At 45.1% G+C, this 72,089-nt stretch overlaps 3 protein-coding genes across 3 annotated transcripts; all 3 read right to left on the bottom strand.

The window, feature by feature from the left end:
- Positions 1-15,390: 15,390 nt before the first annotated feature.
- LOC125516932 (senescence-specific cysteine protease SAG39-like) lies at positions 15,391-16,505 on the bottom strand. Its single transcript, XM_048682189.1, has 2 exons — positions 16,073-16,505; positions 15,391-15,977 (listed from the first exon to the last, which is right to left on the bottom strand). Exons 1-2 carry the CDS (start codon positions 16,503-16,505, stop codon positions 15,391-15,393), a joined length of 1,020 nt encoding a protein of 339 aa, XP_048538146.1.
- A 29,664-nt stretch (positions 16,506-46,169) lies between these two features.
- LOC125515001 (sugar transporter ERD6-like 16) lies at positions 46,170-49,857 on the bottom strand. The gene is made up of 17 exons (XM_048680409.1): positions 49,511-49,857; positions 49,366-49,428; positions 49,135-49,224; positions 48,915-48,974; positions 48,760-48,825; positions 48,596-48,661; positions 48,424-48,499; positions 48,256-48,320; positions 48,075-48,167; positions 47,823-47,988; positions 47,692-47,738; positions 47,549-47,611; positions 47,417-47,476; positions 47,285-47,338; positions 47,138-47,197; positions 46,904-47,018; positions 46,170-46,814 (listed from the first exon to the last, which is right to left on the bottom strand). Exons 1-17 carry the CDS (start codon positions 49,655-49,657, stop codon positions 46,693-46,695), a joined length of 1,413 nt encoding a protein of 470 aa, XP_048536366.1. The 5' UTR covers positions 49,658-49,857; the 3' UTR covers positions 46,170-46,692.
- A 1,393-nt stretch (positions 49,858-51,250) lies between these two features.
- On the bottom strand, positions 51,251-52,471 carry LOC125512735 (senescence-specific cysteine protease SAG39). Its single transcript, XM_048677826.1, has 2 exons — positions 52,020-52,471; positions 51,251-51,923 (listed from the first exon to the last, which is right to left on the bottom strand). The coding sequence occupies exons 1-2, from the start codon at positions 52,450-52,452 to the stop codon at positions 51,337-51,339; spliced, it is 1,020 nt and encodes a 339-aa protein (XP_048533783.1). The 5' UTR covers positions 52,453-52,471; the 3' UTR covers positions 51,251-51,336.
- Positions 52,472-72,089: the final 19,618 nt, after the last annotated feature.

Here is a 72,089-nt window from a genome sequence, read left to right as displayed (position 1 = left end):
CCTAGTAGTGCGAGTTTGAATCCTTGCTTCAACAAATTTTGTTTTAGTATTTTTTTGGTTGTCGCAGCGCGGTACTGGGCCGACTGGCCAGGGCGCTGCTGTGGGCGCCAATTGGGTTCGGTGTAACATCCCAAAATTCTAAATTTTGGAATGTTATAATAAATAGATAGAATTGTTTGATTGATTGACTGAAAGTGAGTGAATTCGAAACTTTTGAAAGTTAAATGAGAGGGAATAAAAGGACTTTCCCAAACTTTCATTTTTGCTTTCTGATCTCCGTGAATTCAAATTCTTTTCAAATACAAAACCCTTGATGAAGATGATATGACTTCTTCCATTTAAAAAATGAAAAGGGTGTTTGAAAAATATTTGAATTCCATTGGGAAATATTTTCAATTCTGAAACTTTATGCAACTCAATGATTTTCACGAGAGAAGATAAAATGACTTCTTCAAATTTTATGAAATATGAGTTGGGAGTTTCAAAAAATTAAATTCAAAGTTCTTTTGAATTTATTTTCAATTTGGAATGTTATATATTAGATCACCATGCATATCTTATTTTCTTGCATTTTGGTCGATCCTAGAAATTTCACGCAACTCAAGGACCTTCGGAGAGAGTTGGAGATTTCGTTATTTTCATATTTGAGAGTTTTCTCGAATTTGAAAAGAGGATCATTTGATTTATTTATTTCATCTTCAATTATTTTTCCGATATCAAAATATGAGAGAGGGAATAATATGACTTTCCCAAAATATAGGAAAAATGAAGATTTAATAAATAGATCGAATTTTGTTTTCCGGTGTATGTTTGTTTTTATTTGGATAGGGAAAAAATGCGCGTTTTCAAAAATTGCATTTTTAGGCCCGGAGAAAAGTTCATTTTGTTCGGCTCATTTTAGGAGTCGGGGAAAATTTACTTTAGGTTTTTTTGGAGTTCGTTTAGTTCTCTTTTTGTTTTTTTTTCTGCGCACGGAACCAGTTAAAAAAAAAAAGAAAAGCCTCCCGCCAGGCCAGCCGGGCCTAAAGCCCAGCCAGCCGGCCGCCCCCAGCTCCCTGCGCGCGCCAGGCGCAGGAGCGCAGCCAGGCCGCCGCCTCGCCTCTTGCTTAGCCGAGTCCTTTTAGGATTCTAGGCTATCTCTTTTCCTTGTTTCGTTTTCTTTTTCCTAATCTTAGCCTATTTCTTGTCTTCTACCCCAAGTCTCCTCACCCCTCCCCAATATAAATACCTCAACACCCCCCTCTAAACACATCAAATCAAAGCCGCAGCAAGCAGCAGCGCGCAGCCCCACACCGCGCCCCTCACCCGCGCCGCCCTAGTGCCGCCGCCACCGCCACCCGCGCCGCCGCCGCCCTACGCCGCCGCCGCCGGAGCCCCGCTCGCCGGAACCTCGCCGAGGTTGCCCCGCGTCTCTTTTCCTCAGATCGTTTTCTTCTATTCATTCCGATTCTTTTCTTCTGATTCGTTTTCTAGATCGTTTCTTCGTTTCGGTTTCTTTTCCGAAACCCTAGATCGGTTTTCCGTTTTTCTTTTCGGTTTCTTTTCCGAAAACCCTAGATCGGTTTTCGTTCTTCTTTCGGACCGTTCGTCTCAACGAACGTGATCACCGATTCTTCCCCGGTTAACGACGTCCGTTCGTTTAACCGTTCGTCTTTTTCTTTTCGTCGGATTTATTCCGCGATCGCGATCTCAGATCCGATCTTCGTTCTAGTCTTTCTTCTCGCCCGTTTATCGGAATCAGGTGATTCAAGCGCCTGGAGTTTCGTTTCGGAACCTCCGTTCCGTCTAATCAATTTAAACAAGTTTTTGCCCCGGTAAAATTTGACCTAGATTCAACTTGCTAGAACCGAGTTGTTTTCTTCCGCCGTTTGTTTTTCGTCGTTTGTTCGGTTCGTTCTTTCTTTGCAACCGGAGTTCTTAAGTTGAACTACCTGGTTCGATCTCTTGTTCGAGTTTTACCTGTGCATTAGATGAGTACTTATTGTGTGGTTACTATTGTTTGCTTACGATAGATTGACCGGAGTGTGACGAGTAGGTCTATCAAGAGTTTTGAGTGCGAATCATCTTCATCAACATTGCAGGCAAGTTCACACTTTGATCATACCTTTTCTACAACCCATGTTTTATTGCATTAGATCAATCCCCTCACACTGCATGATTAGGATCTAATTAAATTGTGGGATGGGAAGTAGATGAGGTAGTACCTATTACCTGTATTATTATGAAACCCTTGGGAGTTACTTCTACGTTTGCTATTTATGCCATGCTATGCTAGTAGACGTGGATTGGGTGAGTGGTATCCATGACAGATGTGAGATTGATATTTTAATGGTTTATCTAAGGTGACAACTTAAACACACATCTGGGTGGATTGAGGCACCTGATGTCTATCAGGACTTGCCTGTTTTTTTTGGACCGCCACCCAGGCTCAAAGGGATCATAAGATCTTTCATGCTAGAAACTTTCGTGTGCAGCCACATGCTACTATGGGCTCTGGCATAGTTGACTAAGTTGTGCGAACTCTTACGGGGTGGACTAGCAGATGTAGGGGTTGTAGGTGGTACGGTCTACCCCACATGTAAGGTGCTAGCGCTTCTGAAAGACTATGTCTCGGTCATCCGTTTCTCAAACACCATGTAGTGCGAGAAAACAAACGGAGGTGATCGAGTCATGTGGGGAAAAGTGCGCAAACCTCTGCAGAGTGTACAAACTAATCATGATTAGCCGTGTCCCCGGTTATGGACAACTTGAGTATCTAGTACTTGAATATCATGTGAATCTCATCACGTTACTTTAAATTAATGTTGTTGGGTTTTAATTATTTTTAATTGGGATTGAGAATGCTGTCAACCATTCTCAATGTTTCACAACCACCATGATAGTTAAATAAATTTATTCCTTTGCAGTAGGGAAAAATTGGCTTTACGCAAAAACCTTATAACCATAGAGCTTTTCCACCAGCCAAATATGCATGTAGTGATAGCCTTTGTTCATCATTCTCTATGGTGTAAATTTGCCAGTACATTCAATGTACTGACCCGTTTTCGGGCTGCAACGTCTCATGTTGCAGGTTTCTTACGACGAGTAAGTGTTACGTTAGGGTTACGATTTCTACCCTCAACTTTGCCGTTGGTGTTGATGGGAACCCACAACCTTATTGCTTCCGCTATATTGGATTGAGGTAATAGTATTTACGTTACTTTATACATGTGATTTACCTCTGCTATAAATCCTTCGAGTACTGTGTGTGTCAGCATACTGATCCAGGGATGACACCTAAGCACAGAGACTTGATCCATTCGGGTCAGGTCGCTACATTCGGTGGCGCTGAAGGCGCCCTACAGGGGTTCCCCTTACGGACTCCTCCTGCGTGCCCTCCACTAATTGCCCCCCTGATTTTCACTGGTGGGCCCGCCTCATTATACCAAATCTCTGCCAAGCACTGCTAACCACTCCGTTAAACCCCTGTAAACAGCCCGTGAATCTAGCATCTCTCGGTGGTGAGGGAGGGAGGTGCGGGATGAATGTGGGGGAGTTAGGGTTTCTGTGATGAGGAGTCCGGACCATAGCTTTTTAGGTTAATATTTTGGCATGTTGAATCTTACATGAATAAAATGTGTGATATGTAATATAAAGTTGTTGCATGGACGAACCTCACGTAAATATTCAAAAACAAGCTTTCAAAGGACTAAAAATTCCAACCATGAACTTTTGTCAAATCCGTGAACTTTTCTCAAACTCATGATCTTTTTTTTTCAAACTCGCAAACTTTTCTTAGAATATTGTGGACTCTTTAAAATCCACGTGTTTTCCTAAATCATGAACTTCTTCTCAAATACGTCAAATTTTCAAATTCCATTTTTTTCAAATGCATTATATTTTTTCAAATATATAAACATTTTTTTGTATCCGCATTTTTTTCAATTTCGTAAACGTTTCCAAAATCTCGGATTTTTTCGTAAGTAACCCATTAACAATCAACGGTCAATGTGGGAAGAGTAGTTCAGAATCGATTCTAGCAGGAATCTGTTTGAGATTCTGATTTTGAAAGGTCTAGAATTTGAGAATCAGTAGCTACAGCCCAAACAAATGCCCCACACTTCCTTTTTTTTTTGCGAAACATAGCATAAACAATTCATGCTATATAACAAAATGTGGCCGTATGCATCGCCCAGATGCAGAGGCCGGGGGTCATCCTCCCTTTTTAAAAAAAATGCAATATAACAAAATACAAACATTGCCTTATCCATGATGGATAAACTCATGTATCTTCTCAAAAGGAGTTCCCCCATTACATCGAATATTGACGGGTGCGGCATGGCCTGCCTTTATGGTCTAGGTTATTTGGACTTTTCTTTTCTTCTTCTTTAGAGCATGCAAATTGTAGCGCCAGTTGGGCCTAACATGTGGGGTTGCACACCGGGCAATTTGCTTTACACTCGTCTCGTGTACGATAGCATGGAACATCCGGCCGCGTAAGGCAGCACATGCATTGGTCCCAAGAAATTTTGTCGCTTTTGGTCTTACAATCCCGTTCGGCACAAAATTTCAGGGTAAGCCTGCTCTCATCTAATGACGAGTGTAATATAGGATCGTTAGCACTTGAGTTGGCATGATGGTCTCCGTGGCTCCTTCCATCCATGAGGCGGCCTATTATTTGCAATGTGTTTGTCAGTGCACCAAACATAAAATTATACACCTGATGGAGAAAATACATGCAAGAGTTCTCCTTTCTTACACTGCCCAATCACTACAAGATAGCCGACGCACAAAAGAGCAACCATGAACACCAAGCTGCTCCCCTTCATATCTGAGCTTTATATATTGTTGGATGAAGTTTTCTATGTGAGAGAGCACGAAAGTGTAGCTGGCAATGAGATCTATATATATAGACTACGAGATATATACGTAATCAATAACAAGATTGAGACTTATCTCTTGCCTCGATATATATAGAGTACGTGATAATGCGTAATTAATAAAAAGATTGACAAAAGCCAATTTGACATGTTTTCTCTTTGCATGTAAAGATAGAAAAAAAATGAAAGAATTAATTATTACCAATATATAAGATCGACTTGGAGAAATTCAACTAATTATTACCAATATATAAGATCGACTTGGAGAAATTCAACCAATCTCATCCGTTCAACCGCGTCTATCCAATGTCCTATCTTGCCTCGGCGTTTAACGTCAAACATGTGACTGAAGAAGATAAGGAGATGAACGTAGGGGTGGTGAATCATGAGGTCGCCATGATGATGGATGGACTTTCTGGTTGTTGTTCGTCAAGATTAGTTACTGTAGTTCTTTTCAGAACTGTTGTGTTGACAGGATGGATGCATTGGAGTAGATAGATAGGTATTCCTTCCGTCCAAAAAAATTTGTCCCCCAATGGATGTATCTAGGACCAAGTTAGTGCTAGATATATCCATTTGAGGAACAAGTTTAGAACAAGCTTTTTCGGACGAAGGGAGTAGGCAATAGCTCTTAGATATCAACAATCCTGATAATGGTATTGTTGGATGGTATTTGTACTCTCAACTACAAATATGTGATATATAATTACATTGCTTCTTTGGGTGCATTTCTATCCAACGATGCATTATGCTGCCGGAATTTCTAGTGAAAATTCCCCCGACTTGTTCAAATTTCATCCTTGTTTGTAATGAAACGAAACCTTTAGGGTGTTGATTGAAAAATGGTTGTCCTTGTTTGTACGGAAACAAAACCTTTAGGGGGGCAGATCCTGGTGAAGACCTTCTCTTCGGTCGGTGGCCGGAGCCGGTGATGGTATCTGTAACATGAGTGAGGGCGAAAGTGTCATTGAAGCATACCTGGGAGATGGGAGATGACAACTCTGGGAAGGGCGACATATTTTAATAAGAGATCTCTTGTATGTAACATTAATATTTGATTAGTTATATGATAAATAAACTGAGACGACATATAATTTATTTTTGATTATTTGTAGTTGTAAAATATTGATTTCAACACAAATGACATAATATGTTTGAAACAACTAAATATTTTTCATACATGGCTTCCTGTTGAGGTTTCCATTTATGGGAATGGTTGCATATTGAGGTGCCATATGGTAACAGAAATACTTTAGTAAAGATCAAATATTTAGTCATATATGATGTGTTAGGAGGTGTCAAGCCATCTAAATCTAACTATTTTTTCTCTTTTCTCTTCATTAGAGATTTATACATGGTTAGTGAGAGCCTAAGGGAGCCATGGCCCTCGCCAATAACCCGTGCCTCACCATTGCTAGAAGGGGCTGTTTTTTAAGAGTGGTCATATACGTGAGCATTACCAAATAGCAAGTTTTTTAGGGGCCAAATGGCACGTGTTGTGTGGTATTTGGTGCGGCCACTAGTGTAAGCCTCTCTATGTGACATGACGGATGGCCTCGTCATTTGGAGGGCACGAAATGAATTTCTTTACTAAAAGAAAAGAATGCGAAACACAAATGACGTTTTAATAGAGTATTCAAATCATAGAACTTCTAGAGTAACACCATATTCAGAATCCATAGACTGACCGATATAGACCGTTCTTTGCTCTATCGGTATATAAACTACAAAGTGATACGTCTTGAAAGGTAAACGTACATGCATACATGAACGAAATCAGCAAGCACACGTGGAGCGACCTGCATGCACTTGTCTCTTGTTCGTATGATTATTGGGGTTCAACATTTGAGTGTACGTAGGGGTTAATTTATCGGCCGCTGCTGACGCGGTTGGACTTGCACTCGCTGCTGCAGGCGTCGATGCACCTCGTGGCGGCACTGGACTCGCATGCTTTGCATATTTTGACCTGCTGCTTGAAGAAGGAGTAGGGACTGCACTCGTTCCGACATGCGGTCCGCTCGGTTTGATCGGTGCAGAATGTGCTGCATGAGCCGACGCAGTCGTTGGGCGCGCACTTATCGTTGCAGTAGGTCGTGCACGACTGCGCGTACGGCACGAGATTTGCAGGTCGTGCACGCCGGCGAGACGTCGACGGACGACGGTGCAGGCATTTCCGCACCCTGCCGCGGCAACGTAGGCTTCACACGTCGACCTTGCCCGACACCGCGTGTCACAGTCCTGGCACATCGTCACCGGCGCGGGAGCTGGGGCCGGAACATGTGCCGGAGCTGGAGCCGGGGCCAGAACCGGTGCCGGAGGAGCTGGAGCCGGATGCGTCCTGCATGCTAAGGCCTTGTGCAATGCAAGGTGCAAGGAAAAGTGTCAAGAGAAATAAATCAGGTTTTTTTTAAAGCACTGGTGTTTATTTATACAGGGTAAACGTTTAACTAGACGCATGTCCGATAGAAATAAACACCGGTGTTTTAAAAAAAACCGATTTATTTTTTAAGCACCATCCTAAGCATCTACCATTATATAAGGCCTAAGACAATGCTAGCACTAACGTGGCCAAAACGACGGCATGTATGGCGATGGTCCTAAGAGCAGATGGTTCTGAGGTCATTGTTGGAGCTAAGATATTAGGATAGCTTTTTTTTTCTTTTAAAAAAAAGGAAAGCTCATGGTCTCTACATCCTGCCTGCAACCATATTCTTGGGTCCCGATAACTGCCACACGTGTGATGTATCGGATAGTTGTGTCACACGCCTCGTGTGGCATGGATAACAACCAGCCCACACACCTACGTGTGGGCAAAACAACTAATGCCCACACACATCTTTTTTTCCCTCCTGAACCCTCTCACACGCGTGCGTATGGGCGAAGTTGATAACGCCCACACGCCCGTATGTCAGGCCTCGTACCCTTCTAGTCCCGCACGCGACACGTGACGCCCACCGCGCGCCCGCAGTTGCCATGGTCCAGACTCTCGTCCATGTTCGGTTATCTGCAGTTGCCATGTCGCTGAACTACGGTTGCCATGTCGGACAACTGCAGTTGCCATGGTTGCTCAACTGCAGTTGCCATGTATGGTCTGATCTAATGTAGTTGCCATGATTTCATAACTTTAGGAGTTGCCACATACTAACACTAGGCAGTTGAGAGAGTTGCCATGTGCTCACAAGCATGCTAGGGCAGTTGCCATGTAAAAAGGAAGAGTTGCCATCTGCTTACGTGCACGTTGGGGCAGTTGCCATGTACCATGCAAAAACACATGACAACTCGGTAAAAGACAGTTGCCATCTGCTTATGTGCACACTAGGCAGTTGCCGTGTACCCTGCAGAAACACATGGCAACTCGGGTAAAAAAAGAGAGTTGCCACCTGTTTATAAAGCACACTAGAGGCAGTTGCCATGTGCGCTGCAAAAACACATGGCAACTAGCAGCTTACGCGTGGGAGAGGAGACGGACGTGTGGGCGAGATGGCAAATGCCCACACACCAGCCCTTGTGCGTGACTGAAAACTGATGTGTGGGTGAACTGTTAAACGCCCACACACCGACCCCTCCGTATGGTAAAACGGATGTGTGGGCGAACTATGTCACACACCACACACACGCCTTGTTCTACGTGGCACAGAAAAATCAGCTAGATTGTGTCAAGATTCGTGTATATAATATTAGACGATGATGGATGCGTGTGGTCGAGATGGTCAACGCCCATACATGTGGGCGTTAACATTTTCATTTTGTTAATGGTGATGCTAAATCTCAGTCAACTGAGACTTTCTAGACTGTTTAATTATTTATGGCATTAAGATTAGCGCATTACTGGGCATGTCGTGTAGAAAACTTATATGGTTGGGCCGCTCTTTGTTTGTTTTTCTGTGCCGGTGTAGGCTTTTTTTTCGGAGGGGACCTTTTTCTCTGTTTGTCGGAATTTTACCAATATAAAAATGTTGTGTTGCAGCCTTTTACAGTGAGAGAGGAGATGGGCATGTGTGACGTTGAACATTTCTTGCGTGGCCTTCGTCTTCTGCCCTCTTTCTACATTTTTTTCTTCCTTTTTTCTATTTTTGTTTCTGGTTTTATTATTATTATTATTATTTTCTATTTTTATGTTCACCTTTTGTTTTAAATTTTATTTTTCAAAATGAAAGTATTTTTCATCTGATCGAACAATCACCTGAATCAGACTTCGTAAGGTCTCAGTCGACGAGTGTTTTGTTTGCTTCAAGATTCATGCTGGGTGTGGTTGTTTTTGTTTCGGCCTGTATAAAGCGCGGACCATGCCATTTCCTTTCTTTTCTTTTCGCATGGCCTTGTCGCGTGCGAGTGTTGCCTTTTTTTTGTCATGGCTTGGGCCGCATTTTTAAGCACCTAACAAGCTTGTTTCTTTCTTTCTTTTGTTTCTCTCTCGTGTCCAATCAGTTGGCTTCCAATCTTTTTGGTGACGGGCTGATTTAGGGTGCGTCTGGTTTATTTCTGTGTTCCTTTTTATTTGCTTTTCCTATCTCTTTTTTTAATATATTTTTGTAAGTATTTTTTAACAAAAAAAAACGGCATCCTCGTGTCGTTCATTTTATTTTGCATTTGTATTTTTACCATTTCCCTTTTTCCTTTTTATTTATAGTTTCCTTCTTTTTATTTGATTTTAAAACATTTTCATTATTTCCTTATTTATTTATATTTTCTTTTTTCTTGTTTTTAAAACATTTCTCTTGTATGCCTGCTATTAGGCACAACTGTAAGTGTCACCATTGACTGTAATTTCTTTTGTTGGGAGAAGGGCAATGGGATGTCTGTCGCTAGACACACAACTGCAAGTGTCGTCTTTGACTACAACTGCGTGTCTTTTAATGCAACCACTTAGAGGTGTTTTGTTGTGGGTGCAGTTGCACATCTACCACTAGGCACACAACTACAAGTGTCGTCCCTGACTGCAACTCTGTGGTGTTTTATCAAGGAAGGCGTAGTTGCATGTCTGCCAGTAGGCATGCAACTGCAGGTGTGACCCTCGACTGCATCTGCATGTCTTCCACATGGTTGCAACTCAGTGGTGTTTGTCGAGCGGAGGAGAGGCAATTGCATGTCCAACACTAGACATGCAACTGCAAGTGTCGCCCCCCTAAATGCAATTGAAATGTCTTCAATGCGACTGCAACTATGTACCATTTTTATCAAGTGAAGGTTTAGTTGCATGTTTATCACTAGTTGCACAACTATAAGGCCTCCTTTGGTTCATAGGATTGGAAAATCATAGGAATAAGAAAGTCATAGGAAATGAGATGACATGTATCTCAAATCCTATGCATAGGAATAGAAAAAGAGACGCCCTTTGATTCACATCATAGGATTTTTTTTCATTGAGTCTAGGCTAATGTTTATTTTCCTATGAAATGTGGAGGATAGGAAGAATTCCTCCATAGGAATAGGATTTCATTAGCCAGGTGCTCCCTACTTTCAGCTACCCTTAATTTCTCTGGTTTCTTGGTTCACAGTTGAGAGATCGCGGTTGACCGGTCCATCATTGACTGTTGATTTTTGGGGAAAACCAACTTCTAAAAAAACAAGAATTCAAAAAATGTTCAGGGGTATAAAAAAAGTTTGTATATTTTAAGAAGTTCATAGATTTGAAAAATGAAGTTCATAAAAATTAAAAGGTTCACTTTTTAAAAAGGTTCAATAAATTTGAAAAGAGTTCAACAAATTTTGAAAAAATTCACAAATTTGAAAAAAATTTCAAGACTTGGGAAGTTCGTAATTTGGAATAAGTTCGAAATAATTAATAAACTTCATAAAATATTTGAAAAAAGATTGTAATTTGAAAAGGTTCACAAATTTGGAAAAAATAAAAAACTAAATAGCTAATTTGGAAAAAGTCCGTGAAAATTCTGAAAAGTTCACAAAGGTGATAAAACAATAAATTTAAAAATAAAGGAAAAAATATAAATTGAGACAAGTGGGATCCATATTGCATAAGGATATACAGTAGTAGTACATAGAGACAGCATGGGCCCGGTGCCTCGCTGGTGCAGTGACGTTTTTTTTGCGGAGTGGGGTTGGCGGTTACATACGACCGGCCACAAAGCAGACGATTTGACGGCCACAAACGGACGTGCACTGTATTGCACAGTTCGACATCCAGAAATTTAGGAACTGTTTTAGTTTTAGGACTAGCATTGCCACACTTTGCCACACATTTTTGTCAAACTTTATTAAGGCTAGTTCATCAAAATGAGAGTCACAAGTTGGCAAGCCTAAGAGAATTTTGCCATACTTTTTGTGTGTATGCCATGTGTGGTTCAAGTGTGGCTTGCCTAAGGTGTGGTCTGAACCAAACACTCACCTAAGTTGGTCAAATTTGCCTAACCTTAGGTGTGGCAATCTTTGGCAAAGCTAGTTACAAACCAAACAACCCCTTAGGCATGCCAGTGTTTGCATCAGAATTTTTTATTTTTCAATTTCAAGCAATGACGTGTACATGCAAGCTAAATTTAGGCATTGTTAGTGTATTCACCTCTCACATTCAGAAAGTAAATAAATATTGCACCAGAACCACATGAATCGTACGTCGTCAAAAGACAAATTCATTGATGGAACACGATCGAAAGTAGAGTAGCTACGAGTAGCCATGGATCTGCCCAGAATCCGCTTTGGGCATTACTAGTGTACTTACCTCTCAGTTGCAAGTTTCATCAGAAAGAAAAACAAATGTTGAAGCACAACCACATCAACGTACGACGTCTTCAAAAAGACAAATTCATTGATGTAACCCGATCGAAAGGAGACTGGCTACACATGCGCAAAGCTTCGTAGAGGGGCACGTCTTCTTTGGTCGCCTCAGATGTCAGATGGTCATGCGCGCGAGCCCGAGCGCGAGGCTGCAAGAGCTCAAGCCCGAGGCAAGGACGTCGGCGAGAGGGTGCTGTTGCTGTTCCTGCATCGGCGCCGGGGAAGCCGGCTCCGACCCCGACTGGACCCCCTCCTCCAAGAAACCCGTAGCGGCGTTCTTCATGAACTCCGTCCAGTATTCTTGGGCCTTCTCCGGGCTGCTCTTGGCGGCCTTCTTTCTGTAGGCCGTCCAGCGGCGCATCCAGTCGCGGCTGAGGAGCTCGTCCTCGTCGCGGTGGGAGAGTGCGGCGAGGGCGGTGTGGAGGTAGCACACCTCGCGCTCCGCCGATAGGTGACGCCACCGGGCGAGGCAGAGGCTGCGGGAGCGGCCCGGCATCCGGCGCGCCACCCGGCTCCAGTGGCGGAAGCCGTTTTCCCTCGCGAGCCGCTCCAGGCGCGCGTCTTCCTCGGCTGTCCACAGCAGCCTCAGCCTCAGGCGCATGGTGGACATCGATCTACCTCCTCGGCCGAATCGAGACATCGAGGAGTTGCCGAAGCCCTTCTCCCTCGCGAGCCGCTCAAGGTACGCGTCCTCTGCCGCCGTGCACCCGCGCTGCAGGATCAGGCGCACGCTCGACATCGATCGATCGATCGATCTCCTCGGCCGACGGCGGCGATGTCTCCGCTCGATCGCCGGCGAAATCGATCGAGACCTGCGCGTGGCGTCGGCCCGGAAGCTGAGCTCGAGGACTTGGTAGCGGCCCAATGACGATCGATCGGTCGATTTGCCCGCGAGTCCATAACCATATGGGTACGTGAACGCCGTTGCCAAGTCGATTTCGAACTCGGACACGGTTCTGTCGCTCACGCACCTTAATTACGAGCGCGCAGGCGAGCAACCGACCGACGAGTCCGAGTTTGCACAAGTACACAAGTTTGGGCATGTGAATACGTGTAGCTCGATATGGCTTCATGTCTTTTATTTTTCAACCTGCCGGCCCACTTGTGTGCGAAACATGCAAACACACTTGGGGTTACCGACTGTTGGATGGACTCCCCGCCCGGTTTCTTCATGACCAGCATGATGGCTAATCATGTCGGTGCCGATGTCATTTGAATAAAGCTTAAAGTTTTCCACAAATTTTTTTTTTTCAATCATGACGGCAGCTTTTTCTTCATGGGAAATCGACGTAGTTTTAGTCCTGAAAATAACAGGCAGGTGCAACTTGCAATCAGTTAGCACAAGCTGTTACACACATTATAGTGTAGGGTGTAGCCAGCGGTACACCCACCATAGATCTACCAAATTTGATATGTGAATGTTCCTGTTAGGTTGACGGATCCACTCAATTTGATCGTCCCGTCGCACGGTGCATCATCCCACCGTGGGCATGCGACACGTAGCATGTGAGCCCCACAGGGGGGGTGCCCTGCATTATCCTTTCATCTTCTATGTCTCTCAGTCGCTCCATTGCCTCTCTCATGCTGCATCCCCCGATGATGACGTCACCCCACGCACTAAACCGGCAAGCCCCCACGCCGCCACATCCACTGTTCCGACGAGGTCTGTCGGATCCTCCGGATGGTAGTATGCATGAGCGCGGCTCCCACCACTGCAAGGCTGCGGGTCGACCGTGCTATGCTGAGGGGGAGGAGGACTAACGGCTGATGCGTGACGCCAGGTAGCTGCTGTGAAGTGAGGTGGAGGGCGCTATTACAAGCCTAGGCGTCGATGGATGCAAGTAGCGCATCGGTAATCAAGCCCAGCACTTTGCAATCCGCACCCACTCCTCCGTCATATCCACCCATACTTGCAAGCAGTTGTGAGGCTGCGACGGTGGCTATGAGCCCCCAGCTGCTGGTGTGAGGAGTGAGGTGGCAACGCTCCGAACGTGGAAGCGTCTGGCTAGCGGTGCTGGAATCGGCCGGCGGTGATGCTGCGTGCGGAAGCGCATGTCAAAGGGAACTAGCCAGTAGGACGATGCGACGAGTTGATGGTAACATGTGACAGGCAGTGATGCGAGCACGTGAGCTGTTGCCAGCCATGCATTGCGGTGATGCAACCGGCTAGTCCAGTTGCTACAATGTACTACATCTACTGCGTGCGCGGGCACGAACGGGACGTGCGCTGCACATGAGAGGGGGAAGAGAGCAGAGGTGGGGCGAAGGATATGACTGTGCGAACTCGCATCCAAGAGCATCTCCAACAGCAGCCCTATTTGAGGGCCCCAAAGGTTGATGGAGTAAAATTTGGGCATGAGCAAGTGTCGTCTCCAACCACAACCCTATCGCACTAATTTATGCTTTGAGGGGGACATTTATAGTTGAATAGATACTTGTACGATGAAACTGTGACCACTCCATTATAATCTCAGAGTATCATACATGACCTTGCATGCCGTGCCTGGCTCTATGAAAGATCCATCGACTGTGGGTGCTGCTCAGCCGTCTAGAGGCTTAGGCCATGAAGGACAATGGATGAAGGCCCAAGGATGAGCGGGGCGACATGGTACCATCGATAACTTTCCGTTAAGAGTCTACCCATGTGACCTCACATGAAATATGGGCCTTATCAGTGGGAGATGGTTGTTATGCACCAAATCATTCCTTGGGCTCCATATCATTACAATATCAAATACTTGTAGATCCAAGGAACTATACAAAGTAACTCCTAAAACTTCACAGACCATCGAGTCGTGCATCCAAAAAAAGATGGCAAGTGGTGAGTGATGAATGGACTAGGGCCAGGGATGATATACCAAAAGTGCAGGCCATCACACCCCAAGATCTTCACCATAGTGTTGATGAAAGATTCTAACTCCGTGAAACCACACCAACAAAAGCACATTACACAACCACAAAAACTGAATAGATCCAAGGGATTGGTCATGTGAGGGCAAATCCAAAATCCAAAAGATCAAATGCAAGACAAATACTCATGCACGTTTACACATGTTAGTGGTGGAGGTAAACACATCTTAAGCCCAATATTGATGTTTTGGCCAAGTTTTGTGAAGTCTCTTACTAGCTTTGATGACCCCAAAGTGCCCACTGTGGTGTGTCATTAGCCTATGGCACTCTTTGGGTCGGGCATGAAGCCAGGGAGCCTCCTCCTGGACTGGCTTCTTGTGCCCTCATTTCACAACACTCCCCATGCGGTCTAAAGTGACCGTAATCGTGTAGATCAAGGCGACTGACATTGGGGTTGGGAGAGAGGTCGATGTTAAGCATTGAAGAGTACGTCAACAGGGATTGGGGAGAGAAGGTCCCATCCTAGTTATGTCCATCAAGATTTACAAATTCACATCCATCAATTTCCTCCATCAGGCTTCAAATTTAATTTTAACATCAACTCTGCCATTTTCCACATTGTTTACCTAGATCCAAGATTGTCGTAAAAAACAAAAATTACTCAAAGAGTGCATTGTACATGCATGAAGGCACAAGAGTGCAATTCACTTATAAACTGCTACAACTCTACAAGTGTGAAATCTCCCAAGGATATAAAACACAAGTTTTTCATCAACCTCTGTATATGTGGCATAATTTACATAGTGTTCATGAAATATAAAGTATCGTGCAACAGATATGTTTGTAGATAATTCATATACATGTTACAAACTATACTTAATAAAAGTAGATGCATCCAATTATTTAATCTTTGTGTGCATACGAAGATACGTGGCATAGGATGTTCTTCCTATGCAGTGGGGTAAGAAGGCTCCATTGCAAGGCCACACATGCCTCTCTTGTCAGGAATGTCCTTCTCCATTCTTAAATATCCGTTCTCGCCCCATGTTGTTCCCCATGAATTCTTCAACAACCAATACTTTGTACCATCGCTGGTCTTGCCATAACCAATAGCTGCAATACCATGATCTAGGTCAGTGCCACATGAGCCTGTCATCACTCCACCTTTGTAAAATTGGAATGTCATATCTCCTCCGTCTACAGCTACCGAGACAGGTTGGCTTGCGACGGCTTGCATGAGGGCTCCCTCATTGTTGGTTGGAACATCCTCGTAGCTTTTTATGGATGCGGCATCGTTGGTTCCACTCTTGCACTTGTCATCTGCCGCAGTATACGGGTAGTTGGACTCAGTAGTGAGACCCCCGTTCTTGATTATGAACTTAAAGGCATCATCCATGAGCCCACCTTCGCAACCTTGGTCTTCACCATGGACATCACAATCCACCAACTCTTGCTCCGACAGTGAGATAAGCTTGCCAGTTTTGAGCTTAATGACGCCCTCCGTAGCAGCGACAGCAGAAAATGCCCAACAACAACCTACAAAATTTTATATTTTGGTAGATACTATAAGATGTCATTCAAAAAATTGAAATATATATGCAATAGTACATTATTATCCTAAATATACTTACCACAATCCCCTTGATCCTTGACAGGAGTGACTGCACCTTTGGTCCTCCAGTCTACGGTTGCCGGAAGTGCATCAAAACTGACATTCTCATACCTGAATCCGGTAGGAACCCTCTCCAAGCTCGGTTTGTACCCCTTGTTAGCCTTTGTTGCCTTGAACTCCTCGTTGGTGAGGTCGGTGAACTGATTGATGCCCAAATAGAACTTGCGGTTCTCGGCGTTAAATGACTCGATGAACCCGACATTGTCCTTGAACACCTCAAATCGCCGCGCCTTCTCAGTGGCGTCCTTATACACACGGCTGTACTGCACCATCCAACTTTCGTGCCTTGCCACCATCGACAAGTCATCGCTTAGCTCGCGAGCTGCTAGGACCGAACTGCATAAGCAAAGGCATCCGAGGATGCCAAGCATCAGAGCTTTTGAAATGGCCATTGTATGTTTGATGAACTGCTTGCAACTATTAGTGTGCAGTGTGTGCTCTTCTTTGGTTCTGCTGATGGAAATGTGTCTTATAGCTGGATGCATGTATTTAAATAATATAGGGATATGGACATGATACGGTGAAGTATCGTGTGGTGGACGGATGGCATAATTTAAATTTATGTGCATGTGGCGTACGTTTTCATCTGCATATGAGAGTGACCCTTGTTGTGCCGAGGCTTTGGGTGTGAGTACAGGAAAAATTAAATCGTGTATTCGTGATTACAACGTATTTTGATACTTCAAACGGACTGTTGATTTACAACACTGTGTGGAAAATACTTCTAAGAATCCTTGTAGTCTAGCAATGTAAAGCTATTACTAGATGTGACAACTGCTTGTAGAAGTTGATTAAGACAGCTTAATAACTAGCCAGATCATATCAAGAATTCAATCCCCATCCACGAAATGCCTTGGCACTCATCTTCTATTTTCTGTTCTATATGGACTGCGTGAGCCCCAAGCGTACGGCAAGTGCAAGAATTTTATATGGCCGGACGACGTACTTCCGGGACACTCAGATCAAAAATCCTACCCTTACGGAAAACTACTACAGGCTGGTTCTACAGAAGGATTTGTCCTTCTCTCCACCGTAGATTCTTCTCCTCGTGGTTTTAACTGAGCCACTTCCTGAATTTAATTGGGCCAACGTCAGCCCATAACCTCCTTTCTGTAGTAATTCTCCCGTAGATGTAGCAGAGCTCACGCACCGTGTGGCTATGCGTCACGGTGACGCTGACACGCACGGTCGTCCCTGTTACACGTCAACCGCCTCTCGATGCCTGAAGACATGGACCGCCACGGCCGGCGTGGGCAGCTCGGCCTGTGCCGCTCCAAGACATGGACGCAGTGCTTGGAACTGTCTGCATGCCTCGGCCTCGCGCATGGGCTACGAACCAGGACACAGCAACTACGGTACTGTTCAATGCGACCGAGGATTCAAATATGACGACCCACAAGCGGTAAAAAGAAACTCCATCAACTTCTCATATCAACTTAAAAAAAACTTCTCATATCTCTCGCACTGCAAAAGTCACAATCCAGAAACGGTAAAAAACACCATCATTCCCAATTCTCATCTATGTCACTCTTCCAATCACTTCTTGACCAATAGAAATGCGCGGAAAAAGCCCTTATCTCAATTGATGATGTTTGTTCTTCCACCGATAGATAACGCGGTGACTTTAGATGAGAGTGTGGTGGAGGATATCCCTCAGTTGCAGTCAGGGGATAATGAGACCCTTTCTGCACCTTTTACCGAGAACGAGGTGTTTAAGGCGATCGCTCAAATGAAACCGAATAAGGCACCGGGACCAGATGAGTTCTCGACAGAATTCTATAAGGAAGGTTGGCATATTGTGAAAGATGATCTTATGCCTATGTTTCATTTAAATTTCGGCAGCCTAAGAAGGAGGAAGCCATCCGCATAGAGCAATTCAGGCCCATTTGTCTATTGAATGTGAGTTTCAAGATCTTTACGAAAGTGGCCACCAACAGGCTGACAAAGGTTGCTCATTCGGTGGTGCAACCAAGTCAGACTGCCTTCATGCCTGTAAGACACATCCTAAAGGGGGTAGTTGTCTTACATGAAACTTTACATGAAATCCACTCGAAGAAACCCGATGGAGTTATATTCAAAGTGGACTTTGAGAAGGCCTATGACAAGGTCAAATGGCCTTTTCTGCAGCAAGCCATGCGCATGAAAGGATTTAATGAGACATGGAGGAATCATGTGGATTCCTTTGTCCAGAGAGGTAGTGTTGGGATAAAGGTGAATGATGACATTGGTCATTACTTTCAAACGCATAAAGGCCTGAGACAAGGAGACCCGATGTCTCTGATACTGTTTAATATTGTGGCAGACATGTTGACAGTTCTCATAGGTCGGGCCAAGGAGAAGGGCTTGGTAGGTGGACTGGTTCCCCATTTGGTTGATGGGGGAATCTCTATCCTACAATATGCGGATGACACCATTATATTCATGGAGCACGACTGAGGGAGTCCTGGATTAGGGGGTGTTCGGATAGCCGGACTATACCTTCAGCCGGACTCCTGGATTATGAAGATACAAGATTGAAGACTTCGTCCTGTGTCCAGAAGGGACTTTCCTTGGCGTGGAAGGCAAGCTTGGCGATACGGATATGTAGATCTCCTACCATTGTAACCGACTCTATGTAACCCTAACCCTCTCCGGTGTTTATATAAACCGGAGGGTTTTAGTCCGTAGGACAAAACAATCATACCATAGGCTAGCTTCTAGGGTTTAGCCTCTCCGATCTCGTGGTAGATCTACTCTTGTACTACCCATATCATCAATGTTAATCAAGCAGGACGTAGGGTTTTACCTCCATCAAGAGGGACCGAACCTGGGTAAAACTTCGTGTCCCTTGCCTCCTGTTACCATCCGGCCTAGACGCACAGTTTGGGATCCCCTACCCGAGATCCGCCGGTTTTGACACCGACAACGACCTCGCAAAAGCCAGAAATATGAAACTGGTATTATGCCTTTTTGAACAATTATCGGGGTTAAAGATCAATTTTAACAAGATTGAATTGTTCTGCTTTGGCACTGCCAAAGAAGACCAAGACAATTACAAGAACCTATTCGGTTGTTAACTGGGATCTTTGCCCTTCAGTTATCTAGGTATTCCAATTCACCATAGGAAATTGATTAATAAAGAATGGAAATGTATTGAGGATCGATTCGAGAAGAAACTAAGCTACTGGAAGGTTAAGCTTATGTCTTACGGAGGAAGGCTCGTATTGATAAATTCGGTACTAACGAGTATGCCGATGTTCCTCCTGTCTTTTTTTGAGGTGCCCAAAGGGGTATGCAAGAGATTAGACTTCTATCGATCTCGATTTTTTTGGCAGTCTGGCGACGTTAAGACAAAATATCGCCTGACAAGATGGGATATTATTTGTCGACCAAAAGAATAGGGGGTCTTGGGATCGAGTGTTGGGGATCGTTGCAGAAATTTAAAATTTTCTACGCATCACCTAGATAAATCTATGGAGAAACTAGCAACGAGAGTGAGAGGGGAGTGCATCTTCATACCCTTGAAGATCACGAAACGGAAGCGTTACAAGAACGCGGATGAAGCAGTCGTACACGAAGCGATTCAGATCGCGGCCGAATCCGATCTAAGCGCCGAACAACGGCGCCTCCATGTTCAACACACGTGCAGCCCGATGACGTCTCCCACGCCTTGATCCAGCAAGGAGAGAGGGAGGGGTTGGGGAAGACTCCGTCCAGCAGCAGCACGACGGCGTGGTGGTGTTGGAGAAGCGTGGTACTCCGGCAGGGCTTCGCCAAGCGTTGCAGGAGGAGGAGGAGGAGGTGTTGGGGAGGGGAGGGCTGCGCCTTGGATGTGGTGCGGCTGCCCTCCCACCTCCCCTCTATTTATAAGGGCAAGGGAGAAGGGGGCCCGCCCCCTCCAGATGGATCTAGAGGGGGGCGGCCAAGGGGGGAAGGCTTGCCCCCCAAGCCAAGGGGGGCGCCCCCTTTAGGGTTCCCCCAAACCCTAGGCGCATGGGCCCTAGGGGTTTGGTGCCCAGCCCACCTAGGGGATGGTTCTCCCTCCATATTCAGCCCATAGGGCCCTCCGGGGCAGGTGGACCCTCCTGGTGGACCCCCGAAACCCTTTCGGTGGTCCCGGTACAATATCGATAAACCCCCTAACACTTCCGGCGACCGAATAAGGACTTCCCATATATAAATCTTTGTCTCCGGACCATTCCGGAACTCCTCGTTACGTCCGGATCTCATCCGAGACTCCGAAAAACATTCGGTAACCACATACAAACCTTCCCTATAACCCTAGCGTCATCGAAACTTAAGTGTGTAGACCCTACGGGTTCGGGAATCATGTAGACAGGACCGAGACATCTCTCTGGCCAATAACCAATAGCGGGATCTGGATACCCATGTTGGCTCCTACATGTTCCACGATGATCTCATCGGATGAACCACGATGTCAAGGATTCAATCAATCCCGTATACGATTCCCTTTGTCTACCGGTATAGCACTTGCCCGAGATTTGATCATCGGTATACCGATACCTTGTTCAATCTCATTACGGCAAGTCTCTTTACCCGTTCCGTAACACATCATCCCGTGACCAACCCCTTAGTCACATTGAGCTCATTACGATGATGTCTTATCGAGTGGGCCCAGAGATACCTCTCCGTCATACGGAGTGATAAATCCCAGTCTCGATTCGTGCCAACTGAACAGACACTTTCGGAGATACCTGTAGTGCACCTTTATAGCCACCCAGTTAAGTTGTGACGTTTGGCACACCCAAAGCATTCCTACAGTATCCGAGAGTTGCACAATCTCATGGTCTAAGGAAAAGATACTTGACATTAGAAAAGCTTTAGCAGACGAACTACACGATCTTGTGCTATGCTTAGGATTGGGTCTTGTCCATCACATCATTCTTCTAATGATGTGATCCCGTTATCAATGACATCCAATGTCCATGGTCAGGAAACCGTAACCATCTATTGATCAACGAGCTAGTCAACTAGAGGCTCACTAGGGACATGTTGTGGCCTATGTACTCACACATGTATTATGATTTCCGGATAACACAATTATAGCATGAACAATAGACAATTATCATGAACAAGGAAATATAATAATAACCATTTTATTATTGCCTCTAGGGCATATTTCCAACAGTCTCCCACTTGCACTAGAGTCAATAATCTAGTTACATTGTGATGAATCGAACACCCATAGAGTTCTGGTGTTGATCATGTTTTGCTCGAGGAAGAGGTTTAGTCAACGGATCTGTGACATTCAGGTCTGTATGCACTTTACAAATATCTATGTCTCCATTTTGAACATTTTCACGAATGGAGTTGAAGCGACGCTTGATATGCCTGGTCTTCTTGTGAAACCTGGGCTCCTTGTCAAGGGCAATAGCTCTAGTGTTGTGACAGAAGAGAGTCATCGGGCCCGACGCACTGGGAATAACTCCTAGGTCGGTAATAAACTTCTTCATCCAGATTGCTTCATGTGCTGCCTCCGAGACTGCCATGTACTCCGCTTCACATGTAGATCCCACCACGACGCTTTGCTTGCAACTGCACTAGCTGACTGCCCCACCATTCAAAATATACATGTATCAGGTTTGTGACTTGGAGTCATCCAGATCTGCGTCGAAGCTAGCATCGACGTAACCCTTTACGACGAGGTCTTCGTCACCTCCATAAACGAGAAACATATCCTTAGTCTTTTTCAGGTACTTTAGGATATTCTTGACCGCTGTCCAGTGTTCCATGCCAGGATTACTTTGGTACCTTCCTACCAAAATTACGGCAAGGTTTACATCAGGTCTGGTACACAACATGGCATACATAATAGACCCTATGGCCGAGGCATAGGGGTTGACACTCATCTTTTCTCTATCTTCTGCCATGGTCGGGCATTGAGCCGTGCTCAATCTCACACCTTGCAATACAGCAAGAACCCCTTCTTGGACTGATCCATATTGAACTTCTTCAATATCTTGTCAAGGTACGTGCTTTGTGAAAGACCAATGAGGCGTCTCGATCTATCTCTATAGATCTTGATGCCTAATATGTAAGCAGCTTCTCCAAGGTCCTTCATTGAAAAACGCTTATTCAAGTAGGCCTTTATGCTTTCCAAGAGTTCTATATCATTTTCCATCAATAGTATGTCATCCACATATAATATGAGAAATGCTACAGAGCTCCCACTCACTTTCTTGTAAACACAGGCTTCTCCATAAATCTGCGTAAAACCCAAACACTTTGATCATCTCATCAAAACGAATGTTCCAACTCCGAGATGCTTGCACCAGCCCATAGATCGAGCGTTGGAGCTTGCATACCTTGTCAGCATTCTTAGGATCGACAAAACCTTCTGGCTGCATCATATACAATTCTTCCTTAAGGAAACCATTAAGGAATGCCATTTTGACGTCCATTTGCCATATCTCATAATCATAGAATGCGGCAATTGCTAACATGATTCGGGTAGACTTCAGCTTTGCTACGGGTGAGAAGGTCTCATCATAGTCAACCCCTTGAACTTGTCGATAACCCTTAGCGACAAGCCGAGCCTTATAGATGGTTACATTACCATCCGCGTTTGTCTTCTTCTTAAAGATCCATTTTTTTTCTATGGCTCGCCGATCATCGGGCAAGTCAGTCAAAGTCCATACTTCGTTTTCATACATGGATCCTATCTCAGATTTCATGGCTTCAAGCCATTTGTCGGAATCTTGGCCCGCCATCACTTCTTCATAGTTCGAAAGTTCACCATTGTCTAACAACATGATTTCCAGGACAGGGTTGCCGTACCACTCTGGTGCGGAACGTGTCCTTGTGGACCTACGAAGTTCAGTAGCAACTTGATCTGAAGTTTCATGAGCATCATCATTAACTTCCTATCTAGTCGGTGCAGGCACCACAGAAACATTTTCTTGAGCTGCGCCACTCTCCGGTTCAAGAGGCAATACTTCATCAAGTTCTACTTTCCTCCCACTTACTTCTTTTGAGAGAAACTTTTTCTCTAGAAAGGATCCATTCTTGGCAACAAAGATCTTGCCTTCGGATCTGAGGCAGAAGGTATACTCAATAATTTCCTTAGGGTATCCTATGAAGACACATTTTTCTGATTTGGGTTCGAGCTTTTCAAGTTGAAATTTCTTGACATAAGCATCGCATACACAAACTTTCAGAAACGACAACTTAGGTTTCTTCCCAAACCACAATTCATACGGTGTCGTCTCAATGGATTTCAACGGAGCCCTATTTAAAGTGAATGCGGAAGTCTCTAAAGCATATCCCCAAAATGATAGCGGTAGGTCGGTAAGAGACATCATAGATCGCACCATGTCCAACAGAGTACGATTACGATGTTCAGACACACCATTACACCGAGGTGTTCCAGGCGGCGTGAGTTGTGAAACAGTTCCAAATTTCCTTAAGTGTGTGCCAAATTCGTGACTCAAATATTCTCCCCCACGATCTGATCGCAAGAACTTTATTTTCCTGTCACGTTGATTCTCTACCTCATTCTGAAATTCCTTGAACTTTTCAAAGGTCTTAGACTTGTGTTTCATTAAGTAGACATATCCATATCTACTCAAGTCATCTGTGAGGGTGAGAACATAACGATAGCCACCGCGAGCCTCAACGCTCATTGGACCGCACACATCAGTATGTATGATTTCCAATAAGTTGGTTGCTCGCTCCATTGTTCCGGAGAACGGAGTCTTGGTCATTTTGCCCATGAGGCATGGTTCGCACGTGTCAAATGATTCATAATCAAGAGACTCCAAAAGTCCATCTGCATGGAGTTTCTTCATGCGTTTGACACCAATGTGACCAAGGCGGCAGTGCCACAAGTATGTGGGACTATCATTATCAACCTTACATCTTTTGGCATTCACACTATGAATATGTGTAACATCACGTTCGAGATTCAATAAGAGTAAACCATTGACCAGCGGGGCATGACCATAAAACATATCTCTCATAAGAATAGAACAACCATTATTCTCAGATTTAAATGAGTAGCCATCTCGCATTAAACAAGATTCAGATACAATGTTCATGCTTAAAGCTGGTACTAAATAAAAATTATTGAGGTTTAAAACTAACCCCGTAGGTAAATGTAGAGGTAGTGTGCCGACGGCGATCACATCGATCTTGGAACCATTCCTGACGCGCATCGTCACCTCGTCCTTCGCCAGTCTCCGCTTATTCCGCAGCTCCTGTTTTGAGTTACAAATTTGAGCAACCGCACCGGTATCAAATACCCAGGAGCTACTACGAGCGCTGGTTAGGTACACATCAATAACATGTATATCACATATACCTTTGGTATTGCCGGCCTTCTTATCCTCTAAGTACTTGGGGCAGTTCCACTTCCAGTGACCATTTCCCTTGCAATAAAAGCACTGAGTCTCAGGCTTGGGTCCATACTTTGGCTTCTTCCCGGCAACTGGCTTACCGGGCACGGCAACTCCCTTGCCATCCTTCTTGAAGTTCTTCTTACCCTTGCCTTTCTTAAACTTAGTGGTTTTATTCACCATCAACACTTGATGTTCCTTTTTGATCTCCACCTCCGCTGATTTCAGCATTGAATATACCTCAGGAATGGTCTTTTCCATCCCCTGCATATTGAAGTTCATCACAAAGCTCTTGTAGCTAGGTGGGAGCGACTGAAGGATTCTGTCAAGACCGCATCATCCGGGAGATTAACTCCCAGCTGCGATAAGCATTTGTGCAACCCAGACATTTTGAGTATGTGCTCGCTGACAGAACTATTCTCCTCCATCTTACAACTGTAGAACTTTTCAGAGACTTCATATCTCTCGACCCGGGCATGAGCTTGGAAAACCATTTTCATCTCTTGGAACATCTCATATGCTCCGTGCTGCTCAAAACGCTTTTGGAGCCCCGGTTCTAAGCTATAAAGCATGCCACACTGAACCAGGGAGTAACCATCACTACGCGACTGCCAGGCGTTCATAATGTCTTGAGTTGCTGGGAAAACAGGTGCATCACCTAGCGGTGCTTCAAGGACATATGCTTTCTTGGCAGCTATGAGGATAATCCTCAGGTTACACACCCAGTCCGTGTAGTTGCTACCATCGTCTTTCAGCTTGGTTTTCTCTAGGAACGCGTTGAAGTTGAGGGCAACATTAGCGTGGGCCATTCGATCTACAAGACATATTGCAAAGTTTTAGACTATGTTCATGATAATTAAGTTCATCTAATCAAATTATTTAATGAACTCCCACTCAGATAGACATCCCTCTAGTCATCTAAGCGATACATGATCCGAGTCAACTAGGCCGTGTCCGATCATCACGTGAGACGGACTAGTCATCATCGGTGAACATCTTCATGTTGATCGTATCTTCTATACGAATCATGTTTGACCTTCTGGTCTTCCGTGTTCCGAGGCCATGTCTGTACATGCTAGGCTCGTCAAGTCAACCTAAGTGTATTGCGTGTGTAAATCTGGCTTACACCCGTTGTATGCGAACGTTAGAACCTATCACACCCGATCATCACGTGGTGCTTCGGAACAATAGACCTTAGCAACGGTGCACAGTTAGGGGGAACACAATTCTTGATATTTTAATGAGGGATCATCTTATTTATGCTACCGTCGTTCTAAGCAAATAAGATGTAAAAACATGATAAACATCACGTGCAATCAAATAGTGACATGATATGGCCAATATCATTTTGCTCCTTTTGATCTCCATCTTCGGGGTGCCATGATCATCATCGTCACCAGCATGACACCATGACCTCCATCATCATGATCTCCATCATCGTGTCTTCATGAAGTTGTCTCGCCAACTATTACTTCTACTAAGCTAACGGTTAGCAATAAAGTAAAGTAATTACATGGCGTTTTCATTGACACGCAGGTCATACAATAAATTAAGACAACTCCTATGGCTCCTGTCGGTTGTCATACTCATCGACATGCAAGTCGTGATTCCTTTTACAAGAACATGATCGATCTCATACATCACATATATCATTCATCACATCCTTTTGGCCATATCACATCACACTGCATATGCTGCAAGAACAAGTTAGACGTTCTCTAATTGTTGTTGCAAGTTTTTTACGTGGCTGCTAAAGGTTTCTAGCAAGAACGTTTCTTACCTACGCCAAAACCACAACGTGATATGCCAATTTCTATTTACCCTTCATAAGGACCCTTTTCATCGAATCCGATCCGACTAAAGTGGGAGAGACAGACACCCGCTAGCCACCTTATGCAACTAGTGCATGTCAGTCGGTGGAACCAGTCTCATGTAAGAATACGTGTAAGGTCGGTCCGGGCCGCTTCATCCCACGATGCCACCGAATCAAGATAAGACTAGTAACAGCAAGTAAATTGACAAAATTGATGCCCACAACAACTTGTGTTCTACTCGTGCATAGAAACTACGCATAGACCTAGCTCATGATGCCACTGTTGGGGATCGTTGCAGAAATTTAAAATTTTCTACGCATCACCAAGATCAATCTATGGAGAAACTAGCAACAAGAGTGAGAGGGGAGTGCATCTTCATACCCTTGAAGATCGCGAAACGGAAGCGTTACAAGAACGCGAATGAAGGAGTTGTACACGAAGCGATTCAGATCGTGGCCGAATCCGATCTAAGCGCCGAACAACGGCGCCTCCGCGTTCAACACACGTGCAGCCCGATGACGTCTTCCACGCCTTGATCCAGCAAGGAGAGAGGAAGAGGTTGGGGAAGACACCGTCCAGCAGCAGCACGACAGCGTGGTGGTGTTGGAGAAGTGTGGTACTTCGGCAGGGCTTCGCCAAGCGTTGCGGGAGGAGGAGGTGTTGGGGAGGGGGAGGCCTGCGCCTTGGATGTGGTGCGGCTGCCCTCCCACCCCCCTCTATTTATAGGGGCAAGGGAGAGGGGGGCCGGCCCCCTCCAGATGGATCTAGAGGGGGGCGGCGGCCAAGGGGGGAAGGCTTGCCCCCCAAGCCAAGGGGGGCGCCCCCTTTAGGGTTCCCCCAAACCCTAGGCGCATGGGCCCTAGGGGGTTTGGCGGCCAGCCCACCTAGGGGCTGGTTCCCCCTCCATATTCAGCCCATAGGGCCCTCGGGGGCAGGTGGACCCTCCCGGTGGACCCCCGGAACCCTTTCGGTGGTCCTGGTACAATACCGATAAACCCTCCAACACTTCCGGCGACCGAATAAGGACTTCCCATATATAAATCTTTGTCTCCGGACCATTTCGGAACTCCTCGTTACGTCCGGATCTCATCTGGGACTCCGAACAACATTCGGTAACCACGTACAAACCTTCCCTATAACCCTAGCGTCATCGAACCTTAAGTGTGTAGACCCTACGGGTTCGGGAATCATGCAGACATGACCGAGACATCTCTCCGGCCAATAACTAATAGCGGGATCTAGATACCCATGTTGGCTCCCACATGTTCCACAATGATCTCATCGGATGAACCACGATGTCAAGGATTCAATCAATCCCGTATACGATTCCCTTTGTCTATCGGTATAGCACTTGCCCGAGATTTGATCGTCGGTATACCGATACCTTGTTCAATCTCGTTATGGCAAGTATCTTTACTCGTTCCGTAACACATCATCCCGTGACCAACCCCTTAGTCACATTGAGCTCATTACGATGATGTCTTATCGAGTGGGCCCAGAGATACCTCTCCGTCATATGGAGTGACAAATCCCAGTCTCGATTTGTGCCAACTGAACAGACACTTTCGGAGATACCTGTAGTGCACCTTTATAGCCACCCAGTTACGTTGTGACGTTTGGCACACCCAAAGCATTCCTACAGTATCCGAGAGTTGCACAATCTCATGGTCTAAGGAAAAGATACTTGACATTAGAAAAGCTTTAGCAGACGAACTACACGATCTTGTGCTATGCTTAGGATTGGGTCTTGTCCATTACATCATTCTCCTAATGATGTGATCCCGTTATCAATGACATCCAATGTCCATGGTCAGAAAACCGTAACCATCTATTGATCAACGAGCTAGTCAACTAGAGGCTCACTAGGGACATGTTGCGGTCTATGTATTCACACGTGTATTACAATTTCCGGATAACACAATTATAGCATGAACAATAGACAATTATCATGAACAAGGAAATATAATAATAACCATTTTATTATTGCCTCTAGGGCATATTTCCAACATCGAGAACCTCGAGGTGAAAAATAAGTGCTTGTTGAGTAAATGGCTTTGTAGATTATCGCAGCATTCCGAAGGAATGTGGGCACAAATCCTCCGTTATAAATATTTGCACTCCAAAACTCTAGCCCAGGTTACTGTAAGACCTGATGATTCACCATTTTGGAAGGGACTCATTTGAGTGAAAAAAACTTCTTCCATAAGGTGAAGTTTATTGTAGGGGACGGAACAGCAACACGGTTTTGGGAGGATACGTGGTTAGGTGACACACAGCTAGCTCTCCAATATCCCTCCCTATATCATATTGCTCAACATAAGGAAGATTATGTAGCAATGGTAATGCAGACGGTATCTTTGAATATCCAGTTCAGGAGGTCTCTAGTAGGGGAACGATGGACCTCCTGGCTACACTTAGTCAGGAGGTTAATGGGAGTTCACCTATCCGATCAGGCAGACTCTTTCAGCTGGAAGCTAACGAGTAACGGAATGTCCACGGTTAAGTCGATGTACTTAGATCTTATTAATTCTGGCCCAATCCCACGATCGCTTCACGTTTGGCGAGTTAAGGTTCCCTTACAAATTAGGATTTTATGTGGTTTGTTCACAAACAAGTGATCCTCACTAAAGATAACTTATTAAGGCGGAGATGGGTAGGTAGCTCGCGTTGTTGTTTTTGTGTTCATGATGAAACAATACAACATTTATTTCTTGATTGCCCTCTCGCGAAGTTACTTTGGCGGTCTGTTCATGTAGCCTTTAATATTATTCCTCCAGATAGCATTGAAACGTTGTTTGGAACGTGGCTAAATGGGGTGACTACCCATATCGCATCTAATATTCGGATTGGAATATGCGCACTTCTTTGGGCTATATGGATGTAACGCCCTCGATGCGGCTATATCTCCCACGTGTCGAAGACACGGACTTTAGAGGCATAACGCATTTGAAAGCAATGTTGCAAGTAGGTAATCTTCACACAACCCATGTAATACATAAGGGAAAAGAGATACATAGTTGGGCTACAATCACCACTTTCACACAATACATGAATAAAGCATTACATCAATCCAGATACAAACAAGGTCCGACTACGGAACCAAATAAAAGAAGAACCCCAAATGCGACACGGTCCCCGATTGACCCAACTGGCTCCACTACTGATCAACTAGGACGAAACATCAAAAAGACCAAGATCTTCATCGAGCTCCTCCTGAGCTTGGTTGCGTCTTCTGCACGGACTCATCGGGCACCTGCAAAGCTGGTTTTGGAAGTATCTGTGAGCCACGCGGACTCAGCTAATCTCGCACCTCGCCGATCAAGACTATTTAGCTTATAGGTAGGTAAAAGGTATGAGGTGAGCTGCAGCAAGCGACTAGCATATATGGTGGCTAACATACGCAAATGAGAGCGAGAAGAGAAGGCAAAGCACGATCGAGAAACTATGATCAAGAAGTGATCCTAGAATAACCTACGTCAAGCATAACTCCAACACCGTGTTCACTTCCCGGACTCCGCCGAGAAGAGACCATCACGGTTACACACGCGGTTGATGCATTTTAATTAAGGTCAACTTCAGGTTTTCTACAACCGGTTAACAAATTCCCATCTGCCCATAACCGCGGGCACGGCTTTCGAAAGTTCAAATCCCTGCAGGGGATGTCCCAACTTAGCCCATCACAAGCTCTCACGGTCAACGAAGGATAAACCTTCTCCCGAGACATTCCGATCAGACTCGGTATCCCGGTTCTACAAGACACTTCGACAAGTTAAAACAAATCCAGCAACACCGCCCGAATGTGCCGACAAATCCCGATAGGAGCTGCACATATCTCGTTCTCAGGGCACACTCAGATGAGCAATCCGTACAACTAAAACAGCCCTCGAGTTTCCCCGAGGTGGCGCTGCAAGGGGCTCTAGTTGGACCAACACTCAGAGGAGCACTGCCCCGGGGGGTTAAAATAAGATGACCCTTGAGTCCGTGAAACCCAAGGGAAAAAGGCTAGGTGGAAAATGGTAAAACCAATGTTGGGCATTGCTGGAAGAGTTTTATTCAAGGCGAACTGTCAAGGGGTTCCCATTATTACCCAACCGCGTAAGGAACGCAAAATCCGGGAACATAACACCGATATGACGGAAACTAGGGCGGCAAGAGTGGAACAAAACACTAGGCAAAAGGCCGAGCCTTCCACCTTTACCAAGTATATAGATGCATTAATTAAATAAGAGATAATGTGATATCCTAACAAGTAAACATGTTCCAACAAGGAACACCATCTCCATGTTCCAACAAGGAACAAATTTCAATCTTCACCTGCAACTAAAAACACTATAAGAGGGTCTGAGCAAAGCGGTAACATAGCCAAAAAACGGTTTGCTATGACAAGGTGGGTTAGAGGCTTGGTTCAACAATATAGGAGGGATGGAGCAAGTGGTAGGTATCGCAGCAAAGGCATAGCAAAAGAGCAAGCAACTAGCAAGCAAAGATAGAAGTGATTTCGAGGGTATGATCATCTTGCCTGAAATCCCGCAAGGAAGAAGAACGAGTCCATGAAGAAGACAAACGGACGTAGACGAACGGGTCCTCACAATCACAACGTTACCGGAACCAACCCGAAGAAGCAAACACCGGAAAAGAAGCACACAACATAGTAAACAACCACCACATAATCAAGGCATGATGCACAATCAAGCATGATGCATGTCTGATTTAAATATGCATGGCAAAGCAAAGTGCACAAACCATCCTACAAATTAAGTGGAGCTTAATTGCATATTGACGAAACACCACATTCAAGTTATTTAGTTCGATCTCGTTTATGTACCCACAATATTAAATGTTGTTAAAACATGGCAAGAGGGTGAAGCAAAGTAAAACTACCTATCTAGTCAAGTTTAAATGAGGCCAGAAGCAACGAACAACATTTCCGGTAAATCCCCATATGCATATTTTAGGTTTGGTACTGTTCTGCCCTAAATCATATTTATAGTTGTTTCAAACATGCAAAGAGAGTGCACCATGTTAAACTAGGCATTTTCTCTACCCCATTTACATATAAAGTTTATTAAATCGGAGCTACGGTTATTATTTAGTTATGAAATAAAGCATTTTAGCATGGCATTTGAGCAAATTTAAACAAACAACATTTTAAGCATTCAAACATGGAGGAAAATGGCATAATATGAAACTAGATGCAATTTAAGCATATTTCATATATAAAGTTTTCCCATATGATGCACAGTTTGAGATATATGATATGCATGAAGTTTGAGGTTTTCTGCAATTCTGTTTTTAACTGGATAAATAGATAAAATCGCAGGCAGGGAAAAAACATGCACTGGGCTGAAACCACTGGAACTGGGCCGGACTAGTGAGCGCTGGAACTGGGACTGCTCACCAAGTGGCCTTAGGCCGTTCGGTGTAGAGGTGGGAGCTGCAAAAGGCGAGGCGAGGCCGGCCCAGTCACAGTCAACGCGCATGGTTCCCTCGACGCAGGGAAACAGGGGATCGAGCTCGTGCTCATCAGAAGGACTCGACGACGCATGGGGCACGTGGGATTCTAGCGAGCAACGGGATGGCGCGGCTCCGGCGATGGGCGCGATGAAGGCCGGGGCGGCATGGATCCAGGCAGGGGACTCAAGGAGGAAGGAGGTAGCAGGCCAGTGACAAGGCAATCGGCGACACCAGCTCCCTGTTGGTTTGCTGGCGATCGGCGACGCGGCCAAGGTCAAGGACGAAAGGGGCTGCGGGCGGCCGGACTTGTCCAGGCGGCAGGGGAGGTCGGCGACGAGCCCTGTGGCGTCAAACAGCGGCGGCAGACAAGTCAGCAGCAGCGCAAGGAAAACGGGGAAGAAGAGGAGCGTGAGGCAAGGGCGAGGTGATTGGCGGGGCGACAGACTTGGACGGTGGAGCCTGGGCGCGGCGGCGTGTACGGAGAGGCGGCCATGACGAGGCACGACGGCGCAAGCACGGGAAACCGAGGTCGAGAAGGGTACCATAGCGCGCGCGGGGTTCCTGGTGTTCCTATTACAGAGAGCGGAAGAATGAGAGATGGAGAGGAACAACGAAACCCCGGGAAGGAGAAGAAGAAGGGAGGCGGCGGTGCTCATCTTGCTGGCTGGTTTGGTCCCTGGCGGCGGCGCCGGATGACGAGGCGAGGAGGAGGAGTACGGGGAGTATCTGGATCGAAGAAGAGTAGTGGCTGGGCACGGAAGGAGAGGCGCAGGTAGATCGGGAGGAGATCCTGAGGTTGGGGAATTAGTGCGGCGGCGGCTGGGAGGATCCCTAGAAATTGGGGATTTGGTCTGAAATTAGACTAGGGATGGACTATAAATATACATGACGGATTAGGTTAGGGGCTATCTCGACCCTACGATCGCAATCGGATGATCGCGGATAAAATAGCTAGGGAGTCCAATTAACAAAACAGAGATGTTTTTTAGATGTTTGGGGATGATTCGTACACAATGGTAGCGACAGTCCGGGTCGGGTCCGGGACAACTTTCGGGCGCGCGCGTGAGGAGGGCCGCGGGCTGACAAGAGAGGTTAGGTTGGACCTGGTGGTAGGTCATGGGCTGTGTAGACGGTCTCGAGCTGAGAGAAGAGAAGAGAGGGAGGCCCGGCGACTGTTTCCGGAGATCGAAAACGTCCGACATTAGACCGGCTATACTGCCGCTATAGTTAAACGTTGAGGCATCAAACGGACTCCGAACGCGATGAAACTTGGCAGGCGGCCTACCTACAACAAAACAACACCGCACGCCAACTTTCATCCCATTCCGAGAACATTTCCCGGCCACTTATAAAATAATATTTCGGACATGCCGCGGGCGCGTGCAAGTGTGTCTGGGCTCAGAACGGACAACGGGGAGAACTGGGATACCCCGGACGAATGCAAGTTTTGAAAACAAGATGATGCAATGCACATGATGACATGACAAGATGCAACACGCAAGCGAATGACATGGCAAAGACATCGAATAACTGGAAGACACCTGGCACATCGGTCTCGGGGCGTTACAACACTGCACCACTACGAGAGGATCTCGTCCCGAGATCTAGAATGGCACCGGAGGGAAAACAGGAAGAGAAAGAGAAGAGGTAAAACTAAGTTGCTTCTTTGACAAACGAGCGAAACAAAAGAACCTTGAAAAGGTTGAGCACATTGAAAGAAAGAAAGCAACGGAGAAGAACAAAGTTGAAAGCACTCCGTTAAGAAAGAGGAATAAGAAAGAACCGATTCGGGTAGCACTTCGGTTGAAAAGAGATGAAGACTTGATAAAATGAAAGAGCTTGAGCAAAAGGGGCACAACACTTCGGTTAAATGGATAAACCAAGAAAATAACATGATCCTGACAAAACGAAAAGATGAAACATCACAATGTCTCAGGAAGAAAAGAATAGAAGTTAGATCATTGAAATAGGAGAATGGAGAAGAAAATGCCAAAATCTGCCACAAAAGAGCTCGACAAGGCATCTTTAGGAGAAGGGTCGAACGGAGTTGGGAATCCAACAACGAAAAGGATAAGATTGACATGAACTTATAGAAGACATCTCAAAATTATGAGGTGACAACTTGCCACTCACCGGAAAAGATTTGATTGGATTGATATACACAAGGAGACGAGAAACTATTTCGCCGAGAGGATAAAAGAAGAACTTTGGATCATTTATAAGAACCATAAAAGCAACAATCCTTAGGGACGGCTTTAGGTGAAATATAACCCAAGATAAATCCAATGAAGAGATTGATGGATTTAAAATATGTTTTTCTTAACAACATGTGAATCATGGAACATGAACTCAAATTATCAAGAATGACATAATACCACCTCTAATGATACGGTAGAACGAATTGCACTCCAGATTGCAAGATGAAGAATGGTTGAGGTCCTCTGAAAAGAATCTTAAAGAACACTGCGAGAAGGAAATTAAATCCTTGATGAACTATCATGTAGAACCTTCATGAAGCACTCCGGTAAACAAAAAGAATAATGAAAATAAAGAGAGAAGTAGGAAACACAAGGTGAAACCTTGTAATGATTTAGATGGATATCCGTGTTAATTAGAGATTGGAACTCCGGGAAAGAAAGACGAGCACTTGAAACCAAGAATTTAATCCATTATCGTGAACAAACTCCGGAAGAAAAGATTAACATATGGATGAAACAAGAATAAGAATTACATTATGCTTATCCTTCACCAATTAAATTGATGACAATCAACGGATTTGGCATATTACTTCTTCCCGTTGAAAGGATTAAGAGATATAGCGCAAACTTGAGAAGGTCTTCATGAACCACCGGTAGGATCGAAACAACGAATGAATTGGTATGATAAAGAAGGAAGAGAAATCTTAAACGAACCACCGTAAGGATTGAAAAAGAACGAATAAAAGATAACGAATCACCGGGAAGAATTATGAAATGAACGAAGGTACTTGAGAAAATTTAGATACAAGAGGACGAATAGTTCATGAACTGATTAGAGAATACTTGACTGATGCACCGGTAAGATTTGGAGTACAATGGCTCAAAGCTGAGAATGAACAAGTCTTCTGAAATGATGAGCTCCGGATAATCAAACTGAAAAGACTCCTGAATATCTCCTGATGGGTGAAAAGGATTCTCACAATCAAAAATAATTATGAGAGGATGGCAACAAGCTAGCACCATGAATCTCTGAGAGAACGGATAAGATATGGAGGTAAAACTCTTCTTCGGTCTTCAAATGATGAGAAAGACGACGAGAAACACCACCTTGAATTATTGAGACACTCCGGAATAAAGAAGAATAGAAAAGTTGAACCAATGATGAAAAGAAATGAAAGATCTTGGAGAAAGACATTTGACTGATGATAATTCATTCTTACGTCAAACTTTAGAAGATTTGAGAATAACTCAGGGAGAATAAGAAGACTCAGGTAAGATCCTGGGAAAAGACCTGTGGGTTAGGGCCCACTGAAAAGAAACACCGTTGAAATGATTTCTTGAGAAGGGGATAGCACCGGTTGAATTAAACGGCTTGAATGAGATAACAACATCGAAATAAGTTGAACGGATCTTGAATGACAAGACGAGCCTTGAGATATCTTTAGCACTCCGGAACAAATGAATAGCGAGAAATGGAATGACAAATGAGGTGCACCGGCACGAGAAGATATTTGAAACGAGGAAAAAGATGTGGTCAACACCGAAAACTTGAATTAAATCCACCGGAGAAGAGAAAAGAACGAAGGATGATGAACTAGAGGCTCCGTTAGAATCTTCCTGAAAATCACCGGGTAAGAACATTGACGGAAAAAAATGGAGATACTTCATAATCGTAAGATAGATACTTGATAAAGAAAACTTAGTCCTTGAAGAAGAAAAGGGTGGGTGGGCAGGAAAAACAAAGGCAACTTGAGGACGGATGAAACGAACAACGTTGGAAAAAAATAAGAGGTGAACCTGCGGATGTCGAAAATGAACGGATCCACTTGAAGAAGCTACCAGTTTGAGAAGAAATTGAAATGACACTCGATGATCGAGAAGGATTAGTATCACATAGAAATATGAGAACACCGCTTGGGGAAGGTATGGAATCAACATTTGACTTCGAAGCAACTCGAATACCATAACTCAAAACAAAACAAGGATTGGCTTGCAGAATAAGCCGGAACAAACATATGATAGAGATTTCGTCTGAAGTTTTCAGTGGTGGGGCCTACACGGGCTCGATCGTACAACACCATCATGTACAAGGGCAGTGCACATGACATACGAAGCGTCCCCGAGTCGGCATATCCAAGGACTCTTTAAGACACAACGAGACCACTGTAAAACCAACCGTGATAGGCGGGCCACTAGACGTTCGAACCCCAATTTCATATCGTACATCTGTCGGAAAGATATCCTAAGAGCTACTTGAATTCCCACTTATAAACTCCCGAAACTTTCCGGTTATGCAATCGGGTGTTGGGGATACAGGGGAAGCATAATATGTCACCCAAAACTAGCAAATCCTACATCCAGCTTGTATCCATCCTTCAACACATAACCAAGAAACCTTCGGAAATCATCTACCTCAACCTTCGAAAGCATCCGTTATACAAGTTATGGCAATACTCCCGAACTCCCGCCCCAGTACTGGGTGGCGTCGAGGTTATCTCACCAACAACTGCATAAAAGAGATTTTCGATGTCGGCGAACTAAACTCAGGTATTCCAGCAACTGCAACGATAAAATTGTGACGACAACACCTCGGAGCTCAACTCCCCAGGACACTGCCACAACCCCTAAATGACAGGAGGCACCAAGAATAATGTTCTCATCACAAATCGATCGGAACGATTCCAAGATACCCGCATGATCCTAAAAATTTAGTGAAATTTGAGAAGAGAAGAGTCAAAACTCTACGTCAGGATGCCTTACCAGAGCGATGAGGGGACTGGGGAGTAAAAAGAATTCCTAAACTCTCCGATATATAATTCCTAAATGACTCAAAACATTTTTCTAGACTCAACAACGGCAACTAATGTCGATCAAGCAGTGGGGCTCCTAAGGCCGGGGAAGGCTCTGATACCAACTTGTAACGCCCTCGATGCGGCTATATCTCCCATGTGTCGAGCACGACTTAGAGGCATAACCGCATTGAAAGCAATGTCGCAAGTGAGGTAATCTTCACACAACCCAATGTATACATAAGGGAAAAGAGATACATAGTTGGCTTACATCGCCACTTCACACAATACATGAATAAAGTCATTACATCATCCAGATAAACAAGATCCGACTACGGAACCAAAATAAAAGAAGAACCTCAAATGCGACACCGGTCCCTCGATCGACCCCAACTGGGTTTCCACTACTGATCAACTAGGACGAAACATCACAAAGGACAAGATCTTCATCGAGCTCCTCCTGAGCATTGGTTGCGTCTTCTGCACGGACTCATCGGCACCTGAAAGCTGGTTTTGGAAGTATCTGTGAGCCACGGGGACTCAGCAATCTCGCACCCTCGCGATCAAGACTATTTAAGCTTATGGGTAAGGTAAAGGTATGAGGTGGAGCTGCAGCAAGCGACTAGCATATATGGTGGCTAACATACGCAAATGAGAGCGAGAAGAGAAGGCAAAGCACGATCGAGAAACTATGATCAAGAAGTGATCCTAGAACAACCTACGTCAAGCATAACTCCAACACCGTGTTCACTTCCCGGACTCCGCCGAGAAGAGACCATCACGGTTACACACATGGTTGATGCATTTTAATTAAGGTCAACTTCAGGTTTTCTACAACCGGACGTTAACAAATTCCCATCTGCCCATAACCGCGGGCACGGCTTTCGAAAGTTCAATCCCTGCAGGGGTGTCCCAACTTAGCCCATCACAAGCTCTCACGGTCAACGAAGGATAAACCTTCTCCCGAGACATTCCGATCAGACTCGGTATCCCGGTTCTACAAGACACTTCGACAAGTTAAAACAAATCCAGCAACACCGCCCGAATGTGCCGACAAATCCCGATAGGAGCTGCACATATCTCGTTCTCAGGGCACACTCAGATGAGCAGTCCGTACAACTAAAACCAGCCCTCGAGTTTCCCCGAGGTGGCGCTGCAAGGGGCTCTAGTTTGGACCAACACTCAGAGGAGCACTGGCCCGGGGGGGGGGGGTTAAAATAAGATGACCCTTCAGTCCGCGAAACCCAAGGGAAAAAGGCTAGGTGGCAAATGGTAAAACCAATGTTGGGCATTGCTGGAAGAGTTTTATTCAAGGCGAACTGTCAAGGGGTTCCCATTATTACCCAACCGCGTAAGGAACGCAAAATCCGGGAACATAACACCGATATGACGGAAACTAGGGCGGCAAGAGTGGAACAAAACACTAGGAAAAAAGGCCGAGCCTTCCACCCTTTACCAAGTATATAGATGCATTAATTAAATAAGAGATAATGTGATATCCTAACAAGTAAACATGTTCCAACAAGGAACACCATCTCCATGTTCCAACAAGGAACAAATTTCAATCTTCACCTGCAACTAACAACGCTATAAGAGGGGCTGAGCAAAGTGGTAACATAGCCAAACAACGGTTTGCTAGGACAAGGTGGGTTAGACGCTTGGTTCACAATATGGGAGGCATGATAAGCAAGTGGTAGGTATCGCAGCATAGGCATAGCAAAAGAGCGAGCAACTAGCAAGCAAAGATAGAAGTGATTTCGAGGGTATGGTCATCTTGCCTGAGATCCCGCAAGGAAGAAGAACGAGTCCAAGAAGAAGACAAACGGACGTGGTCGAATGAATCCTCACAACACGACGTTACAGGAAACAACCCGAAGAAGCAACACCGGAAAGAAGCAAACAACATAGTAAACAACCACCACATAATCAAGGCATGATGCACAATCAAGCATGATGCATGTCTGATTTAAATATGCATGGCAAAGCAAAGTGCACAAACCATCCTACAAATTAAGTGGAGCTCCATTGCATATTGACGAAACACCACATTCAAGTTATTTAGTTCGATCTCGTTTATGTACCCAACAATATTAAATGTTGTTAAAACATGGCAAGAGGGTGAAGCAAAGTAAAACTACCTATCTAGTCAAGTTTAAATGAGGCCAGAAGCAACGAACAACATTTCCGGTAAATCCCCATATGCATATTTTAGGTTTGGTACTGTTCTGCCCTAAATCATATTTTATAGTTGTTAAACATGCAAAGATGAGTGCACCATGTTAAACTAGGCATTTTCTACCCCATTTACATATAAAGTTTATTAAAATCGGAGCTACGGTTATTTAGTTATGAAATAAAGCATTTTAGCATGGCATTTGAGCAAATTTAAACAAACAACATTTTAAGCATTTCAAACATGGAGGAAAATGGCATAATATGAAACTAGATGCAATTTTAAGCATATTTCATATATAAAGTTTTCCCATATGATGCACAGTTTGAGATATATGATATGCATGAAGTTTGAGGGTTTTTCTGCAATTCTGTTTTTAACTGGATAAATAGATAAAATCGCAGGCAGGGAAAAAACATGCACTGGGCTGAAACCACTGGAACTGGGCCGGACTAGTGAGCGCTGGAACTGGGACTGCTCACCAAGTGGCCTTAGGCCGTTCGGTGTAGAGGTGGGAGCTGCAAAAGGCGAGGCGAGGCCGGCCCAGTCACAGTCAACGCGCATGGTTCCCTCGACGCAGGGAAACAGGGGATCGAGCTCGTGCTCATCAGAAGGACTCGACGACGCATGGGGCACGTGGGATTCTGGCGAGCAACGGGATGGCGCGGCTCCGGCGATGGGCGCGATGAAGGCCGGGGCGGCATGGATCCAGGCAGGGGACTCAAGGAGGAAGGAGGTAGCAGGCCAGTGACAAGGCAATCGGCGACACCAGCTCCCTGTTGGTTTGCTGGCGATCGGCGACGCGGCCAAGGTCAAGGACGAAAGGGGCTGCGGGCGGCCGGACTTGTCCAGGCGGCAGGGGAGGTCGGCGACGAGCCCTGTGGCGTCAAACAGCGGCGGCAGACGAGTCAGCAGCAGCGCAAGGAAAACGGGGAAGAAGAGGAGCGTGAGGCAAGGGCGAGGTGATTGGCGGGGCGACAGACTTGGACGGTGGAGCCTGGGCGCGGCGGCGTGTACGGAGAGGCGGCCATGACGAGGCACGACGGCGCAAGCACGGGAAACCGAGGTCGAGAAGGGGACCATAGCGCGCGCGGGGTTCCTGGTGTTCCTATTACAGAGAGCGGAAGAATGAGAGATGGAGAGGAACAACGAAACCCCGGGAAGGAGAAGAAGAAGGGAGGCGGCGGTGCTCATCTTGCTGGCTGGTTCGGTCCCTGGCGGCGGCGCCGGATGACGAGGCGAGGAGGAGGAGTACGGGGAGTATCTGGATCGAAGAAGAGTAGTGGCTGGGCGCGGAAGGAGAGGCGCAGGTAGATCGGGAGGAGATCCTGAGGTTGGGGAATTAGTGCGGCGGCGGCTGGGAGGATCCCTAGAAATTGGGGATTTGGTCTGAAATTAGACTAGGGATGGACTATAAATATACATGACGGACTAGGTTAGGGGCTATCTCGACCCTACGATCGCAATCGGATGATCGCGGATAAAATAGCTAGGGAGTCCAATTAACAAAACAGAGATGTTTTTTAGATGTTTGGGGATGATTCGTACACAATGGTAGCGACAGTCCGGGTCGGGTCCGGGACAACTTTCGGGCGCGCGCGTGAGGAGGGCCGCGGGCTGACAAGAGAGGTTAGGTTGGACCTGGCGGTAGGTCATGGGCTGTGTAGACGGTCTCGAGCTGAGAGAAGAGAAGAGAGGGAGGCCCGGCGACTGTTTCCGGAGATCGAAAACGTCCGACATTAGACCGGCTATACTGCCGCTATAGTTAAACGTTGAGGCATCAAACGGACTCCGAACGTGATGAAACTTGGCAGGCGGCCTACCTACAACAAAACAACACCGCACGCCAACTTTCATCCCATTCCGAGAACATTTCCCGGCCACTTATAAAATAATATTTCGGACATGCCGCGGGCGCGTGCAAGTGTGTCTGGGCTCAGAACGGACAACGGAGAGAACTGGGATACCCCGGACGAATGCAAGTTTTGAAAACAAGATGATGCAATGCACATGATGACATGACAAGATGCAACACGCAAGCGAATGACATGGCAAAGACATCGAATAACTGGAATACACCTGGCACATCGGTCTCGGGGCGTTACAATGGAACTGCATGAATGATACGATTTTTAATAGAAGACCTATCATTAATTTCTTGTAGGTTATATTCAGGGCTATGGCATGGATCCGTACATGGTCATTACTCACTCCTACGGCCTCCACTGGCTACTGGGTGCAACCGATGGGAGATGGTAGCACAATTTTTTTTCAACTGGTTTGGATGGCGGTTGCTGCATAGGATAGGTCCTTAGTGAATCTCCGTCCAGCCGGATACAACTTTGAGCTTTGTATTCTTTATTTCTTTGCTCCTTTTATGAGCTGTACTTTGCAGACTAGACTTTGTTTGATTCGGCATTTTTAATAAAATGACTGCATGCATCTCTCCGATGGAGAGGCCGGGGGATGACCTCCTTTTCAAAAAAATGTAATTATCATCTATCAGGTGTAATGAAAAGCAAAAAGACTACCAGAGAGCAAAAACAACAACTGAACCATAATTGGTCTCGGCCGCCAAGTGGCTTTCTTAAGATTAATATTGATGCGGCTTTCCACGGGGACACCAACTTCGGCGGCTAGGGATTTGTCATTAGAGATGAGCAAGGTAGGCCGATGGTTGCATGGGTAGGCAATCTGGTACACATGTCAGCGCAACAAGGTGTTGTTTAAAATTGATTCCACACAGCTGAGGAGGGCAATGAATTCTAATGATTACGATCTGGCGAACATAGGAGCTATTGTTAGGAGTATTAAGTTTCAACTGTATGTGGAGTTTTCTGCTGCTAGTGTTATGTCTTGCCCTCAGGCTTGTAACAGAGTGGTACATGTTTTAGTTGTGTATGGAGTTAACCTGGGAGCTTATATGTGTGAAACCTGGTTGGGTCAACTCCCAAACTTTGTACTGACCTATGTAATGGGCTATTTTCCTAGTACTGGTATGTAATGGAATGCATTCATGTGTTCCTTTCAAAAAAATGAGGGGGGAAAATCCAACCAACTAGGAGACCTTAAAACACTCACAACAAGACCTTAATGAACAATGAAAGGAATTGAAATCAACAGCTAACACATAAATGAATAAGCAGAGCAAACTTAATCACCAGTGGCTGGAGCACTTGCAGCGTCGGCAACGACGTCGGCCAGCCTGTCCACAATCCCGACATGGATGAGCAAGGCCTAGAGGAGGGTTATCAGCTTGCCGCCCTAGTCGATGGCCTGCAGGTGCCCTTCGATGTTGTCGGACGGAGCCACATACATGATCAACTCCAACCAAAACCCGACCAGCAACTCCCACACCATCTCCTCGCCTCCGGTCAGCTCCCCAAGCCACCACGAGCTTTGCTGCATCCTTGAGCACCTCATGATTCTGTGTGGCGCCCAACAACTCAATGAGCCATCGGGACCCCATTTCTGGCGGCATGGACAACACCCCAGTGCTAGCCAAGAGGGCTCACTCACACTTCTGGCGGAAGGACGCCACCAGATACACGCAATAGCGCAACATGTGAGTGGCGGTGGTCTTCATATCAGAAACGGAAATAGAAATAGAAGAAGGCGGACCATGTTGCGGTGTTTGACGAGGAGGATCATCATGCTGGTGGTGTGGGTGCGTTGCCTCAAGGATGGTCGTGGTGATGTGCCACACAAGTATGGTGTCACATGTACTTTTGTTGTTGTTGCAGGCCTAGAGTGAACTTTCACCATCTTGGCCCAGGGACGTTATTCCTTTGCTAAGGCCTCCACTGCTTGTGCTTCTTAGGGGATCCATGATGCAAACTTTCATTGCCGATGGTATTTTGACATTATTACTCTTTCGGTCCACAAAATGGAGGCAACCTGGGAGAAGTTGAAGAAATTGCCTCGGGTGAAGCACCAACAACGAGGTTTGCCTCATTTTGTCATTTCCCATGGCTTGGGTGCATCTGCATCGCAACAAAAATTTCAATCCATTTAGGGACGATCGGAGAAAGTTGCAAAGAAGCACGGTGCACTAGCGGCATGTGAGGATTACTTTAGTCCAGCTGGAGCATATGTGGTAAACAATATCCTCCGTCTCAGCAACCACGACAACCATAAGGAGTAACAATACTGGCACTAGATCAAAATTCAAACTTCCAACCGATTGTGATTGGGGCTTGCTTTCAAAAAACAAGCGACGATAATAGCAAATGCAATCAACTGCTTTCAGGTCTTGAGGACCCAAAGGAAATCTTGGGTCTACAAAATAATTCTTTGAATGAGCTGCTAGGTTACACCCCCGTGATGACGTCTATTCCACAAAGTATGCAGTAACCTATGCTCAAGAGTGAGACAACTATACTAAATACGTTAACCAGCTATCTGAATAGGAGATTGGGAGTGGTGAATCATAATAATCATGAAGAAAAGAAAGCTCATCTGCATTTGAATGCCCTTTTATGTTAACCATCCTTTAGCAAGACGCTTGTGAAAAATTTGAGGGTCTCTGTGGAGATCACATCGGCGAGTCTGTACCTTGCAAATCGACACCTTAGCAACTTTAGCAATGCAAACGACAAGCATGTATATTTCATTAATTGTGCCACTTGAATCAGAAACTTGTTGTCTAATTGCCAAACTTTGTTAATGGTGACCAAACCGCCATCCTGAACTGTCTCCAAGCTCTTTCTGAAATATGTAACCATGATGTTGCTTCTTTGCTTGTCGTTCATCCCCACCCATAACTACAAGTGGAGGAGGCACATCCTCCTGGCCCGCATTTTAGAGTACCGTTGACAATGAGAAGAGTTGTAACTTCTCCAAGATAAAAAGGACAAAAAGAAACCTTGGGACATCATTACAATCCATCGGTAATGTTACCCGGTGAACGTTCGTCGGGAATAGATAGCATTTTGAACGATTTCGATGGCATTTTTAGTTGTGTGTGGGATCATAGTTTCTTCAAAGCGACATGGCATTTTCTTGGAAGATGGCAGTTTTGAGAATCCATCCTAGAAAATGCCATGTTGCTCTGAAGAAACTTACACCCCACATACAACTCAAAATGCCATGATTTTTTTAAATGCCACACGTTCCGGTCAAACGTTCGCTAGATACGAGGGTCCCAATCCATACATCAAAAGCATCAACTTTATACATGCAGGCGGCACCGCGAGCGACTATACATTTGTGTATTATCACCTCCGAAGGCAGACCAACCTAATGCATCTCGATCTCGCCAGTGCACTAAGGTGCATGGTTGGAGTGGCGATCAAGTATCAGATGTGCTAGATCGATGAGTTCGCCATCTCAGCTTTGTACAGAGGGCAGAGTGCATTTATCTTGAGCCATTTGTCGACGCATTCCTTGTGGAATAAGTGTGTGCAGTTCCAGGGAAATTCACGGAGCTCATCAGTGTGTCCATACTTGGCAAGTAGATGCAACGAACCTGCAAACAGAAGAAGAAGAAGAAGAAGAAGAAGTCGGTAAGTGCGTGCAACAATGGTACTTCTGTTTTGCTGCAAGACAGATGTTCAATGCTATTTAAAAAAAGAATAACGTTTCCTTTCCACGCAGAACACGTTCTTGCCACACTTCATCCGTCCCTCACCTCCTGCATTGGTTTTTCTTCCTTTCGAATGATCCAGCCACACCTCCCTTGCTCGATCTGGGAGGGATGGTCACCAATCTTGTTTCTCACGCTGGCTATGGAAAACAGAGCGCATCACCAGTGACGGCCATGAAAGAGATTCACACGGGCGAGGGAGAGCACTCCTTCAACGTGACTTAGACATTGCAAATGTGACAGCCTGGCAGCCGCCATCGACGGCCCACTCCATCGTAGAGGCTGCCTCTGCCTGCAACAACGTACCGAGCCCCACCATTGTTGTTGCTGCAATATGCCCCAACATGCACCAATCTGCGAAAAGGCGTGCTTACTCTCGGAGTACCCACACAACCTCAGGAACAGTAAATTCAATGAAAATAGGAAAAACTTATTAATGGCACAAAATTTTAGATTATCATTTACATTTTTTTTCAAATTTTCTGTTAATGAGGGTGTGGATACATCCAGTAGTAAAAAATACACTTTGATCAATCTGTAGTTTCGGGTCGAGCCGGCCCAATAAGGATCTGGCACCGCTATACCTGGCTATGGGTAGCCCGACCCGACCCGGCCTGAAAATCTCGGGGTGGACTGGGCCTGACGTGCCATCGTGCTGGGCTCGAGCCTGGAAATTGATCCCGATGGGCATATCGGGCCAGGTTTGGGCTTACAGAAAAAAAAAGATTTTAGACATAGTCGGGCCAGGCCAATCTGGCCATGTCGGACTTTTCAGGTTTGGGCCAGGCTTGGGCCTGATTTGTTAGGCCCGCCGGTCGGGCAGGACCGGGCTCGGGCCTGAGTTTTCAGCACCGGGCTTTTTCTGGCCCGGCCCGGCCTGACATATGCCCAGGTATAGGCGCCGCCTGGTCGAGAAGCTCGCGGCGCTGAGCCGTTGCCCGCCGGGAATTCGGGAGTCCTTTGTGTGCCGTGTCCATACCTTGTCCTCTCCGCCGACGGGAAGTCCCAGATTCCCCGCCTCTCCCGCGCTGACCTCGGGGCCACGGCCCACGGCCAACAGCAAGCGGCACCTGCTGGACGGCGTCCCCTGGCTCATCCGCCGCCCCCGCCTCAGCCTCAACGTCCTGCTCGGTCAGTGCTCTCCTCCTTCCAGTCTCCGCCCTCTATCTCAGTTCTTGCGTCTCTCTACATCTCAGCTTCTCCTTCAGCACTACTATACCATCACCGTTAATCAATCGAATCTGTTCCCGTTCGTTTTGCACGTGAGGTGAGCCTAGAGCCGCTGTTCTGTAGGTTTATTACCTTGGATGGGATAGCGCAGCTTCGATTTCGCCATGAATTGTGGTCTATGAAGATGTGCAAAATACTTCAGCTTCATCTGATTCAAATTATATGAACATAAAATCTGAGGTTCGTTGTGTTGTTGATAGTCTACTTAGATTATTGAGATAACTTTCCAAGAATCTTCTGATGCTTGTGGTTTGAAGATGAAACCATTTAGCTTGAGAGTCATATCTCTTTTACAAGAGGTTGGTAGCCGCAGGACTAATACCTGATGCAGTGAACGAGATCCCAACAAATGAAAATGTTGGTCACTCGCAAGTCAATCAAAAACACGCACAATGGGCCATTAAATGGACAACATGATACATGCACTTAACATCACGATAACCACCTGGAGGCTGCCAAAGGCAGACATGCTCAAGAGGAATAAAGACCAAAAGATTTTACAACCCCAGAGAAAAACTGCGCAGCAAGGCACTATGTAACATGCCTGACTGCAAGTCTTGCTCTCAGCTGATTACATCAGCAGATGAAAATTCACTCTCTTTTTGTTTGACTATATATCATACTCCCTCCGTCCAAAAATAAGTGTCTCAACTTTGTACAAACTTTAGTACGAAGTTGTACTAGAGTTGAAACACTTATTTTGGGACAGAGGGAGTACTATTTTGGCAGATCTAATAGAAGAGGAGGCAGTTGCAAATCCTCTAGAAGGATACACCAACATCGAAATCTTCTGCACGTTTTAGCTATCCTGATACCCATCTTCATTACAGATTCGATACACATTGTATACAATTGTGTGGGCAAAGAAAAATGTGTCATCTAACTTCCTCGAAACCACACATGTGCTGCAGTTTATCAAAGGTTGAATATCTTCCAATGTCTTGCCTTTTGTCTCATGGCACGATCTTCACAGTGAACACAACAGCCGTGTTTCTCCAAGCCACTCATGTGCTGCAGTTTATGGAAGCCTGAATCTCTTCCAAGGTCTTGCCTTTAGTCTCCGGCACGATCTTCACAATGAAGAGAATAGCCACGGCGCAAACGAAGGCGAAGAAGAAGAATGTTCCTACAAGATTTGCTGCATATCAGACAAACGTCCCTGGATGATTCAAGCAACACCATAGTCCATAGGGGGCTGACGTATATTTGGCTGACCTGAAGCACTCCAGCTCATGAGGAAGTTGAAGGCGAAGGAAACTGCTAATGAAGCCAACCAGTTCACCAGAGTCACGAAGCTTCCGCCGATTCCTTTCATGTTAATGGGGAATATCTGCGTCCAATCCAATCGACCATGTCAATAACATCTCATTTCTAAGTAAGTTCATATGGTGTTGTAAGAAATCTCGAGCGACGAAGAAATTTGATTGTTTTGAAGTGTGAACTCTAAACCTCTGACATTATGACCCAAGGAACGGAACCCATCCCTAGTGAATAGCTTGCAATGTAGACCTGTTTCAGTTATACAAAACGATTTAGCGTGGAAAAAAGTTCAGATACGCATCAGGTCACTTGCAAACAAAGGCTTTTCAGGTGTACCAATATGCTGGTGAGCGTGATGACTGGGACTTGCTTCGGGAATATCCCGTGAATCTACATGCAGCAGAGATTCCACTTGATGAAGTTTTGATACAAAAGGAATTAAAGGACATAAAAGAGCATGAAAGTTACCTTAAGGTAGAATGATACTGCTGACATAAGAGTCCCGACGAGGAGTCCAGATGTCGAAATCTGCAGAAAATAAAATAAAATGAAAGGTCAGAATTAGTGTTCATGTTGGCCAAGTTTTATCTCTGAGCTTACTAATAATAGTGGCTTTCTCCCACTCCGGTCCATCAGTAGAGCTCCAAGTGTTGTCAGCGGTAACTGTTATAATGAAGATTACACAAATTCAAAAAGTTACTGAGGAATTTGATGAAAATTGATGTACGTGTTATTAGCTTCACTTGGATACAGGCCATCAAGATTGTTCCTAGGTTTCCTGAATCGAACCCTGCAGGTAACTCAACATAACTTAACTTTCAGAACTTAACTGACAAAAATCAATTATCTCCAAGTCCGAGATCTGCCAGCTTACCAGCTGAGACAAATGTTTCACTGGCGTAGAACAGGATCCCGTTTATCCCTGCAAACTGCTGGAAAACCATTAGACCGGCGCCGATAATGACAGGACGGATGTATGGCCTGCTGAAGAGATCCTGAATTCCAGGCTTTGGAAGATTGTCAATAGTTTCGACGAAGTCCTGCATGTAGAGCAATTCCATTTCCATGACGACGCCGCATATTTTTTCTGAATCGACAAAACTAAACACAGCTAGCGGCGCCAAACCTTGATTTCTGCAGCTTCAAGGGACACATCCGCGTCTCTGCCACGGAGGCGCTGGAGTGCTATTCCAAACTCCTTTTGCCGGCCAACCTTTACCTGTGGTGAACATTTGATGCTGAATTGGTAAGTGTGACAACTAGATGCTACAACAAGCAGGATGTCATTCAGTCAGTAAATTATTTACCAGCCATCGAGGAGATTCAGGAATGAAGAAGAGACCAGCTATGAGAAATATGCATGGAGCAAGTCCTGTGTATACATGCCATGCCAGAGGGGGAGGTCATCAGATCAGAGTACATGAGGATGGTCAACACAAAAACTACAATGTGGAATTGTAAGATATTGTATGTACCAGCCATGGCCAGCATGCGCCAGGACACGACTGTGCCGACGATATACGTCACGGATAATCCAGTGCCTATCATCAACTGCATGCAGTTCAGGCAGAAATTTCAGAGTTGTTCCCAAAAGGCCAGCAAGGCTATAGTGTGTTCATATTTTGTTTCAAGGAGGAAAAGAGTTACTGGATTCAGAGCTGTAAGCCCCCCACGAAGAGCCTTCGGAGCAATTTCTGCAATGAAAACCGGCACCTGTTGGGTTGCAAGGGCTAGTGTTAGTGTTAAGTTGAAATTGTCTGAAAGATCCGGCTGTTTGCTGAACAGTGTGATTAAATGATGATCGTACGTACCACATACGAAAACACTCCGACGCCGAGTCCGGTGCAAAATCTCCCAAAATCAAGTGAAGAAGCACTCTGAAAGTTAGCACAAACAAAAGTTCAGAGGCACATCAGCAGCTATGTACTCTTGCACGGTGGTGTGATGGTACAAGAAGGGAAAAGACCTGTGCAGAGAAGATAGCCAGCCATCCGACGATGGAAACGAGAGCAGAGGCCCTCATCGCCTGCTCCCAGCACACAAACAATTTGGGTCATGAAATAGATGATCATTCTGGCGGGCATATTATACACTACTACCTCCGTCTCATAGTATAAGACTTTTTTGACACTACACTAGTGTAAGAAAATATCTTACATTATGGGACAGAGTAGTACTAAACATACCCCTTTTCGTCCAGCAACATCTGCAATCTGCCCGCTCGCGACCGCTCCGATCATGGCCCCGATTGTTATTACCGACCCGAAAACAGAGTACTGCAGATTATTACACGGATGAGAAACTGGGAATAACAACAGTACTATGAGAAATGCCACGGCCATCGATTTGAGTTGAATAGTTGGCCCGGAGCCATGTCCGTGAGGCATTGGTGGCACATGAGGCACGGACGGACGTACCTCGGAGAGGGTCAGCTGGAGGTCCCGGCTGATCCCGGCCTCAGCTGGTGCGGAGTAACCAATCTGCAGCAGCGCCAATCACATACAGAAATTGTTTCTCAAGCAAAAGGCTCCAGATGACGCTCAACTATGATAGTAGACTCACCGCGACGCCGAAGGCGAAAGAGCCGAGCACGGCGACGCCGGTGCTGGCCATGACCATCCCCAGCGACGACCCGTCGCCACCCCTCGCCGGCGGCGGGCCAAGGAGGTGCTCGCTCGCCTCCGCCGCCGCATCACCACCCCTTGTCATCGCTACAAGAAGCTACTTAAGTGCAAAGCAAAACCACCACTGCCAGTGCGTGCTCAGCTACAAGATGGGCGGATACATATAATCTCTGCCATGTTGGTAAGAGCATGTCATTTTGTTGGTATCATTGAATGGAATGCCGTAACATGGGGCACAATCTGCCGTGACATTTAACAAGTGCTCCTGCAGGACAACTGATATTGGGCCATTAGTCACCAACGGACAGCTCATTCACGCGAGATAAGAAAGTTAAATTGGCAAGAACAAGCATGTGGATACTTGCTTTGGAAAAGGCACTGTCGTTGCTCATGTGGCCATGCATTTTCTAGTTGTTCACTGTCCTCTTCCGGAGATCCCATCGAGTCCAAATTAGCTGTTCATCTGCCTTATTTTAGTACTAAAAAAAACAGATTGTGATATGATTTTGCCGGATATGCATGCTCAGGGAGATCCGAGAAAACAAACATAACCAAAGCCACTAAGTAGATCCTTAATCGCTTGTGGACACGCTAGTGATCAATGACAGAGCCAGATCCAATCCCACACGATCCTTGCCCCACGTGTTTCCTTGAGTGTTGGCTTCTACATCTCCCTCTTGGACCATTAAGATATTGTTTGCACTTAGAGTGTTCCTAGCGGGCCGCTCACACAGACAACAAAGAACCCATCAGGATTCACTGAACACTGAACTCTGATCTCTAAATAAAGAACACCTATCAAAGTATGAAAATATATAACTTTAAATGATAGCACAGTCGATACGTGTACCGCTGCCCTCAGTAAAAGTTAACTTCCAGGGATGTTCAATGCACGTGCAATTTCCGTTGTGATTCACTACAGGTGTGGAGGCAAAAATAAACAACAACATGAGAAAAAAAGGAGCAAATCAAAGGAAGGAAGAATCATGTGATAGAAGGGACTGCTCACACAAATCATTCTTTCAGTTGGGACCAAATCATCTTTTCCTTATTATGTGGTGAAGTTGTTTTATAGATTAGAAAGTGCAAAACAAAACAATAGTCACATCCATATATGTGGACCATCTCTTCCATATGGGAAGGAGTTGTTAGCCTGCCTGTTCATTACTAGTAGAAAGCTAGCTTATTGTTTCTTCATTTATGTGCTCTACCATATTGAGGTATGGACCCCCATGATGCTAATCGTATTATTTTAATTACTAATCATAATTAAGGTCCATTTTCTAATTGTGGATTATCCAGAGTAAAATTATGGTTGGTGTTGTAGTTGGGGAGAGGAGGCTGTTGTCGAGCGTTGAAGGACCAGGACGACGGGAATTGGTGGAGGGAAAAGTCCACCCTATTTCACTTCCTCGAGATATAAAAAACATTTTGTTCCATTCTCAGGCTGCAACATTTATTTGCAAATCAACTTCACCATTTTCACATTTTTTATTGTTCTAAGATTATCGTGAAAATAAAACTACTCAAAGAGTTCATTCTACAAATATGAAGGAAGAAGAGACAACATAGTTCACTTACAAAACACAACTAGTGCCAAATCTCCAAATGATAGAGCTAACACAACTTCTTCATCAATCTTAACATATGTGCCATAATTTACATTGTATTCACGAAATATAAAGTACAAACTTTACTTTAGATACACACACAAACTATACGTATTTAAAGTAGACACATGATATGTTGCATATGAAGCTCATTCTATGCAGTGGGGTAAGAAGGCTCCATCGCAAGGCCACACATGCCTTTCTTGTCAGGAATGTCCTTCTCCATTCTTAAATATCCGTTCTCGCCCCATGTTGTTCCCCATGAATTCTTCAGCAACCAATACTTTGTGCCATCGCTGGTCTTGCCATAACCAATAGCTGCAATACCATGGTCCAGGTCTGTGCCACATGAGCCTGTCATCACTCCACCTTTGTAAAATTGGAAGGTCATATCTCCTCCATCTACAGCCACCGAGACGGGTTGGCTTGCGACGGCTTGCATGAGAGCTCCCTCGTTGTTGGCTGGAACATCCTCATAGCTTTTGATGGTTGCGGCACCGTTGGTTCCACTCTTGCACTTGTCATCTGCCGCGGTATATGGGTAATTGGACTCGGTTGTGAGACCGCCATTCTTGATTATGAACTTGAAGGCATCATCCATAAGCCCACCTTCGCAACCTTGATCTTCACCATGGACATCACAATCCACTAGTTCTTGCTCAGACAACGAGATAAGCTTGCCGGTTTTCAGCTTAACGACGCCCTCTGTAGCAGCGACAGCAGAAAAAGCCCAACAACAACCTACAAATGTTTACGTTTGTGCAGATACTATAAGAGGACATTCTCATTAAAAATTCAAACATATATGCAATATATTATTACCCTAAACATACTTACCACATTGGCCCTGATCCTTGATGGGGGTGACTGCTCCTTTAGTTCTCCAGTCTACAGTTGCCGGAAGTGCATCGAAACTTACATTCTCATACCTAAATCCGGTAGGCATCCTTTCCATGCTCGGTTTGTACCCCTTGTTAGCCTTCCTCGCCTTGAACTCCTCGTTCGTTAGGTCGGCGAACTGATTGACGCCCAAATAGAACTTGAGGTTCTTGGCATTAAACGACTCGATGAACCCGACATTGGCCTTGAACACCTCGAATCGTTGCGCCTTCTCAGCATCGTCCTTGTACACACGACCGTACTGCACCATCCAGCTCTCGTGCCTTGCCACCATCGATAAGTCATCGCTGAGCTCACGAGCTGCTAGGACCGAACTGCAGAAGCAGACGCATCCGACGATGCCAAGGATCAAAGCTTTTGGGATGGCCATGTTATGTTTGATGAATTGCTTGCTACTACTAGTGTGTAGTGTGTGCTCTGGTTTGGTTTTGTGAATGGTACTGGGTGTCTTATATAGTTGCATGGATGTATGTATTTGAATATGGGGGATTGAGATGGTCTCCAACGTAGCGGTGAAGTACATCTGGTAGGCGGATAGTATAAATAAATATGTGTGCATATGGTGTACGCTTTCCTTAGCATATGAGAATAATAAACATGTTGTGCCAGAACTTTGGATGTTAGTACAAGAAAAATCAAGTAACCATGATTACGACATATTTTGATACTTCATACATACTTAGTTCAATGTGATTGCATGGTGATGCTGACAGGCTTTTCTATCGATCCTATTCCTATGGAGCTCCGTAAACGTGTTGGCATGAGTACCCAGGAACCAAAAATACATATAATTTTTTTACACCCTAAATTTTAAGCGTAACACCAAGTCTTAGCTTATGTTGATTTACAAAACTATGAGTGCGTGCAAAAAACATTGATAAAAATTCTTGTAGCCTACCGATGAAAAGTGATTAAATGTGACCGCTTGCAGAGACGAGTGGAAACGGCAAGTTGATTAAGACAACTTAACCTGTCAGGTCATCAAATGTTAAGAGAACTATGATTAGTTAATTAACTAATGATAAGTAATTTACTCTTGAGTTCAAACATGGATTGGTATCCCTAGTACGTCAAGTCCATGAATTAATATTAATACCGTCGGATATACTTGCCAGCATTGTAGATGGTTCATATCTCACTACCATCACATATTTCTGGCGGCCATGGTTAGCGGGAGGCCCCCTGCTTAATGAGAGTTGCAGGTGGCTAGGTAGTCCAGCGTTGCAACTCAAGGATGAGTGATGGTATGTAACACTGCACATGACACACACACTCTGCAAAGCGCCAAGTGTTACACGCAACCAACGTGTCCAACACTTATCCCCTCATCCCTTCAGACTTGTAGGCCTAGGAACATTTGGTACACAAGAATGAATAAAGGACCCACACGGACATGTGGGACATGGCAAGAGAAACGACAACATGCAGCCTGAGAGCCAAAGCGAACACACACACACACATGCAGATGAGACCGACGTGGGAGAAACGAGCGATGGCCAACTGACAAGAAGGGACAACCTCACGAAACAATCCGGGAGCTCAGAACGCCCCATTTCTAGCAAACATAGTAATTAAATATATAATTACAAAAGCAAAAAATAAAATTTGTTTGTTAAATAATGAAATATGACCTTTTCCTCAAAGATTGAATTGGTTTATAATTTGAAACTAGGTTTTAAGAAATATGCTTTAAATCATAATGTGCGATGTCAATAAATGGGAGGAAGCGTGAACTGAACTTGTCGATAGCGAAAGCGTCGCAAGATAGAAGACCTAGGTACGTTGAAAGATTCATGTGGTATGTTTTGAGATTTTTGGTTCTCTTTGATGAAAAGGTTAGTCATTACCATCTGTAAAAGGAGAAAATTACTACCTCCGTCCGGGTTTACTAGTCGCCATCGTAATTTGGGCCAAAATTTGACAACAAAGATCCTTAATCACTTGTGGTCACGCTAGTGATCAATAAGAAAGAGTTAGATCCATTCATCCCCCACGATCCTTGCCCCACGTGTTTCCTTGAGTGTTGGATTCTACATCTCCTTCTTGGACCTTTAGGAGATTGTTTGCACTCAGACTGTCCCTAACGGGACGCTTGCAAACCCATTACCATCTCACGCAGACAACAAAGAACCCACCAGGATTCACTGAACACTGAACTCCGATCTCTAAAGGATGTTGTGGAACTGAAGAAATAACACCTTTCATTGAAACTCTTGCAATGATAACACGGTTGATACGTGTACCGCTGTCATCAATAAACTTTAAGTTCAAGGGACGTTCAATGGACATGCAATTTTCGTTGTGATTCACTACAGTTCAGGAGGCAAAAATAGAAAACACCATGAGAAAAAAATAAAGAAATCAAAGGAAGGAAGGAAGAATCATGTGAGAGAAGGGACTACTTACACAAAAATTGATGCCCAAAATTACCAGATGGTTGTGCATGATGTCACTTACATTGAGGTAGTCCACAGACATAGCCCCCAAGGCACGAATCCAGTATGCGTTCATTCATTATGCCAGTTTGGCTAACAAAAAAGGATCATGATGCTAATCCTTTTTTCCACAATATTCATGTCCATCATCGGAAAAAAACTGCTGCGGCGATCAGGCAAAAGAACATGAAAACAGAGATACAGAGCGAGTAAGTAAAATAATCGCTGAACATATGCTTTATCAGAATTTTCTTGCCTAGCCTAAGAGAGCAAGGAAAGAATAAAACATAGTGCAAACTGAATAAGAGTACTAAATAATTAAGAGAGACTAACGATGAAGATGAAGACAGTAGAAAAGACACTTAGGACTGAACGACCGTACTGCCAGGAAAACTAATGAACTATCATGGTTGTACAAGCTATGAATGAGAATGAGAAATATGACTAATAGACTGAAAAAGACAAAGTCAGCCAGAGAGAATGAAGGTGTGACCGAGGACTTAAGAAAGGCACAACGCTCAAAGAAGAATTGACTTCAGAAAAATAAGTAGCCCAATAACAAAGTAAAGACTCAGATCATAGAAGTGGTTCATAAAAAAAGACTAAGACCATAGAAGTAAGAAAGATAACTAATGAAAAATGGAATAACTACTTAAGAACTAATGAATGTTGATAAAATAGTTTATGCTTGAGAATCTGAAAAGGAACAATGGCAAGGCACAAAAGCACCGAAAATCTTATATGGTGAAGACTTGGGGATGAGGAACGACATTCAATGAGTGAGAGACTAAACACACAATGAATATAAAAAAACTACAATGAAACTATAGAAAAACTAATGAAAAAGATGCATAACACTCATCATAGTACTGACAAAACTGAAGAAAATGAAACCTACACTAAAACTAACTAAAAAAATTAAAGCTCACTAACCATCTCATCACTCTCTACATTTCATCTTCTCCGTCAGCACTATACTATCGTGGTTAATTAATCGAACCCATTCCGGCCGTTTTTGTAGGTGAGGTGAGCCCTTTGATTGAAGTTACTTTCCGTAGAGGATTACCTTGGGACCAAATCATTTTTCCTTATTATGTGGCGCAGTTGTTCTATAGATTAGAAAGTGCAAAATGAAACAATAGTCACATCCATATATGTGGACCATCTCTTCCATATGGGAAGGAGTTGTTAGCCTGCCTGTTCATTTCTAGCAGAAAGTTAGCTTATTTTTTCTTCATTATTTTCTCTACCAAATTGAGGTATGGACCCCCACGATGCTAATCGTAATATTTTAATTACTAATCATAATTAAGGTCCACTTTCTAATTGTGGGTTATCCAGAGTAAAATTAAGGTTGGTGTTGCAATTGGGGAGAGGAGCTTGTTGCCGAACGTTGAGGAACCATGACGACGGGAATTGGTGGAGGGAAAAGTCCTTCCTATGTCACTTCCTCGAGATATAAAAAACATTTTGTTTCATTCTCGGGTTGCAACATTTATTTGCAAATCAACTCCACCATTTCACATTTTTTTATGGTTCTAAGATTATCATGAAAATAAATACTACTCAAAGAGTTCATTCTACAAATACGAAGGAACAAGAGACAACACAGTTCACTTACAAAACACAACTGGTGCCAAATCTCCGAATGACATAGCTAACACAACTTCTTCATCAATCTTAACATATGTGGCATAATTTACATTGTATTCACGAAATATGAAGTACAAAGTATACTTTAGATACACACACAAACTATACATATTTAAAGTAGACACATGATATGTTGCATATGACGCACATTCTATGCAGTGGGGTAAGAAGGCTCCATCGCAAGGCCACACATGCCTTTCTTGTCAGGAATGTCCTTCTCCATTCTTAAATATCCGTTCTCGCCCCATGTTGTTCCCCATGAATTCTTCAGCAACCAATACTTTGTGCCATTGCTGGTCTTGCCATAACCAATAGCTGCAATACCATGGTCCAGGTCTGTGCCACATGAGCCTGTCATCACTCCACCTTTGTAAAATTGGAAGGTCATATCTCCTCCATCTACAGCCACCGAGACGGGTTGGCTTGCGACGGCTTGCATGAGAGCTCCCTCGTTGTTGGCTGGAACATCCTCATAGCTTTTGATGGTTGCGGCACCGTTGGTTCGACTCTTGCACTTGTCATCTGCCGCGGTATATGGGTAGTTGGACTCGGTTGTGAGACCGCCATTCTTGATTATGAACTTGAAGGCATTATCCATAAGCCCACCTTCGCAACCTTGATCTTCACCATGGACATCACAATCCACTAGTTCTTGCTCAGACAACGAGATAAGCTTGAGTATTCTATAGTCTCACCTAAATAGCTTGGCGTAATCATGGTCATAGCTGTTTCCTGTGTGAAATTGTTATCCGCTCACAATTCCACACAACATACGAGCCGGTTTGATGTGGCGGACCCGACCCGAATGGATCAAGCGCTCTGTGCTCAGGTGTCATCCCTGGATCAGTAATGCTGACACCACACAGTACATCGAAGGATTTATAGCAGAGTGGCAATCACACACTTATTACATCGTTGTCTCAAAGAGAACTTATTACAATAAATATGGCTTAAGGCCATCTAGTGTCGATAACAGCGGAAGACTTGGAAGATGAATGGGTCCATCAACTCCAACGGCATCACTGAGTATAGAACCACGACCTAAGAAACACCTTACTCGTCGTCTGAAAAGTCTGCAACATAGAAGTTGCAGCCCGAAAACGGGTCAGCACATGGAATATGCTGGCAATGTAACACATAGAGAGTAATGGAATGAACAGCTATACTATATGCATATATGGCTAGTGGAAAGCTCTATGGTTACAGTTTTGCGTAAAGCCAGTTTTTTCCTACTGCAAAGGAATAAATTTATTTAACTATCAAGGTAGTTGTTAAACATCGAGAATGGTTGACAGCATTCCGATCCCAATTAAGTGAACAATTAAAACCCAACAACATTAATTAGAAGTAACATGATGAGATTCACATGATATTCAAGTACTAGATACTCAAGTTGTCCATAACCGGGGACACGGCTAATCATGATTAGTTTGTACACTCTGCAGAGGTTTGCGCACTTTTCCCCACAAGACTCGATCGCCTCCGTTTGGTTTCTCGCACTACATGGTGTTTGAGAAGACGGATGACCGAGACACAGTCTTTCAGAAGCGCTAGCACCTTACATGTGGGTAGACCGGTACACACCTACTCCCTACATCTGCTAGTCTACCCGTAAGAGTTCGCACAACTTAGTCAACTATGCCAGAGCCCATAATGGCTTGTGGCTGCACACGGAAGTTCTAGCATGAATGATCTTATGATCCCTTTGAGCCTGGGTGGCGGTCCAAAAAAAACAGGCAAGTCCTGATAGACATCAGGTGCCTCAATCCACCCAGATGTGTGTTTAAGTTGCCACCTTAGATAAACCTTAATTATCAATCTCACATCTGTCATGGATATCACTCACCCAATCCACGTCTACTAGCATAGCATGGCATAATAAGCAAACGTAGAAGTAACTCCCAAAGGTTTCATAATAATACAGGTAATAGGTACTACCTCATCTACTTCCCATCCCACAATTTAATTAGATCCTAATCATGCAATGTGAGAGGATTGATCTAATGCAATAAAACATGGGTTGTAGAAAAGGTATGATCAAAGTGTTACTTGCCTTGCTGATGATCCGCGAGACCTAGGGTTTCGAAGTAACAAGCGGCGCAATCCGGGTGATCTATCGCAGACAAACAACAAGCATACAATAAGTACTCATCTAATGCACAGGTAAAACTCGAACAAGAGAACGAACCAGAAGTTCAACTTAAGAACTCCGGTTGCAAAGAAAGAACGAGAAAACAAACGGCGGAAGAAAACAACTCGGTTCTAGCAAGTTGAAACTAGGTCAAATTTTACTGTAGCAAAAGCTTGTTCAAGTTGATTAGACGGAACGGCGGTTTCGAAACGAAACTCCAGGCGCTTGAATCACCTGATTCCGATAAACGAGCGAGAAGAAAGACTAGAACGAAGATCGGATCTGAGATCGCGATCGCGGAATAAATCCGACGAAAAGAAAGACGAACGGTTAAACGAACGGCGTCGTTAACCGGGAAAAATCGGTGATCACGTTCGTTGAGACGAACGGTCCGAAAGAAGAACGAAAACCGATCTAGGGTTTTCGGAAAAGAAACCGAAAAAGAAATGGAAAACCGATCTAGGGTTTCGGAAGAAAACCGAAACAAAACCGGAAGAAAAAGAAAAGAATCGGAGAGAAAACGGAACGGTTCTTTTAGGAAAAACCGGACCGGGGAAGAAAAAGAGAGGCGCGGCTACCTCCGGAGGCGGCGGGGTCCGGCGGCGGCGGCTAAGGGCGGCGGCGGCGGCTAGGCGGGGCGGCAGCTAGGCGGCGGGCTGGCGCGCGGCTCGGGGCGGGAGGCGGCGGTGGCTGCGGCTTGGGGTGGAGAGGGGGGGGTGTTGGGTATTTATATAGGAGGGGGGGCTAGAGACTTGGGGAAGGGGCAAGGGGCAAGGGCGGCGGCGGCCTGGAGTCCTTCCAGGACTCGGGCGAGGCTGGCGGCTGGCGCTGGCGCGCAGGGCGGCTGGCGGCTGGGCCGGCCGGCTGGGCCCTTGGCCCAGGCGGGGCGCTGCTTTTTTTTAAATCGGTTACGCGCGCAGAAAAACAAAAGAAAGAAAATCTAAACGAACTCCAAAACCTAAAGTAAATTTTCCCCGACTCCTAAAAATGAGCCGAACAAAATGAACTTTACTCCGGGCCTAAAATGCAATTTTTGAAAACGCGCATTTTTCCCTATCCAAAGAAAACAAACAAACTCGGCAAAAAAATTGATCTATTTATTAAATCTTCATTTTTCCTCAATTTTGGGAAAGTCATATTATTCCCTCTCTTATATTTTTGATATCGGAAAAATTATTGAAGATGAAATAAATAAATCAAATGATCCTCTTTTCAAATTCGAGAAAACTCTCAAATATGAAAATAACGAAATCTCCAACTCTCTCCGAAGGTCCTTGAGTTGCGTGAAATTTCTAGGATCAACCAAAATGCAAGAAAATATGATATGCATGATGATCTAGTGTATAACATTCCAAATTGCAAATTTGGGATGTTACAAACCTACCCCCCTTAAGATGAATCTCGCCCTCGAGATTCGGGTTGGCTAGAAAATAGGTGAGGGTGGTCCTTGAGCAAATCTTCTTCTCTTTCCCAGGTGGCTTCATCCTCTGAGTGGTGGTTCCACTGAACTTTGCAAAACTTGATAACCTTGCTGCGGGTAACTCTGCTGGCATAATCGAGAATCTTGACTGGCTTCTCCTCATACGTTAAGTCGGTCCTTCAACTGAATCGCTTCGAGTGGCACGGTATCTCTTAGCGGTACCTCCGCCATCTCGGCATGACATTTCTTCAGCTGAGAAACATGGAATACATCATGAACTCCTGACAGCTCTCTGGTAATTCCAACTTATAAGCGACTTCTCCCATACGTTGCAAGATCTTATACGGTCCAACGAAACGCGGTGCTAACTTTCCCTTAACTCCAAAGCGCTTAACTCCTCGAAGTGGGGATACTCGAAGATAAACTCTGTCTCCAGTTTCGTAAACTGTCTCCTTGCGTTTTGAATCTGCGTAGCTCTTCTGCCTGGACTGGGCTACCTTGAGCCTATCGCGAATCAACTTAACTTTCCGTTCAGACTCCTTAATCAAATCTGGTCCAAAGAATTGACGGTCTCCAACTTCGTCCCATGACAACGGTGTCCTGCACCTCCTTCCGTATAAAGCTTCGAAAGGTGCCATCTTCAAACTGGTTTGGTAACTGTTGTTATAAGAAAACTCCGCATACGGCAAGTTATCGTCCGCTAGATCCATAATCTAGTGCACAAGCTCTCAGCATATCTTCCAAAATCTGATTGACTCTCTCGGTCTGTCCATCTGTCTGCGGATGAAAAGCTGTGCTGAACTCTAGTCTGGTTCCTAAAGTTTCATGCAACTGATTCCAAAACTTTGAGGTAAATTGGGTTCCTCTATCTGATACGATACTCCTCGGAACTCCATGCAAACAAATGATCCTAGTCATGTATATCTTTGCCAACTTAGCACTGGTGTAAGTGGTCTTAACTGGAATAAAATGTGCTACCTTCGTCAAACGATCAACTACTACCCATATCGAGTCATAGCCTGCTTTCGTCCTGGGTAGTCCTGTGATAAAATCCATGCCTATCTTATCCCACTTCCATTCGGGTATCGGCAATGGTTGTAACAATCCTGCTGGCTTCTGATGCTCTGCCTTTACTCTCTGACATACGTCACAAACTGCTACATATGCTGCAATATCCTTCTTCATTCCGGTCCACCAGAATGTTTCCTTCAAATCCAAATACATCTTGGTATTCCCTGGGTGAATCGAATACGGTGAATCATGTGCCTCTTGCAAAATCAACTTCCTGATCTCCGGGTCATTGGGCACATAAACACGGTCCTCAAACCATAGGGTATCGTGCTCATCCTCACGAAATCCCTTTGCTTTTCCTTTGCTCATTCTCTCTTTTATAGAAGCAATCTCCTTGTCAGATTTCTGAGCTTCTCTGATTTTATCCATCAATGTTGACTGAATCTCCAATGCTGCTACATAGCCTCTCGGAACTATTTCCAAACATAGCTCACGAAGGTTTTCTGCTAACTCCTTTGGTACTTTCCCGTCATTAGAGTATTGACATGGCTCTTACGGCTCAATGCGTCAGCTACTACATTAGCTTTTCCGGGATGGTAATGCAATCTCATGTCATAATCCTTGATGAGCTCCAACCATCTCCTTTGTCTGAGGTTCAACTCCTTCTGCGTGAAAATGTACTTCAAACTCTTGTGATCCGTGTACACCTCACAATGATTTCCAATGAGGAAATGTCTCCACGTTTTCAATGCATGCACTACGGCTGCTAACTCCAAATCATGCGTGGCATAATTCAACTCATGAGGCTTCAGTTGTCGTGAAGCATACGAAACAACTCTCCCTTCCTGCATAAGCACTGCTCCAAGTCCTCGACGTGAAGCGTCGCAATACACCTCATAATCCTTGGTCTGATCTGGCAAAATCAATACTGGTGAGGTAACCAAGCGTTTCTTCAACTCCTGGAAACTAGCCTCACACTCCTCAGTCCATTTGAACTTAGTATCCTTCTTCAACAATTCAGTCATAGGCTTTGCAATCTTTGAAAAGTTCTCAATGAATCTCCGGTAGTATCCTGCGAGTCCAAGAAAACTCCGGATCTCTCCAACTGTTGTTGGTGCTTCCCATTCGGTTACGGTCTCAACCTTTGTGGGGTCAACTGCTATACCTTCTCCGGATATAACGTGTCCGAGGAATCCAACTTCCTTCAACCAAAACTCACATTTGCTGAATTTGGCATATAACTGATGTTCCCTTAGTTTCTCCAAAACCAAACGCAAATGTTCCTTATGCTCCTCTTCATTCTTTGAATAAACCAGGATGTCATCAATGAACACTACGACGAACTTATCCAAAAACTCCATAAACACTTTGTTCATCAGGTTCATAAAATAGGCAGGTGCGTTAGTCAATCCAAATGACATAACGGTATACTCATACAGTCCATATCTCGTGGTGAATGCTGTCTTAGGTATGTCCTGCTCTCGAATCTTCAACTGATGGTACCCTGATCGCAAATCGATCTTGGAAAACACTTTAGCTCCTTGCAACCGATCAAACAGATCGTTGATCATTGGCAGTGGGTACTTGTTCTTGATGGTTACTTCATTCAATCCCCGATAATCTACAACCATCCTTAATGATCCATCCTTCTTTTCCACTAGAAGTACGGGTGATCCCCAAGGCGAAGAACTTGGGCGAATGTAACCTTTATCCAATAACTCCTTAATCTGATTCTTAATTTCCACCAAATCCTTTGCTGGCATCCGGTACGGTCGCTTCGATATTGGGCCTGTACCTGGCAATAACTCAATCAAAAACTCAATGTCTCTATCCGGTGGCATGCCTGGCAATTCCTCAGGAAATACATCAGGAAAATCCTTTCACCACTGGTACTTCTTCTTGCACAACTCCTGTTAGGCAGTTTACTTGTGTCCTGTTTGGCACATGCCGGGATACATACTTGATCCTTCTTCCTTCTGGTGTGGTAAGCAAAATTGTCTTACTGGCGCAATCGATGTTTCCTCCATACATCGACAGCCAATCCATACCAAGAATCACATCCAGACCTTGGGATTCCAGAATAATTAAATCCGTTGGGAAAACATGCCTTCCTATACTTAATGGCACTTGGAAACATCCTTGTCTGGCCATGTACTCTGCTCCTGGCGAGCTTACTAGCATAGGCGTTTTAAGAATCCTAGTGGGCAGGCTATACTTTTCCACAAATCCCCTTGATATGTATGAATGCGATGCACCAGTATCAAAGAACGAGTGCGGTAAATGACTTAACCAAAAACTTACCGATTACTGCATCAGGCTGATCTTCAACCTCCTCCACATTAACGTGGTTCACCTGTCCCCTATTGAAAGGGTTCGGCTTCTTCCCAGAGCTTCCATTGCCATTTCCATTCTGGCCTTCAGGACATTCATTGGCATAATGTCCGGTCTTGGAACACTTGAAACAGTGACTTGACTCAGATCTCTCTTGGTTGGGGTCGATGGGGTGGTCCGGTTCTGGCCGTTGCTTCCTCCATTCCCATTACCATTCTTGTGGCCATTATGGTTGTGCGAGCTACCTCCTCCATGGGTATGCTGAAACTGAAATCCCGGTTTAGGGGTAAAACGGGGCTTCTGCTGGGCTCCAGAGTTATACTTCCCCTGTCCATACTTCCTCTTACGGTTCTCAATCTGCTGTTGCTTTCCTTCAATCATGATGGCACGATCTACCAACTCCTGGTAGTTGTTGAAACTTGCTACCATCAACTTCATGCTTAGTTCATCATTCAGTCCTTCCAGAAACTTCTCCTGCTTAGCTGCATCCGTAGCAACGTCATCTGGGGCATAACGTGCTAACTTGCTGAAATCGTCAACGTACTGGCCAACTGTCCTTCCTCCTTGGCGTAAGTTGCGAAACTCACGCTTCTTCATGGCCATAGCTCCTGCTGAAACATGGGCAGTGCGGAAAGCTTGCTGAAACTGATCCCATGTGACAGTGTCAACTGGGTAAGTGGCTGTGAAATTCTCCCACCATGCTGCCGCGGGTCCGTCAAGCTGGTGAGCGGCAAACTTCACTTTCTCACCATCCGTGCATCCTGCAGTGGTCAACTCCCTTCCTATCTTGCGGAGCCAATCGTCTGCTACTATTGGCTCGGTGCTACTGGAAAACACCGGCGGATTCAGCCTAAGGAAACGGGCTAAGTGGTCAACAGGTGGTGGTGGTGGTGGGTTGTTGTTGTTGTTCTGCTGGTTCTGGACTAACATCTGCATCAATTGATTCTGCTGCTGGATCAACTGAGTGAGCTCCGGTGGAAATCCATTGTCACGTCTCGGAGGCATCTGAGGGTTTAGAAAAGACGAGATTAAGAATAGAGTGAGGTCTAAAGGGAAAACACTACCCCAATGCACATGAGCAAATGCACACAAAATCACTTCATTCAATCAAACAAGGGCTTACAATCGGTCTAAAACTATCGCAAAAGTGCTCGACTATAATGTTTACATGGGGAAATACTACTACTATCTGGTGGTCATCTAGAAATTTGAACCGGTGGAAGACTCCATGATATCTGCTCCAGCTTCGTCTTCAAAGTCGGGTTCACTTGGATCCGAATCGGTGTCGTCGATGATGATGTAGTTGTCCGGACATGCGACGTACTCGTCTTCCTCCTTGGATGCTAACTTCCTCTTGAGTTCTTCAATCTCCTGCTTAAGATCGCCATTGTGTCTTGCTAGAGCTACGATCTCGTCCATGTAGTCCTTGCGTGTAGACTTCAGTTCTCCTTCTAGCTCGATGATCCTTGCCTTCGCATTCTTCAACTCTATCATATCATTGCACATCTGGTTCTCGTGGCGTCGAATGTGCTGGTTTAACTCCTGGATGAAAGATGCAATGGATCTATCCTTCTTGGTGCTGACTAACTCCCATTGTTCATCTCGGCGTCCGCAAATCTGGTAGATAGTGTCCTTGAGGTCTTCTTGATAAACTTCTCCAATGCGTCCTATGGTGATATGAGCTGCCATGCTCCTTCCCAGACTCCAGGTTGGTGCATTGAAAACACTATCTATGGGCTTCGTGATTGGTGCGAATGTCCTTCCCGGAACGTGAGCTTGAATCTTCCAGCGCTCCTCTTCAGGCAGAGTGGCGTTGAAGGTTCCCGTGAAGCTTGGTAATCCAATGTTCAGGTACTTGGTGACTTCCTTCAGGTGAAATCCAAATGGTGTGCCTTCATCCGGTTGAGCGTACTTAATCTTCGCGTTCGTCATCCTAAAAGAGTAGAAAAGATGAGGAGTTAGAAAATGAGAAGAGAATGGTGATCTATGGCTTTAACTTAGTGGTCGTGTCCTACAGTCAGCGTGTGCTCTGATACCATCTCTGTGGCGACCCGACCCGAATGGATCAAGCGCTCTGTGCTCAGGTGTCATCCCTGGATCAGTAATGCTGACACCACACAGTACATCGAAGGATTTATAGCAGAGTGGCAATCACACACTTATTACATCGTTGTCTCAAAGAGAACTTATTACAATAAATATGGCTTAAGGCCATCTAGTGTCGATAACAGCGGAAGACTTGGAAGATAAATGGGTCCATCAACTCCAACGGCATCACTGAGTATAGAACCACGACCTAAAACACCTTACTCGTCGTCTGAAAAGTCTGCAACATGAGAAGTTGCAGCCCGAAAACGGGTCAGCACATGGAATATGCTGGCAATGTAACACATAGAGAGTAATGGAATGAAACAGCTATACTATATGCATATATGGCTGGTGGAAAGCTCTATGGTTACAGTTTTGCGTAAAGCCAGTTTTTCCCTACTGCAAAGGAATAAATTTATTTAACTATCAAGGTAGTTGTTAAACATCGAGAATGGTTGACAGCATTCCGATCCCAATTAATTAATTAAAACCCAACAACATTAATTAGAAGTAACATGATGAGATTCACATGATATTCAAGTACTAGATACTCAAGTTGTCCATAACCGGGGACACGGCTAATCATGATTAGTTTGTACACTCTGCAGAGGTTTGCGCACTTTTCCCCACAAGACTCGATCGCCTCCGTTTGGTTTCTCGCACTACAGGGTGTTTGAGAAGACGGATGACCGAGACACAGTCTTTCAGAAGCGCTAGCACCTTACATGTGGGTAGACCGGTACATCCTACTCCCTACAAGTAACGTACCGATTGACAAAGGGAATTGTATACGGATTGATTGAATCCTCGACATCGTGGTTCATCCGATGAGATCATCGAGGAGCATGTGGGAGCCAACATGGGTATCCAGATCCCGCTGTTGGTTATTGACCGGAGAGTCGTCTCGGTCATGTCTGCGTGTCTCCCGAACCCGTAGGGTCTACACACTTAAGGTTCGGTGACGCTAGGGTTGTTGAGATATTAGTATACGGTAACCCGAAAGTTGTTCGGAGTCCCGGATGAGATCCCGGACGTCACGAGGAGTTCCGGAATGGTCCGGAGGTGAAGATTTATATATAGGAAGTCAAGTTTCGGCCATCGGGAAAGTTTCGGGGGTAATCGGTATTGTACCGGGACCACCGGAAGGGTCCCGGGGGTCCACCGGGTGGGGCCACCTATCCCGGAGGGCCCCATGGGCTGAAGTGGGAGGGGAACCAGCCCCTGGTGGGCTGGTGCGCCCCCTTGGGCCTCCCCCTGCGCCTAGGGTTGGAAACCCTAGGGGTGGGGGGCGCCCCACTTGGCTTGGGGGGCAAGCCACCCCCCTTGGCCGCCGCCCCCCCTTGGAGATCCCATCTCCTAGGGCCGGCGCCCCCCTAGGGGTCCTATATATAGTGGGGGGAGGGAGGGCAGCCGCACCCTAGCCCCTGGCTGCCTCCTTCTCCCTCTCCAACACCTCCTCCTCCTCCATAGCGCTTGGCGAAGCCCTGACGGAGTACTGCAGCTCCATCACCACCACGCCGTCGTGCTGCTGCTGGAGCCATCTTCCTCAACTTCTCCTTCCCTCTTGCTGGATCAATAAGAAGGAGACGTTACGCTAACCGTACGTGTGTTGAACGCGGAGGTACCGTCCGTTCGGTGCTAGGATCTTCGGTGATTCGAATCACGTTGAGTACGACTACCTCATCCCCGTTCTTTGAACGCTTCCGCTCGCGATCTACAAGGTACGTAGATGCATCTAATCACTCGTTGCTAGATGAACTCCTAGATGGATCTTGGTGAAACCGTAGGAAAAATTTTGTTTTCTGCTACGTTCCCCAACAGTGGCATCATGAGCTAGGTCTATGCGTAGTTCTCTTGCACGAGTAGAACACAATTTGTTGTGGGCGTTGATGTTGTCAACTTTCTTGCCGCTACTAGTCTTATCTTGCTTCAACGGTATTGTGGGATGAAGCGGCCCGGACCAACCTTACACGTACGCTTACGTGAGACCGGTTCCACCGACTAACATGCACAAGTTGCATAAGGTGGCTGGCGGGTGTCTGTCTCTCCTACTTTAGTTGGAGCGGATTCGATGAACAGGGTCCTTATGAAGGGTAAATAGAAGTTGACAAATCACGTTGTGGCTTTCACGTAGGTAAGAAAACGTTCTTGCTAGAACCCTACTTCAGCCACGTAAAACTTGCAACAACAATTAGAGGACGTCTAACTTGTTTTTGCAGCAAGTGCTTTGTGATATGATATGGCCAAAGTTGTGATGAATGATGAATGATCTATATGTGATGTATGAGATGTTCATGCTATTGTAATAGGAATCACGACTTGCATGTCGATGAGTATGACAACCGGCAGGAGCCATAGGAGTTGTCTTTATTTTTTGTATGACCTGCATGTCATTGAGAAACGCCATGTAAATTACTTTACTTTATTGCTAAACGCGTTAGCCATAGTAGTAGAAGTAACAGTTGGCGAGCAACTTCATGGAGACACAATGATGGAGATCATGATGATGGAGATCATGGTGTCATGCCGGTGACAAGGTTATCATGGAGCCCCAAGATAGAGATCAAAGGAGATATGTGATATTGGCCATATCATGTCACTTTTATAATTTGATTGCATTTGATGTTTATCATGTTTTGCATCTTGTTTACTTAGAACGACGGTAGTAAATAAGATGATCCCTCATAATAATTTCAAGAAAGTGTTCCCCCTAACTGTGCACCGTTGCGACAGTTCGTTGCTTCAATGCACCACGTGATGATCGGGTGTTTGATTCAAACGTTCACATACAACGGGTGTAAGACAGATTTACACATGCAAACACTTAGGTTGACTTGACGAGCCTAGCATGTGTATAGACATGGCCTCGGAACACAAAAGACCGAAAGGTCGAGCATGAGTCGTATAGAAGATACGATCAACATGAAGATGTTCACCGACGTTGACTAGTCCGTCTCACGTGATGATCGGACACGGCCTAGCTAACTCGGATCATGGTATACTTAGATGACTAGAAGAGGGATGTCTATCTAAGTGGGAGTTTATTGAATAATTTGATTAGATGAACTTAATTATCATGAACTTAGTCTAAAATCTTTACAATATGTCTTGTAGATCAAATGGCCAACGTAGTCCTCAACTTCAACGCGTTCCTAGAGAAAACCAAGCTGAAAGACGATGGCAGCAACTATACGGACTGGGTCCGGAACCTGAGGATCATCCTCATAGCTGCCAAGAAAGATTATGTCCTACAAGCACCGCTAGGTGATCCACCCGTCCCACAGAACCAAGACGTTATGAACGCTTGGCAGACACGTGCTGATGACTACTCCCTCGTTCAGTGTGGCATGCTTTATAGCTTAGAGCCGGGGCTCCAAAAGCGTTTTGAGAGACATGGAGCATATGAGATTTTCGAAGAGCTGAAAATGGTTTTTCAAGCTCATGCCCGGGTCGAGAGATATGAAGTCTCCGACAAATTCTTTAGCTGTAAGATGGAGGAAAATAGTTCTGTCAGTGAGCACATACTCACTATGTCTGGGTTACATAACCGCTTGACTCAGCTGGGAGTTAATCTCCCGGATGATGCGGTCATTGACAGAATCCTCCAGTCGCTTCCACCAAGCTACAAGAGCTTTGTGATGAACTTCAATATGCAGGGGATGGAAAAGACCATTCCTGAGGTATTTGCAATGCTGAAATCAGCAGAGGTAGAAGTCAAGAAGGAACATCAAGTGTTGATGGTGAATAAAACCACTAAGTTCAAGAAGGGCAAGGGTAAGAAGAGCTTCAAGAAGGACGGCAAAGGAGTTGCCGCGCCCGGCAAGCAAGCTGCTGGGAAGAAGCCAAAGAATGGACCCAAGCCCGAGACTGAGTGCTTTTATTGCAAGGGAAGTGGTCACTGGAAGCGGAACTGCCACAAATACTTAGCGGACAAGAAGGCCGGCAAAACAAAAGGTATATATGATATACATGTAATTGATGTGTACCTTACTAGTACCCGTAGTAGCTCCTGGGTATTTGATACCGGTGCAGTTGCTCACATTTGTAACTCAAAGCAGGGGCTGCGAAATAAGCGGAGACTGGCAAAGGACGAGGTGACGATGCGCGTCGGGAATGGTTCCAAGGTCAATGTGATCGCCGTCGGCACGCTACCTCTATATTTACCTTCGGGATTAGTTTTAAACCTTAATAATTGTTATTTAGTGCCAGCTTTGAGCATGAACATTGTATCGGGATCTCGTTTAATTCGAGATGGCTACTCATTTAAATCCAAGAATAATGGTTGTTCTATTTATATGAGAGATATGTTTTATGGTCATGCTCCTATGGTGAATGGTTTATTCTTAATGAATCTCGAGCGTAATGCTACACATATTCATAGTGTGAGTACCAAAAGATGTAAGGTTGATAATGATAGTCCCACATACTTGTGGCACTGCCGCCTTGGTCACATAGGTGTCAAACGCATGAAGAAGCTCCATACAGATGGACTTTTAGAGTCTCTTGATTATGAATCATTTGACACGTGCGAACCATGCCTCATGGGTAAGATGACCAAGACTCCGTTCTCAGGAACAATGGAGCGAGCAACCAACTTATTGGAAATCATACATACTGATGTGTGCGGTCCAATGAGTGTTGAGGCTCGCGGTGGCTATCGTTATGTTCTCACCCTCACTGATGACTTGAGTAGATATGGGTATGTCTACTTAATGAAACACAAGTCTGAAATCTTTAAAAAGTTCAAGGAATTTCAGAGTGAGATTGAGAATCAACGTGACAGGAAAATCAAGTTTCTACGATCAGATCATGGAGGAGAATACTTGAGTCACGAATTTGGCACACACTTAAGGAAATGTGGAATAGTTTCACAACTCACGCCGCCTGGAACACCTCAGCGTAATGGTGTGTCCGAACGTCGTAATCGCACTCTATTAGATATGGTACGATCTATGATGTCTCTTACCGATTTACCGTTATCTTTTTGGGGCTATGCTTTAGAGACTGCCGCATTCACTTTAAATAGGGCACCGTCGAAATCCGTTGAGACGACACCGTTTGAATTATGGTTTGGGAAGAAACCTAAGCTGTTGTTTCTAAAAGTTTGGGGATGCGATGCTTATGTCAGGAAACTTCAACCTGAAAAGCTCGAACCCAAGTCGGAAAAATGCGTCTTCATAGGATACCCTAAAGAAACTATTGGGTATACCTTCTACCTCAGATCCGAAGGCAAGATCTTTGTTGCCAAGAATGAGTCCTTTCTAGAGAAAGAGTTTCTCTCGAAAGAAGTAAATGGGAGGAAAGTAGAAATTGATGAAGTATTACCTCTTGAACCGGAAAATGGCGCAACTCAAGAAAATGTTCCTGAGGTGCCTGCACCGACTGGAGAGGAAGTTAATGATGATGATCAAGATACTTCTGATCAAGCTCCTACTGAAATTCGAAGGTCCACAAGGACACGTTCCGCACCAGAGTGGTACGGCAACCCTGTCTTGGAAATCATGTTGTTAGACAACGGTGAACCTTCGAACTATGAAGAAGCGATGGCGGGCCCGGATTCCGACAAATGGCTAGAAGCCATGAAATCTGAGATAGGATCCATGTATGAAAACAAAGTATGGACTTTGACTGACTTGCCCATTGAGCGGCGAGCCATAGAAAATAAATGGATCTTTAAGAAGAAGACAGACGCGGATGGTAATGTGACCATCTATAAAGCTCGGCTTGTCGCTAAGGGTTATCGACAAGTTCAAGGGGTTGACTACGATGAGACTTTCTCACCGATAGCGAAGCTGAAGTCCGTCCGAATCATGTTAGCGATTGCCGCATTCTATGATTATGAAATATGGCAAATGGACGTCAAAACGGCATTCCTTAATGGTTTCCTTAAGGAAGAATTGTATATGATGCAGCCGGAAGGTTTTGTCGATCCTAAGAATGCTGACAAGGTGTGAAAGCTCCAACGCTCGATTTATGGGCTGGTGCAAGCATCTCGGAGTTGGAACATTCGCTTTGATGAGATGATCAAAGCGTTTGGGTTTACGCAGACTTATGGAGAAGCCTGCGTTTACAAGAAAGTGAGTGGGAGCTCTGTAGCATTTCTCATACTATATGTAGATGACATACTTTTGACGGGAAATGATATAGAACTCTTGGACAGCATCAAGGCCTACTTGAATAAGAGTTTTTCAATGAAGGACCTTGGAGAAGCTGCTTATATATTAGGCATCAAGATCTATAGAGATAGATCAAGACGCCTCATAGGTCTTTCACAAAGCACATACCTTGATAAGATTTTGAAGAAGTTCAAAATGGATCAGTCCAAGAAAGGATTCTTGCCTGTTTTGCAAGGTGTGAGATTGAGCTCGGCTCAATGCCCGACCACGGCAGAAGATATAAAAGAGATGAGTGTCATCCCCTATGCCTCAGCCATAGGTTCTATTATGTATGCCATGCTGTGTACCAGACCTGATGTAAACCTTGCCGTAAGTTTGGTAGGAAGGTACCAAAGTAATCCCGGCAAGGAACACTGGACAGCAGTCAAGAATATCCTGAAATACCTGAAAAGGACTAAGGAAATGTTTCTCGTTTATGGAGGTGACGAAGAGCTCGTCGTAAAGGGTTACGTCGACGCTAGCTTCGACACAGATCTGGATGACTCTAAGTCACAAACCGGATACGTGTATATTTTGAATGGTGGGGCAGTAAGCTGGTGCAGTTGCAAGCAGAGCGTCGTGGCGGGATCTACATGTGAAGCGGAGTACATGGCAGCCTCGGAGGCAGCACATGAAGCAATATGGGTGAATGAGTTCATCACCGACCTAGGAGTCATACCCAATGCGTCGGGGCCAATCAAACTCTTCTGTGACAACACTGGAGCCATTGCACTTGCCAAGGAGCCCAGGTTTCACAAGAAGACAAGGCACATCAAGCGTCGC

Source organism: Triticum urartu, chromosome 6 (genome assembly GCF_003073215.2).
Source record: "Triticum urartu cultivar G1812 chromosome 6, Tu2.1, whole genome shotgun sequence".
Taxonomy (NCBI): Eukaryota; Viridiplantae; Streptophyta; class Magnoliopsida; order Poales; family Poaceae; genus Triticum; species Triticum urartu.
This window is presented reverse-complemented; position numbering and strand designations above follow the sequence as displayed.

Coding starts and splice junctions, on each gene's coding strand:
- LOC125516932 (XM_048682189.1), bottom strand. CDS start 16,505: ATGGCCATTTCAAAAGCTCTGATGCTTGGCATCCTCGGATGCCTTTGC. Junction 15,978..16,072: donor CAAGGATCAAGGGGATTGTG/GTAAGTATATTT, acceptor AAAATTTTGTAG/GTTGTTGTTGGGCATTTTCT.
- LOC125515001 (XM_048680409.1), bottom strand. CDS start 49,657: ATGACAAGGGGTGGTGATGCGGCGGCGGAGGCGAGCGAGCACCTCCTT. Junction 48,975..49,134: donor ATGTTGCTGGACGAAAAGGG/GTATGTTTAGTA, acceptor TGCTGGGAGCAG/GCGATGAGGGCCTCTGCTCT. Junction 47,739..47,822: donor TGAAACATTTGTCTCAGCTG/GTAAGCTGGCAG, acceptor AGTTACCTGCAG/GGTTCGATTCAGGAAACCTA.
- LOC125512735 (XM_048677826.1), bottom strand. CDS start 52,452: ATGGCCATCCCAAAAGCTTTGATCCTTGGCATCGTCGGATGCGTCTGC. Junction 51,924..52,019: donor CAAGGATCAGGGCCAATGTG/GTAAGTATGTTT, acceptor AAACATTTGTAG/GTTGTTGTTGGGCTTTTTCT.